This window comes from Myotis davidii, unplaced genomic scaffold (genome assembly GCF_000327345.1).
Source record: "Myotis davidii unplaced genomic scaffold, ASM32734v1 scaffold6, whole genome shotgun sequence".
Taxonomy (NCBI): domain Eukaryota; kingdom Metazoa; phylum Chordata; class Mammalia; order Chiroptera; family Vespertilionidae; genus Myotis; species Myotis davidii.
In genome coordinates, this window is record NW_006383011.1 from 5,606,543 (window position 1) to 5,668,020 (window position 61,478).

Here is a 61,478-nt window from a genome sequence, read left to right on the forward strand (position 1 = left end):
AGGAAACCTGTGTGTGTAACCTCTATGGTTGTGTGTGCTGAGGAAGTTTTTTGAGAGCCACTTAAGAAAAAGCGTATTTCTGGAGGCCTCTGTGCTCATGGGCTTCTTGTCGTGATAAGACCTTGTTGTTCGAAAGGCCTGAGTAATTTTTCTAAACCCCTGCTTCTCAGATAAATTACTTGTTATTTCTGGGGTTCACCTCTGACAACTCAGGGAAGATGGTTCTGACTGTGGGACCTCCACGGTTTACAGCTCGATGAAAATAAGCCGGTGTTGCACGAAGCAGCCTAGCTACTTCAGAAAGGTGCCTTCCCCTAAGTGAGAGATACAAACTTGTCTCTCAGTCACTTCATGTTATGCACTTGCGAATTCCCTAGGCGATGAGTAATAAACTTGAACACTCTCAAAATCAAAGAAAAATTTTCCCCTAACACACTCACTCCATCGCTCAGTGAGTAAGTGTTTGTCATGGTGGCTCCCTGCTGAAAACTGGTCAGTGACTGAGCTACAGGATCAAGTCCCCACCACTTCACTTGACATCCTAATGTTATCAGCTGGTCCCTGCCCCATTTTCTGCCCCTGGGTCTGAGGCCACTGCAGACCAGCTGAACCACATACATAGTTCCTGATCCTTCTTACCCTTGGCTTTCTATTTGTTTTTGAAACATCCGTTTCTTTGAGCAGAAGACTCAAAGCACTTATAGGATTTAGAAAATGCAACTAAGTTTTAAACAATGTGTTTCCCAGAATAGCAGTGGCTCCTTTCCCCTTTTTTTATCGGCTATTATTCATAATTGCCTATGAATAAAGTTTTGAAGTTTGCCCCCAAAAGTGTTGTTCCATGTGGGATCCAAATTTATAACATTTTCCAAAAATATACAGTAAATACCCCCTCTCCCTCTGTCTGGAAGGATTATGGTGTTTCTCTGGACTTCTCCAGAGCCTCGCTTTCTGCCCACTTTCTTGTTGATGTGCTGGAATTTGTGAGAAGTTAGATGGACTGATTTATGAGTTTGAGATTTCTGGTCTGATTTAGCAGTCACTGTTGCGGGTGTGGCTCAGTCACTGTGGATTCCTGCTTCCCTGACATTATGGCTAGTTTGGAGATGGAGGTGAACAGGTATAAGACAAATCATAGCCATAAGGAGTCTGGATTTTTCAGCTTCCCGGATGCCACTTGAACTCTCCATTTAGCTCTCCATCCCCAGTTAGTGCTACTCTTGAGTGTGTTGACTAACTGAAAGCTACTAATGTTGCTGCATGTGTATTAACAGCTTGACAATGGAGTGGAAGCATGGAATGGATGGCTCTTTGGGACTTACTGGTCCATGGAATCCCACTCCCTGCCTGACCTAGATTCTCTACTGGCCAGTCCTCTGGAATAATGCAGCACAGCCTACCCAGACTTAATGAGACTCACTCACAGCTTGAATTCTAGACATGCCTTGGATAGCTAGTGCTTAGCTAGCCAGTCCTTGGTGGCTTCTCTCTGTGAGAGCCACAGTTTTGGGCCCTGAGCATAAAGAGGAGCCCATTCTGCCATGGCAGTACCTGACACCCTATAGCTTGGAGCCCATGTTTCCAGCAGGGGTTGGCCCTGGCTTGCTAACGTGATTTTTAAAGATGAAGGAAGGGTGAAATCCTGCTTTCTTCACAGCTAACTGTACTGGAAAGGAGGGCTAGTCTTGAGTGTAGTTTTCATAGGACTTTAAAGCTTTTAGCCTTCCCTTTTTAAAAATCTACATGAGAACTTTGCATTTAGAATCTTCCCTGGGAAGATTTAACAATGGCTGTTAAAATGGAATTCCTCCTCCTCCCACCTTCCCATCTGCTCATCCCATAGTCTTGTTCTCCCTTATCTCGTGCTTTCCAGAGTGGCCGGCCTACCGAGGAATAAATAAAAATCTCATCGCTCTCACTGCACTGTGCTCTAAACAGCCCTCCACTATTTGATGGTCCATCTCCCTGCATAAAGAGTAATCTCTGGGAGGACAAGAGCTATGTCTGCCTTGTGTGCCTTTGTCTTCCATCATCTCGCACAGTACCTTGCACACACATCCTGTACATATTTGTTCCCGAATGAAAGAATCAGGGTGTGAACTCTATGTTCAGAGACCTTCAACTCTACCACTCTGATGATTGACCAGGCTTTCAAAAACATTCCAGCCTTTCCCAGTCTTTGGTCCAAGACTGGTCTTGCTTTCCGTGGGCACAAGTCTGAGCATTTTTGGCTGTCTTCGCGGTGGTGCAGTATGGACAAGGTTAAGAAACTCTGGAGCCAGACTACCTGGTTCAAATCTTGACCATACCACTTATCCGTGATGTGATCTTAGATAAGTTACTTATCCCCTCTCTGTATCACCTGCCTTATAAATAAAATGGAGATAATGTCACTGTCTATTTCATAATGTTAACCGATCTCATAGTGTTAACACATATGAAATGTTTAGAATAATGCCTCTCATGTTATTGTGGGCTATGGTGATGATGATGAAATCATTAGTCAGTTCTATTTCTAAAAAAGCCGTCATGTGACACTTCTCCCCTCACTTTTTTTAAAACCACTTCCCATTTCAATATTTGCAGCTTTTAGTCTGTGATGACCCATCGATCTTAAAATGAACACTAGTTTTGTCACAGTTCCAGCTTAGATTTGCTTATATAATGAATTTGCGTTAGAGTCAAATATTTCCTCCCTCCTTTCCCTTTCATAGAGTTTAATTATCAAATAAATGTTTTTGTTTTGTTTTAAGGAAAAGAAGAAAGTAGATAGACCTTTCACCATAAGTTGTGACCAGGGTAGTGGGGGTGGGGGAGGGGGGACTTCCTCCAAATCATGCTCTGCGTTTGGCTTTCCCCTGGGATGGTGGTTAAGATCTGGCCTTGACACTGGAAACAAGTAGCTCTGCCATTTAAATTGTGACCTTCAGAAAAGTACTTAACTTTTCTGAAGCTTGGTGGTTTGTTTTTGTTTGTTTTTTTAATACCTATCTCACTGGGTAAAATAAAATGAAATAATATATGCACAAATTTTAGCTCAGTGCCTGGTATGTAAGTGCTCAAAAAAGGTTTTTTATCATTATTATTGGAATCTTTAGGAGAGATTGGAAATCGAGGTGGGATGATGACTATCCTTTGGGATTCTCCTGTAAATTGTTTAAGAAAAATTGGGTTTCTACCAAAGGGCAGGAATGGAAGTCTTAGGACTATTATTTCTCTGAATTATTTTTTTCTTTATCTGCTTTCTGAAGGTTTTAATTTTTCATCCTCTGGAAGAGAAGATGTAGATGTGAGGACATTAGGAAATGGTAAGATTGCAACAGCATCACTCGACTAGAACTAACTTTCAGATTATCACTATAGTTTACTATAGTCACTGACTCAAAACCAAAGTGGGTGGAGTCCAGAGCTCCTCTCCAAGTGAGAAAGCTTTGTGGATTATGGAGCTATGTTTATAAATTATATAATTGTTATGTTTTAACTGGAGTCATTTCTTCAGAGGCCATTTTTATTGCATACCTGTAGGTTACAAGGGACTTTTATGTGCATAGTTTGATTGTTACTTGTTCCATTTAATAACATCTCAGCAGGACAAGAACAGTCTTTAAAATGCACATCTTCATTGAAAAAGTGACTCTGCTCTTTTAGCCTTCATTTCTGGTTTTTCGTTGTTTCATTACAAGAAAAATGAGAGCTATTTGAGATTTATAGATCCTTCCTCTCATAGAATCACAGCTCTTCTGTTTCACGAGAGGATTAAGCTAGGAGGTCGGATTTCAGCGAGGCTTACCTGGACATGGCTGCATGTGACAGCACGACACCAGTGTAACCAAGTCCGTTAGTGGTCGTTTAGATTTTATTTTGTAATTAACACAGGCTTGCCTGTGGACCTTTGGGAAAGCAGTCACTTTCACATATTGCCTGCACTGGGGTTTAGCAGCCCCCCAAAGCCCCTTAATTCTTTTCACACATTCTCCCCTCCCCAGATGTAGCTAAACTTTCAGTCCTCTAGAGCTCACCTCATGTTTTCACACCTCCTAACCCTCTTGCACTCGCCCAAATGTTAACTCCATCCACACGTTTCTGTTTCATGGCGGGGTGTGTGCTGCAGGAAGGCCCTTTGCAATTGAGCTGGTGAATCCTCATAGAGTACATTTCACTTCACAAGAAATTAAGGAACTTCAGCAGGTAAACCACTTCATGACATGGAAATCGTCCTGTTTGCGCCACTCTGTAACTGACCTGGAGCTGCTAATTGTGTTTCTTTTTCTGCTACTATAGAAAATTAATAGCTCGTCTAACAAAATCCAAGTCCGTGACTTGCAGCTTGTCACAAGGTAAGGAAGGGTAGGCTCACTGGAGGTCATTTCAAAAGGGAAGTTTCAGAGCATGTATCTGATAAGGGAATTATATCCAGAATATATGAAGAACTCATACAAACCAGTAATAAGCAAACAACCCAACTAATGATAGGGAGATGAGTAAGTGGACATTTCTCTGAAGAGGATTTATGGATAAACCAATGAATGCATTTAAAAAAATGCTTAATGGCATGCATTATTTGGGAAAATTTAAATAAAAACCATGAGATCCAACTTCACTCATTAGGATGTTTGTAATAAAAATGATGGAAAATAACAAGTGTTGACAAGAATGTGGAGGAATTAGAACCCTCATGGTATTGTAAGTGCAGCCAGTGTAGAAACAGTTTGGTGGTTTTCCCAAAGGTTAACATATGACCCAGCAATTCTACTTCCAAGAGGAATGAAAATGTACATCCACACAAAAAAACCTACATGAATGTTCCCAGTAATGTTCATAATTGCAGAAAAAGTAGAAACAACCCGAATGTCCATGGATAAACAACATGTGTTATATTCAACCATACAATGGAATATTATCAGTGATAAAAAGGAATGAAGTACTAATACATGCTACAACATGGATGAACCTCAAACACATTATGAGGTGAAAGGAGCCAGACACCAAACACCACATATTATATGATTCCATTTTATAGGAATTTTGTGCACCAGGCCTCTAGTTTTATATATTCAGACAAATGTTTGCTTGCTTGCTTTATTTATCTATCTATCTATCTATCTATTTATTTATTTTAGAGAGGCAATAGGACATATGAAAGAAGGTGAAGAAGAAAAGACCAAGACCTATAGTGCCTTAATATGGACAAATAAAGCAATACGGAAGGAAGACATTGAATTTCTAAATGACATGAAGGTAGCTAAATGCCCTGATTCTTCTTATTTTATTTTTCTACTGCCTATAAACGAGTCCTTTGTCTTCTAGTTTATTACCAGCAAGTCATAGAACATGGGCATTGGGGACTGTGAGACCTGCTTTCAACTCCTGGCTCTGCCATTTACTAGTTGAATGACTGGGCAATCCATCTAATCTGTCTGAGAGGCAGTCTTGCTAGTGATGAAGAGCCTGCCTCTGAGGACAGATGCCTGGGTATAAACCCTGGATATGCATTTCTTGATTGTGTGACTTTGGACAAGTTACTTAGCCTCTTCAATTTCTCCATCTATAAAATTAGAATTAAATGAGTTTAGTCCCAAAAGTCACCTAGAACAGTGTCTGGCATGTAGAAAACACTCAGCAATGCTACTATTGTATTTGACCTCCCATAAAAAAGAAACATAAAATACATAAAAGATGTTATAAATAAATAGAACAGTGTAATATGTAGATCACATTTTTTTTTTTTGCCCCATGCTAGATTTTCCTTCACATGAGCATGTCATTATAAAGGGTCTGCCAGTTCATTTGAATATTTCTTCCATCCACCCCCACCTCTTCCTATAAAGATAATTTACTTTCACACACAAGAAATGAGAATAAATGGGCACAAACATGTTCATATGTAGTTATCAGAGCATTATTTACATGGGCAATATTTTGTAATAATCTGGATGACCTGCTAGAGGGGATTGGTTTCATCTTACGGCTTATCTGTATGCGGGACCGTTACTAGCCAGATGTTAGAAGTTATGTGGTAGATGAGTATTTGTTGACAAAATTGGAAATGGTCCTGGCAAATGGTAAGGGGAAGAGAGCACACACACTGAGTGTCTGGACACATATGCATGACTATGTAGAAAACAAATCGGCAAAAGATTTCTTGAGTAGGATTTATACTTACGAAAAATACAAACCCCCAATAGAGAAAAAAAGACAAAGGATACGAACCAGCAGCTGAAAAAAAGAGCAACTCCGGATGGTCAGGAACCATTCAACAATGTGTTCCACCTCCACACTGAAGTGACAGTAAGGCCATCACTTTACTCCTCCGAGACTCATAGCACCTGTTGGTTGGAGCAGAGGGCAGGCTTGTGGCATACCTTCAGTAGAAATGTAAAGTGTTCCAGCCTTTTTGGGAAAACAATGTGGCAGTGACTGTTAAAATTAAAAATACACCGGTCTCCCACCCAGCACATCTACTACAGGCAGTCTGTCCTGAAGAAATAAAACCCCAGGGCACACAGGTATGCGCATCAAGGATATTTGTTCAAAGTGGCAAAAAATCAACAGTAACAAAACTGGAAACAAAATGAATTTCCTTTCATAAGGAAATGTAGAACAAGTTGGAATATGATACAGCCATTTTAAAAAAACTAAAATAGAAAAAAGATAAAGGTAGGTCTACATCTATGACTTGTAGGAACACCCATGGCATGGTGAGAAAAAAAAGTGAAGTGAAAAATAATGTTTATAGTCGGAGTGTTTTGGTGGAAACGCACCTGCTTATAGAAGTTGATCTATACAATCAGGTAGACTAAATCACCTCCAGTTCTCAGGTCCTGTGATTCTGTGTGTAAGGCCTTTTGGCTTTTCGCCCTGTTATCTGGGCCTTCAGGGTGATAGTTGTACTATAGATAGATATCTTTGAGGTTGCAAAACAAATTATTAAACCTCTGTTTCATGCCATGTGTACAAGAGAATGCTGTGGGGAAAGTAAACTCATTTGAAAAATAGATTTAGAGTTTGGAGGTAGCTGTAAAGCTAATTCAGAAATTTTGCTGAAAGGTAATTTTTATAGGTACAGCCTAAATAGTTAAAGGGTCTGTTTTAATCATCCACAGTCCAAGTGGACTATTGGGACCAGAGACTATATGACTTCTGATAATTTTTTAAGTGTTAGAGTTAAAATAGTTTTCAAGTATTCCTACTGGTATAAAAAATATAAAAACTGAGGTATTGCCCCATTCTGAGAAAAAGCCACTTCAGATTTATTACTCTTCTTTTTTTTTTTAAGGACAACCTACTTCCAAGGAGGAAAAATCATTTGTGTGTGTTTATGTGTGTTTCTGAACATTCCGCAGTCTGGGGACACCAGCATGTAATGTTAGAGTAGATGATTGGTTTCCTTTCGCTGCTAAAAACAGACCAGAAATGACACATGAGTTGTGTTGATCTGAGTATTATTGTAGAGGTATTTCCATTGACTGGCTCATGGGTCAAAGCCCTGGGAGTGACGGAAGTTATGGAAACGGCGATGAATATTCATTAAGTAGTTGCTCATTTAAAGGTACTCTAAAGTAGAGGCCACATCGTTACAGATTCCTTAAAAGTTCTGCCTTGTCCTTCTTTTGGTCTTACTGGCCAGAGAGCAAAACTGGAAACAAAATGAATTTCCTTTAATAAGGAAATGGTAGAACAAGTTGGAATATGATCTAACTATTTAAAAAAACACAAAAATAGAAAAAAGATAAAGGTAGGTTGACGTCTATGACTTGCAAGAACAAACCTTATGAATGTCAGACATTAAGAAGTCAGCTTATCTTGTCAGAACAAAGTGCTATTAACATAAAAGAATTATTGAATCTTCAGGCCCATGACTTAGTCACAGGGATGTACAGTATAGGAAATAGAGTCAATAATATTGTGATAACTGTGTATGGTGCCAGGTGAGTACTCGACTTATCGGGGGACCACTTCATAAGTTATATAAATCTCTAACCACTGTGCTGTGCACCTGACACGAATATAAGATTGAATGGCAACTGTAATTGAAAAAAGTAAAATAGAAAAAAAGCCCTATGAGTTAGGAGGGGCCATTGACTCCTTGCTCTGATAGAAGCAGTCACACAACTTCAAGTGCAGTTGTTGTCAGAACTTGTTCTTTCTTTCTTGGTGGAGAACTTGATGGGGGTGGGGGTGGGGGGACCAGACTAAAATATTTCTTAGTGTGGCTTCAGGCACTCACTGATCATGCAAATTAGAAAGGAGTTGTTCCAACAAGAAATGGCAGAGGACTCAAAGTTCTTATGAACCTACATTTCTGGTTATATCCAATATCTATTTTTAAAACTTGGAATTAGTTTGCTTTTTACAATACTAACCTCTGTTTCTTCATTTATATCTTGTGACATAAAAGGAATTCTCTAATTGTGCGGAAAACAAGCCTGTGTCCCTAAACAAATCTGAATTGTAAAAAGACATGCAGTATTGTTATTCTCAAGTAACTTGACCGGGCCAACAAATAGTAAGAGGTCCTCGTTTATTGCACTCTTGTCATTATTATGTGGAAACACCACTCTAAAATTATGATACAACTGCTGATTTTTCAGATGTGTCCTTTCTTATAACCAAAAAATAACCCTGAGGAGGTGAACGGTTCTACCTAACACATGCACACTGCCTGTGCACACAGGGAGGCCGAAGTCCCGCCTTCGAAAACTGCCGTTTCTCACCCCAGCCTGAAATCCCCACTACTAGGTTATTTTGTTGGGTTAGGGAAAAAGAAGTAAGAATATGTCTTCTAAAAGAGCTGTTAATGTAAAGGGCGGGTTCCTAATCCTATATAATAAAAGCCTAATATGCAAAGTGTCCGGTCATCCATTCAACCAATCAAAGTGTAATATGCTAATGATATGCTAAGGCTGCTCAACCATTCGCACTGACCACCAGGGAGCAGATGCTCCAATCAGTAGGTTAGCTTGCTGCTGGGGTCTGGCTGATTGGGCAAGCGAGACGGGCTGGACACGCCCTGGAGCCCTCCCACGGTCCCTCCCCAGCTGGCCAACCTCCCACGTCCCTCCCCGGCCCCGATCATGCACCAGTGGGTTCCCTCTCACAATTCGGGATGAAGTGACTTCTGCCCGAGTGCATGAATTTTATGCACCAGGCCTCTAGTGGTTAACTATTAGAGCAAAAGGGACTTTGGGGAATATTGACATCAAAGCCTTTTCTGGGGCACTGGGGCCCAGAAAGTAAGTATGGACGAGGCTATGAGAAGTCCCACAGAGCGTGAGCCTTTACCATACAGTTTATTACAGCATTAGTTAGTTTCTACCATGACAGTGATAGGTGGGGTCCTCTAGAGAAAACATGTGTGGTGAGCCACAGAGGACAAAGGAGGTGCTAACAGGAGCTTCAGTGGGCAGCAAAGCTGACTCCATAGCTGTGTATCACATCCTCCTTAGGACTTAAAGATCGACCAGAAGACACCTCTGCGGGTCCTGCACCGGAGGCCCCTGGCTGTAAGAAGTCGCATCATTCACTCCATGGAGACATGCTATGTGGATGAGCATCATTTCCGCCTCCAGCTAAAGACTCAGGCTGGAACGTATCCTTTCACCTTCTGCACAGCAGTGACCTAACCCCAACCCTAGTGGAAGAGTTTGTGCTGCCCTAGAAAATAGGTTCAAAGGATCTAGGAGGGTAGGCAAAGGGTTAGGTTGGAGAAGATTTTTTGTTTTGTCTTGTTTGAGTGTTTTTTCCTCATTAAATTTGTATTTTTCAAAATGCCATTTTAAACCACGAGGCAGCAGCCAGTTCAAAGTGATCTTTAAAATATGTAGTGTCTCACACAATGGTGAGCACATAGTAAGTACTCAGGAAACACGTTGATTCCTTGGCTGTCTTTACACATTTTGCCAGTCACATGTTCATGACCACATTTGGGTCCTTTCAACCTTTCTGAGCACGTGCCCAGATGATTAAACACTGAGAGTAGATGGGAGTGGCCCCACTTTATAGAATGGTCTTTATTGGCCGCTGGCCCAGAACAAGAGAATAGTCCAAGGCTGATCGCCTGTCCATAGCCTACCCTGCCTTGCATAGTTTGGTATCAGGTCTGACTTGCTGGTTAAAAAATATTAGAGAACCTAAAAAAAAAAAATTAGAGAGCTGCTGTAGTCTTAGCTTTAGTTTACTTTTCAAAGGTGCTCCTAGTTTTTGTTTGTTTGTTTTTTAATATATTTTATTGATTTTTTTACAGAGAGGAGGGGAGAGGGATAGAGAGTTAGAAACATTGATCAGCTGCCTCCTGGACACTCCCTACTGGGGATGTGCCCTTGACTGGAATCGAACCTGGGACCCTTTAGTCCGCAGGCTGATGCTCTATCCACTGGGCCAAACCGGTTAGGGCACTGCTCCTAGTTTTTTTTTGTTTCTTGGTTTTATATTATTTTGTGATCTACTAGCATGAAATGACAAAATGCCATCTAACTAGTATAAGATTAATGATATACTTATGGATATAAGAGGGACAATGTTAATTTTTAATCACCAAACTTAGCATTTGTACTATGCTGCTGTAATTAGTCTGCCTCTCCTTCCCCACCAACCTCCTCACCTCTCTGCTCCCCAATCCCGCCCTAGGCGTGACCAGGGTTTCCCCCTCAAAAACAGGCGTAGGTTACTTCTACAATCTCCTAAGATTTTACTATTTAGAACAAGGGGTGGTCTATTCAGTGGGCAGATCTTTGTATCTCTGTTCTTTGGAGCACGTCTGCCCATTACACATGGCATGTGGATGGGATTTCAAAGAAATCAGATTCTTAAAAAAAAAAATCCTTTCTACCTAATCCTAGCTTTAGTTTTGTGTGCTAGGGAGAAATGCAGTGGTATTTTGGAGAAGCTAAGATCTTTTTAATCTCATTAGATGTTTTTAGAACTAGCCAAGTACATGTAACTTAAGGCATTAGCCAAGACAGCTGGCACAGCTTTAGATACCATGTGGTTATACTCAGAAATATATGTTTTTCACAGATATTGCTCAGTACACTGAACGAGTTCATTTGACTTACACCCCACCCCTCAGGATATGATTAAGAACCATTCTGGACCTTATAATTGATTTTGGGTCATCTACCTCATCAATGCTACTCAGAAGTGGCATTCTCTAAAGAAAGTGAGAGAAAAAGAATGATAGTTGTTAAGTAATTATGAGTTTAGCAAAGAAGAGAGTTACACATCTTATGCTTGAGTCAAAACATTTGGTGAAACTTGAGTGAATAAACTTTCAGAAAGGGGGATATATCAGCATATTATGCTGTTATTTTTTTAATTATTATTCATCATCTGAGAACAAACTTATTTTTTCTATTCAAATCATATTAAATTTTATACCAATTGCTGGTTTCTGGACGACAACGTAATGGTGAATGAATTTTTACTGAATGCTGGCAAAAACATCTTTCAGATAAAGATTGTCAAGGTTGTAGTAGTCCTGTGTAAGGGATGTTAATATAATCTTATTAATAACTAATTCTAGGATTAGTCACTGACTTCAAAAAATTTTTTTAAAATATATTTTATTGATTTTTTATAGAGAGGAAGGGAGAGAGATAGAGAGTTAGAAACATCGATGAGAGAGAAACACCGATCAGCTGCCTCCTGCACACCCCCCATGGGGGATGTGCCCGCAACCCAGGTACATGCCCTTAACCGGAATGGAACCTGGGACCTTTCAGTCCGCAGGCCGATGCTCTATCCACTGAGCCAAACCGGTTTCGGCCTGACTTCAAAATTTGAAGACCTCTGAGTAAAACACAAAGTTGCCCCTGTAAAACAAGAGAGAATTTACTTAATCCTTTTGCTAACCATGTTTGCAAAACAACTAGAATTTAGGTCCTCGGATAATCCTTTTGAAGGGCCTTCATCAAGACTAAATTGTCTTATTGTCCCTCCCCTCCCACTGCCACTGTGTCACTGGATCACATTACAAGGAAAGCCATCACTGAGGTCACTCTTGTGACTGGATACCTATCACATGGCAGATACCGGCTGCCATTATTGAAAAGTAGGACAAGAAAGATGTCAAAATGGAAGTTATGGCGAAGAAACAATAGCTGAGATTTAAATATATATATGGCATTTATCTACAGCTGATTGTGAAAACCCATACCCAAACCTTGACACTTGGAGATGAGCTAAAGAAAAAAGAAAATGATGACTCTTGGCAAGTTTGATGTAAACACAAGTCGTAGGTCCTGATGTTGGCTGCTACGCAGGTAGGATCCAGTTTGTGTAGCCTAATTTCTGAGACACACATCACAAGTCACAGCTCAGAAATAACCTCTTTTGTAACATTTCTACTTTTATTATTTCTCTTTCATCTATCAAATCTCAGCAAACAATGGGTACTGCATGGCTATCCTATTTTTTTCCCTTAAACAAACCCCAGCTACATTAAAGAGTTTGTACATGGAGACTTCGGGAGAACCAAGCCGAACATTGGCTCTCTGATGAATGTGACTGCAGACATTCTTGAGCTGGACGTTGAGGTAAACCATTTTATTGTGGAAATGCCCATTTGCACCTTGAATTCAAAGTTAGCTTTTTTGGCATTAAGCCAAATAGTACTGCTTACCTTAAGTGGTGTTTGAAAATGATCAAAATCTCACGATAGCTTTATATTGCAGGGAGGGTCTATCTTGGAATTTTTATGTCTTAAAAAACCCCCACAAGGTCTCATTTATCACCCTTGCAAAAATATATAGCTAACTTATTAATTGTTCTTTACATATGGCATGAGATCTATACCCTTAAACCAAGCAAAGAAATGAAGTTGCCTTTCATATGTCCTTTGGACTCTATAGTTCATTCCCATACTGAGAAATGTATGTTCAGGACAGGGGTAGCAAATGGATTGAGCTGATGGTTATTAATAAAAGCAGTTCTATAAGGAACCCCTATGATGTGGTCCAAATTCTCCACTCTTATAATCTGAATTGAAACAAGGTTAAATTTGTAAGTAATTAGAAAAATGGACAGACTGGATCTTTCAGGAAGTTCTCCATCAATATTTTTCTTATTTGAGCAGCAGTAGGTATTGAGTCACAAGTTGTGCTCCTTAACGAATATCCCATTAGGAATACAGCCCCTTCCCCCCCCCCCTCAACAAACATTTTAGGAGATGCTAATGTTTCGTACTTGGGAATGGTACCCATTATAAAAGGTGGGTAGAGTTGCCCAGTGTGAGAGCAGCTATGGCAATCAAGTGAGCCCTGGAATATTATTACCTCACCAGCAGGCCTCTTGAGTGCTTTCAGATGGGATCTAATACAGCTCAGTCAGTGACAGGATCTTCAAGGCTGCAGGTCATTCTGATGAAGACAACCATCTGTTAAAAGAAAATCCCAGTTGCATTGTCTTCTTTGCCTTACTTCTCAGGACAGTTTCAGAGTGTCAAAAGAGCCACAGGCCAGTGTTTCTCAGTCCTGATTGTTCAATAGGCTCACCTGTAGAGCTTTTCAACATTACAACATACTTACCCCTTCTCCACCCCCACCCCTCCCGCCCCACCACCCACAACACTACAAGACAGTGAGCAGTGATGTTTTCTGGGTATATGGCAATAGTCTCAAACAAAATCCAATTATTTCCCTGAGATTTATAAAAGAGCACACACACATATGCAATTGTTATTTGGGGTCTTCTAATATTTTCTGCGTATGGTATATGAAGTGACTCATAGATTAATTTGAAAATCATTTTTGGCAAATTAGTTCAAGTTTCAAAGTTTAAGTCTCAAACAACACAGGTACAGTGGATTTTTTTCAAAGAAACTTTCCCCTAAATTAAGCCCTCTAGGGCAGTGAAGACAAGGTGCAATTTCGTACTTCTAAGGCTGGAATGTGGCACAGAATAGTCTGGTACTATAATTTCATTATGACTTGAAGCTCAAGGTTTTGTTTTAGAAGAGCCAGACCAGAGTGGGTAGAAATATGGGAACATGAAAATGACCAGAAGAATAAAAGTGGCTGAAACTTCTTAGGGAAAGTTGATATTGCCACCTGAACTTGTTACTTACCCATAAATAACATTAAAATTTTTTAATGTACTCTAGTCTCTTTTATCAGTCAAAAGGCACAATTAATAACCAGCTGAGTAACAGAATGCTCAATAAATTTAGCAACAGACTGCAGGCCCACGAACCCCAGGTCCCAGAGGGTTTTAGAGTGTTAAAATGCATTCATTGACTCTTTTCTTCAAATGCAGTTTCTTCTCTTATAGTATACTAGCGGCCTGGTGCACGGATTCATACACATTGAAAGGAAATTAATTAGAAGGTGGCCAGCAAAGTGGGACTGGGCAAGACAGGCTGGACATGCCCTGAAGCCAATTGCCCGCAGTCCCTCCCTGGCCAGCTGCACCTGGGGTGGTGCTGGGGCTCAAAGGGTGTCTGTGGAGTGAGCAGTTCCCTCCGGCAGGTGGGGCCCCTTGGCCTGGCCTGCGGGGATTGGGCCAAAATCGACAGTCTAACATCCCAAGGGGTCCCAGAGTGCAAGAGGGCTCTCGACAGCTCCTGCATTGAACATCTGTCCCCTGGTACTTAATGTGTGTCACAGCTACTGCCGGTTGGCTGGCTGGCCGTTCGCTTAGCCTTTTATATATATAGACGAGAGGCCTGGTGCACGAAATTCGTGCACGGGGGTGGGGTGTCCCTCAGCCCAGCCTGCATGCTCTCCAATCTGGGACCCCTCAGGGGATGTCCTCTGGGATCGGGCCTAAACTGGCAGTCAGACATCCCTCTCACAATCCAGGACCACTGGCTCCTAACTGCTCACCTGCCTGCTGGCCTGATCCCCCTAACTGCTCCCCCCTGCTGGCCTGATCGCCCCTAAGCGCCTCTGCCTCAGCCCCTCCACCATGGCTTTGTCCGGAAGGACGCCCGGAAGGTCATCCAGAAGATGTCCGGTCTAGTTAGCATATTACCCTTTTATTAGTATAGATTAGGAGTCTTAACTTACACAGCATTACCAGCAATTGCTTCCTAGAACAGGAATATATTTTAATGACTTGTTTTCTTCCTTCCAGTCTGTAGATGTTGACTGGCCCCCTGCTCTGGATGACTAGCTTTCAAGTTTGGAAACGAAGTAGGGTTTTCGTGGCCCAACGTGGATGTCCATTCAGCATACATTGTAAAACGGCTGTTTACCCACCATAAGGGTGTCTTGGCAACTGTTTGGATCATGTTGATCTATTTATTTTTAAACTTGTAACATCTCAGGATCCATATACAGTATGTGTAGAATGTGTGCTACATTGTTCTAAAGATGTCTTATGATTTTTCTTGTTCCCTCGCCAACCCCCACAAGTCCAACTATGAATTATGAAACCATTCCCTATATTCATTCTTCCATTTAGAGAGGTGCACAAACAGGATACATTCTCTGATAATCTTAAGAAGCTGTAATTTCTTTCAGCAAAACTTCCCTTCACAAGAGAATTACCACCTTTAAAATCATGTTCTAAATTTTTAAAACAATGTTGATAAGTTGTCTATATTTATGCAGCACAGTATCTTATAATAAGATACCAAATGCAAATCTGAGACCATTAATATTTTTCCCAGTAAGCTTCTAGCAAGCTATTACCAGTAGAAGTACTCTTGGTGTGATTTGTCACAAATGCTAATGACTTCAAGTTACTCATTGACAATCTAAAATTGTCAATGCCTTTCCTGGAGAGGGAAAGTAAAACCTTAGGAATTGAGGTAAGAGACTTTAATAAATCTTTTAAAGAAGGAGACACAAGTGCCTTCAATAACTTCATTGCCAGGGATAAGATTTTGAAAAATTGAGATTGCCAAAAAAAGGTGATACTATTCTAGAGGGCTTCAATATATTATCTAACCTCAAACATCCTTATCAGGTGGACAGGATATTATCATCTCCATTTTATAAATATGAAAACCAAAGAGAGCAGTTAAATGATTTATCTAAATTGTTATTACTTCCATGTCTAAGACCAAACTTAAGTTTCCTGGTCTGTAGGTCCTTTCTAATAGACCTTATTATTGAGCACATACTGTGTGAAGGAGGCAGTTGAGGATGTCATTTTAATGCACATAACCATGAAAACTGACTTTTAGAATTTAGATTCAAGGAGCTTATCCCCAAATAGCCCAAGTATATTTCATACTATCTCATTTGCTAGTAAGTTAACCATCAGTTAGTACTATGAAGAGGAAAAAACAAACAAAACCTAGAGAAAACAGTTGAGTCATTAAGAGAAAACTTTCAGAAAGGAGTCTCATTAAAATTTTACACTTAAGTGTCATTTCCATCATACTGACTCAACTCTCTGAGCTTCAGAACACATGTGACTTGGATAGTATTAGATTACCCAGTTTCCTAACTCTCCAATATAATTCAGATACTAAGATGTATTATTTTAAAAAATTGTTTTAAAATATTTTTTTATTGATTTCAGAGAGGGAGAGGGAGAGAGAGGTAGAAACATCTTCTCCCCCCCTCCCCTCAATCCCCCCTTACTGGGTATGGAGCCCAAAATCCTAGGACATGACCAGGAATTAAACCTCAACCTGCTGGTTCATAGCTCGACTCTCACCCACTGAGCAACACCAGCCTGACAAGATGTATTATTCACTTCAGAAATCAGGAAAATGTTTTTTTCATGAAATTTCATTATGTGAATAATAGCAAGTAATTTTTTTCACTATTTTCAATAAGCCAGAAAATGAGAAAGGGATAATAGAAATAAACTTTTGATAAAAAGGTAAGAACTTTTATGTGAATGTTTCTGTTTCTGGGGAAATTTTGCTACAAAAAGACATTTAAATAATGTGGGGAGCTAGTCTTTTGCATGTTTTTGGCTTGTCTTTGAATTCAGTGGATCTGCAAAATGGAAGAATTCAGAACCTCCTGAGCTAACACAAATTAGAAGACCTCTATTTCTTAAATTTTTATTCCTGAGGTTATGCAAAATTTCAAGCAAAGTGTAAATTTTAGTTATAAATACTTATTTCAAATGTTCATATAATAATTATGAGACATGTTAAATTAATGTAGGTCTTTGTTTATGCAAAACTGAAAACATTAAGTAATGAGAATACTATCGTTTCATTTTTTCTGTATAAAAGTATTTTAAAATTAGTTTTGTGATATCTTACAGCTTTAAGTCTTTTAAATAACACTTAGTGAAAGGACCTTTTGTACTTCTTAGCACCTCTTTGTCCCAAATATAGTCTGTGGTTTAGTTTAAAAAAAAACATCAACTCTAAATACCTGGAAAAGTAAAAATAAAGTTGGTAAAATTAAAAATTTCCTAAATAAGACAACTAGTTACATTTGTAAGTTATGTGAAATAAACTTAGAAGTTAAATTCCCATTTCCAAAGAGAAAAACTCTTTACTTAGATAGATATTTTCTTTTGGAGCTTGATTCTTTGATTTCTAAGTCCATTTAAAAGAATGAACTTTGAGGTAAGCTTTTCTGAGTTGATTTTTAAAAATGGTACCCTTTTTTTTATGAAAAAATACTTTCAATTTCACATTCACAGGAAAGTAGCAAGAAAAGTGCAAAGAAACTTGTTTCCTGAATCATTGAGCCAGTGATGCCCTATCACCCTACATGAGTGTGTAATTCTTATAAACAAGGACATGGTTCTACTTCATTCATCACAATATAATGATCGAAATCAGGAATTAATTTGATGCTGCACAGTTAAGGGATCACACTTCAGTCTCCATGAATCTGAAACAGTTTATCTTTCTTTGACTTTCATTATTTTAACACTTTGAAGATTTCAGGCCAGTTATTTAATAGATTGTTCCTCAATTTGTGTTTGCCTAGTATTTCATTAATAGATCCAGGTTGTACCTTTTTAACAAGAATACCACAGAAGAAATAGTATCTTCTTCTTGCAAAAGTGTCACACAATTTTGGTTTGTGCTGTTACCAATGATTAGACTTTTTTTCAATTAATGAAGGTAGTATCTGCCAAGCTCTTCCACTCTTTTTTCCCTTTGATTAATAAATATCTTACAGAGTGACATCAAAATTTCACTTATTAGTATTAGCATTCATTGAAGATTTTCAACTGAATCAATTATTACTACAACTAGAGACCCGTTGCATGAAGGGATTCGTGCAATAGGCCTTCCCTTCCCCTAGCTGCTGGCACCGGTTTCCCTTCGGCACCCAGGACCCAGGCCTTAGCTCCGGCCAGAGCCTTCAGTCTTCACTCCACCGCTTTGACCCTATGTATGCAAATTAACTGCCATCTTTGTTGGGCTAACTTGCATACTCACCTGATTGGCTGGTGAGTGTCGTGGCGGGATGGTTAATTTACATGTTTGTCTATTATTAGGTAAGATGACTGTCAAATACTCGTTTTCTAATTCCTTTTATGTTACAGAAGAGCAAAGAAATACCAAGCACGCTTCCTAGAGAAAGGGAGGGACCCGGTTTATTAACACCAGTGGACTCCGGGAATAACTTCCAAATCAGAGTGAAGAAACATGCAGAGAGCCTGTCCATATATATCCTGCTGGGGTCTTTGTCTTGCAAATATGCCCTATGTCCCCTGCCCCCTTCGTGGCCCTGCAGCAAGGCCCCCAGGTGTCAGGCCACATCCTGGCGCCAGCATAACCCTCCCTCCGCCTACCCCCCCCCCCCAGGGCAGTGCATTGTTTACAGTTTTTATGGCCTGACATGCCTTGCAAAACTAGTTTCCTCCTCATTAATATTTTTTGGTTGGCATTGGGTAAGTTCTATATTAGTTAAAACTTTTCCTTCTTGTGTATTCATGGCTTCCTGTTTTATTCAATGAGTTACAATTTGTTGCTGATGTTTATTTTGATTTCTAAGTACTGATTTGGCCAGTGGATGCCCCACCAAGCTGAGTCCTGTGTCCTTTTAACATGATCCTATTATTCTTGGAGAATGTTCTTTAATTATTTTTGAATGCTGCTGCTTTAATACAAAAAGACACTCCAAGCTCATCTTGTATTTCATCTGCACCAGCCCTAGTGTGGGCTATTTCACTAAGAGGAACTAGTTTCTTTTAGTAGAAAATGGTATTTATAAACCAAAATCCGGGCACTAGGTCTGCTCATTGCTACTGTGGTATTGGTGCTCCCAAGCCTTCTCATGGCATGCACATAGTCATGCTTACTTCTACGTATTTTTTTTACATATATTGAACACTATGAATTATACCACTATTTCTAATTCCAATCTTAATTCTAGTTTTCTCTCCCTTTCCATGTTTGCCATTTCTTTCACTGAGAGTGAGAAATCTGGCTCCCATTAGCTTTAATGTATTAACTTAATAGATCAGTCCCCCTCCTAGGTGATCTCCTAAGGCTGCATCCCTATTTCAGATCACTGAGACTCCCCTCCCCACTACCCTACATGTTCTCCTTGGGCTCTGCATACTGTAATCCCACCTGCTGTGGTTAATACCTACCTGTGCCTTGCTCAGAATGAGTGAATGACTTTTGTCCTTAGTTATTCAGGAAGGAAGAGAAACAGGCAGGAAATAAGTCAGGAAGGCAGAAAATAAAAATCTTTTAAAAAGGCATTTTAGTACTCTACAAAATTATCTGTCATCTCAAAGGACAGTTATATATGCAAGTATTTCCAGCTGCAGCATTCCATTAGAATGCCTACTGTTTCTAAGCAACCAAAACTAGCTTTCTCTGTGAGGAAGATGCTATAAATACAAAGAACATCTCGTTGATATTTTTAAAGTCAAATAGCAACAACATTTTAGTAAGGGTTTTAGAATTTTTTCCATTTATTATATTACCAAGAAAAAAAATTACTGTATACAAAGATATTACAAAGACAACATTCTGTACAATAAAAGAAAATATTCCTGTTGTAAAATAACTGCATCTTGACATCACACTTAACAATTAAATAATTCAACGGTGCCTGAGAACTTTTAAAAATTATAACAGTAAGAAATGTAATAGTGCATCCTCATAATCAAAAGCATTTGTAAGTACATTCCGGTAAAACAGATATAATTTCTAAAGGGTGCATGTGGTCTGAACCATGCATTTAAGAATGTCCATTTCCTAAAAATCTTGTGTGTCCTTTCCATTTCCTCTTAAAGCTACCTCAACTGTGTCATCAATGAAGTCTCCTGAGACTGAATTCCACAAATGGATCCCCAAATATTCCAACCTCATCTAATTCTTACTACATGTTATACAATGTTATAATGGTTTGACTAGATAATAAAGTTTAAGAAGGAAAATAGGCAAGATAAACACTTGATACTTTACCAATTTGTCATTTATTTACCTGCTGATATCTCTGAAAACTCAATTTGTTGAAGCACCAACAATTTGTACTAATTATTGTTCATACAGAGGTGTTTAATGAATCTTTTTTGTAACTCTTTAAATTTTTGAAAGTCCAATAGTAAACTGAAGTTGTAGAAGCAGGTGATTAAGATGACTAGAATATGATAAATTCCACTCCTTTTAAACAGGTAATTACTAGCAGGTGGTATCTTTTCCCTAAAGTCATAGACATTTAGGATAGAAAAAAAAAATATTTAGAAAAAATAATTGTTTATAAACATCCTAATTTTGCCCCATACTTAAACAAAACAGGAAAGGAATCTTAAAGTGGTAACTTCATTAGCTATGACGAGACCTCTTTTTAGGAAGAAAGTCACAGAATTTCAGATTGACCTACCTTTGCTATACAATGGGAAATGGCTAAAGATTGGAAAGAATAAAGTCGAATGAAGGACCTCCAGATGTGGGCAGCAGCTGGCTACTCCAAACAGAAACCGGTTTCAGGACGCCTATTATGGAAAGAGAACCCATGGTGGTTTTTTTCACTCTGCCACTGGAAGGAGCGTTTGGACTAGGGATTAACCAGGGACCCAGGACATACACGGATGGTTTAACAGTATTTGATTCGTACTATACACTTTACAGTGTTTCTTATGCGTTATTTCACTTAATACAACATACCTTGTGAGGTAGGTAGGCTGGGCATTACCTGCAATTTTATATCTGAAGAGACAGGTTCACGCAAGGTGTGCTTTGTTAAATATCACACAGCTTTTAAGTGGCAGAGCTGAAGATTAAAACCCAGATGTCTGACTAAAAATTCCCCATCCTTTCCATTTCTCCATGCTATTTAAAAATCCCATGGACATTTCTTTAATCCCTCAATAAATCAATTTATAACAACTTAGTTGGTGCTACTAGGCAGCCTAGATCACCAATTCCAAGTCTTTAACATGGAGAACTAGTATAATTAGTTTTTCTGAAGTATCAGGTTAGAAACTGACAATCCAACTGTGTCTGTTCAGCAAGGTTCTGAGTAGAGGCCCAGTGACTACTTTAAAAGGCTGTTAAGATAGGTGCTGATGATGGAAATCAGAAGAGGGCTTTTGAAGAGTAGGTAGATTGGCAATGGGCATGAGGGAAACTTATGGGGTGCTGGAAATGACTGTCTATGTATGTAAATATTCAAGCTGTTCACTTAAAATTAATCCACTTTATGCACCTTACCGTAGATGTTTTCCCTCAAAAGAAAAGACTGACCTCTTTGAGAAAGAGTTTTGCCTCATTCACCTCTCTATCATTTCCAGAACCAAACATGGTGCTTTGCACAATAGACATTAAAAAGTGTGACATGTGCCCTAGCCGGTTTGGCTCAGTGGATAGAGCGTCGGCCTGCGGACTCAAGGGTCCCGGGTTCAATTCCGGCCAAGGGCATGTACCTTGGTTACGGGCACATACCCAGTAGGGTGTGTGCAGGAGGCAGCTGATCAATGTTTCTCTCTCATTGATGTTTCTAACTCTCTATCCCTCTGTGAAAAATCAATAAAATATATATATATATTAAAAAAAAGTGTGACATGTGATTTGATTATATGAAGACTCCAGTGTCTGTGCAATGGTAAGATGTCCAGGAAATGCACAGAGAACTGAGGTTAAACCCCTCACATACAGTAGAGAGAGAAGTAGCCAAGTCAGACATATGAGACGATCCTAATAACTGTAAAATTTCTACCTAATACAGCTAATAACATGGGAGGCAGAGGGTAAAGTGTTTCACAAACTTGAAAATCTTGGCATCAATGCTTTTCTTGTCAGGTTAAGTACCTTTTCCTTTCAGAACCCCATCCTTACCGAAGGACTTGTATGCATGCATATAAGCATAACCAATGGACATAAGACACTGCAAGGTAGGGAAGGCCAGGGGATTGTCAAGGGGGGGGGGGGGAAAGGAGACATATGTAATACTCTTTGTAATACTTTAAGCAATAAAACAATTTTTAAAAAAAGAACCCCATCCTTATATATCACTCCTGTGTCAATTTCAACCTTGACGCTCTAATAATAGCTACCATTTATTCAGCACCAACTATGCCAGGGATCATGCTAAGGGAAAGAATCCCAAAGATGAATGAGACAAACCTTAAGTGACTACAATTCAGAGGGAGTTCTCCAACAGGGGCAATGTACAGTTGTACCTCAGCTAGGGGGCAGGCTCAAGTTTCACAGAGAAGCCTAGTCTTAAAGACGATGTGTTGTGGTTGAACAATACAGGTAGAGTATATAATACATGAAAGGAATGGATGCCCAGAGTTTTTTTTCAAAGAATGATAATAAGGAATAAGGGGGGATGGGATGGTATTTTTTTTTGCTAATTCTCACCCAAGGGTATTTTTTCAATGATTTTTTTTTTTTTTTAGAGAGTGGGAGGGGGAGACAGGAACATCAGTGTGAGAGACACATCCATTGGTTGCTTCCTGCAAGCACCTCAACCAAGGTGGGGATCGAGCCTGCAACCGAGGTACGTGCCCTTGACTGTAATCGAATCCTGGGACTGAAGGCTCTATCCATTGAGCCAAACCGGCTAGAACTGGGGTGTTATTTTTAACTGGAGCATTTGGAAAATATATTCTTGTTGGGGAAAAAGAAGGAAGGCCTACACTAAGAACTCAGTGGCAATTGAAGGACAAATTCAAGAGATTTAGGGGAGGCAGATTCAGAAGGACTTCATGACTACGGAGGAATGTGAGGTTTGGAGGTTTTGTTTAAGTATCTTAGATGGCAGGGTAAATGGTAATGCCATTAGAGTAGCAAAAGGAAGAACCAGTTCTAAAAGCATTCAGATAGCCTGAGAGAAAGCTGGAGTGGGCACTGATAAGGTCACCCTGGGGGGAAAATAGCACCAACTGAGGGCCCAGGGTTGAGACTCAGAGTAAAAAATCAACCTCAGAGAAGAATGTTCTCTACCACAGAATCTTTGGAGGAGTACCCAGGAGGGAGTGCTCCAGGGGATGGAAGGTCACAGATAGTCCAACATACAAAAGGAAGTAGATGGCTACAAAGATACTAGGTTTAACAAGGGAGGGCGTCCCAGGTCACCTTCCACAGAACAGCAGAAGAAAATAGCAGGAGGTAAAGTGAGAGAGGAGAGGGTAAGGAATGACCGGGAATGAGGACATGGAGACCGAAAGCATGTCATGAGTCTGGATGTGAAGGGCAGGAGCATGAGGGTGGCAGAAGAGGTTTGTTCCTTTCCTTTTAAGCTAAAGAAGACTTTTATTATGTTTATTATACAAAAAAAGGGGCACTAAATGCTGATGTGAGGATAAAGACACAGGAGGGGGATTGGAGAGAAAAGGAGGGGGGACCCAGTGTATCAGTAGAGGTTAGAAAGGCATAAGGCACCTTTTCCTCAGAAGCTAAGAGTGGGGGGTTACAAGAACAGGTGAAAATGTAAACACCTTTAGGGATAACATTCTTTTTAAATCATAAAATAAATCCTATGATCAGTAAATGGCACATGAAAAATAAAAAATCCATCTCAACACAGATGTAGCAGTACCTCACTTTGGCTTACACAGAGAAAACTGCAAGTCAACTGCTTATTTAATTTAAAAAATCCATTTAGGTTTTCTATCAGTTGTTTAAGCTGATCAATGCTAATTAACACACAACTAGAGGATTCTATATTTTTAAAAAAGTGTACCACCTATCAACCACTATCGGGAAATATCTTGGGTTCATATTTTGAATAGGTAAGAAATTATGCCTTCAGGCTTTTATTTCTCTTGGTATGTTCTATAGAAGTATGTTATGTGCTTATGATTTTTAAAATTATAATAACAAGAATGTTTCATTTAGAAATCATCATTTTTGAGAAACATTAATGGTACTTAGCTTTAATCTTTTTAATCATTAATCTTTTTCTTCCTAAATATCTTCATCTTATATTACCATTACCATTTCCCAGGATCATTCAACTCAGAATTTTTATTTGTATGACATTCTCAACTTCTCTATTTTGACCAAATTGACTAGTTTTAATTGTTCCAGTAAATTTATGGTTTGGTTGGATGCTATGTTAGTGAAATTATTAACCATGAGACGAGGAGACCTCAGTTCTTGTCTTCCTGAGGGGGAAGATTTATTCTCTTAAATTGTCTGTCCTTGGGTGTGGTTGGCAAATGGCACTAACTGGGTTTCTGTTATGTCTCCCTGAGTAGGATGATTTAAGCTATTTACCTTCCAGTTGGGGAGGAGATGTGCAAACCATTTACTCTTAAGTATCCTTGGCTGAGGGAAGATAGGATTTACTAGGTGGCTGCAAAGTGCTGTTTAACTCTGAGTTTCCAAATTCTGCTTATCCTGGAATTTTCTTAGCTTCTTACTATTCTAACAAAATGACATGTTTCTAGCTAGGCATATGCTCAACATTTATGGTAGGTTCTAGTTATAAAACAAACTAGGTTGTGAATAAGTTGGTTACTTAGCATCATGACAATCCCATCACAATTACACTTTGCCTTCCAACTATTTGGATTACCATTAATTAATTGTTGTCTTAAATGTACATGATTCTGATAGAAACCCAATGTCACACTACATAGCACTATGCAAACCATGAGCATCTAATAATTAAAGCTATTCTTTATTCAAAAAACAGAGTTGTATCAGTAGTACTTAGGGCTTACTCATCGCTTAATCCGAGGCAGACACTGTTCTACAAACGGTGTATTCTACAAACAAAACAAGTATTTCTGCCCTCAAGGAGCTTATATTCCAGTACAAGAAAACAAATAGTAAACAAATGAATGCTTAGGTAAGGTTATGGGAACAGATAAAGGAAGGGACTTGATGTGCTGGTAACTAGTTATAGTGTCAAGGAAGGCTTTTCTGAGCAGGTCACGTGGTGTGAGAAGGGGGTAAGGAGGGTGGTCCTGCAGGTATCTGAGAGAAAACCATTCCAGGCAGAAAGAACAACAAGTACAAAGACCGTAAGGCAGGAGTGTACTCGAAGAGGAGCACGGAGGCCAGAGCACCTGGAGCTGAATGGCAGGGGAAATGGTGGCAGATGAGGTAGGAGAGGGAGCGAGGGCCTGCTCACCTTAAGGACTTTGGTGTCTATTCTGAGATGGGGAGCCATCGGATGGTTTTGGGCAGTTAAATGATATGATTTGATGTGGCTTAAAAATAATCATTCTGGCTACTTTATGGAGAACAGACTGTAGGGACACAAGGAAATAAAGAGGGTTTTTGGAGGTAAAATAGCTTCAATCCAGGCCAGAGATGATGGTTGCTTGGAACAGGATGTTAATGGGAGAGGTCAAAAGAGGTGGCCAGCTTTGGATGTATTCTGAAGGTAGGACCTACCAGATTTGCTGACAGATTTGGATATGGGAGATAAAAGGAAAAAAAGAATCAAGGACGAGTCCACAGACCTGGACCTGAGCAACCAGAGGCATGGCATTGCCATTTACTGAGACGGGGGAAAACTAAAAGAGAAGCACGTTGGGAGGGAAGATCAAGAATGTGTTGGGTTTGATCTCTGATTAGATTTCTAGATATAGATGTTAAATAAGCAGTTTTACACACATGGGTAAACTCCAAATCTGCTGTTCAGAGGACAGGTCTAAACTAGGGGTAAAATTTCAGAGTTGACAGCATGAAATTGGATGAACTCACAGTGACTGAGGACACGTAAGAGAAGAGGTCCAAAGAAATTTCTTCCCCTTACGAACATAGGTGTAGACCTAAAATCTCAAGCAATTTAGATATGGATTTAAATAATCCAAAAAGTAGAGAACCTCCCATTACTTAAATGCACCCTTCTGTCCAACTTAGCATTTTAAAGAAATTTTGATTTACATATAAATCTAAGAAACTCCAAAAAGCCTCAGAAAAACCCCTTAGGGGTCACCTTGGCCCATGGGCCTCAAAAAATAATAAGAAATTAATTTTTCCAATGACATAGCCATTACAGGTTTTACCTTAAATTTGCTTAAAAGCAAATATTGGTTAATTCATTTAACTAGGAATACATTAATACATTACAAAAGAAATATTAAAAAGTTTGGAAAAACTGGAGCTGTGCCCTCATGTTCTCTTCGCTCTGTTCTGTGGAAACGCGGTGGGACTCTAAAGCCAGAACTCCCACCATACACAGTATCAGGCTACATGCTTCAAAAGAGAAACACTAAAACCTTTTAAAGTCTACTTTGGAATGTTCCTTTTCTGGCAATTTCCAACTTTGTATTCTCCATACCCGAAGGTGTGGGTTTTGTGTGTGTGTTTTTTTAATTGAAAAACTGATTTTATTTAATATTTAACATGTCACAGATTCATTATACACTTCTAATGGTCAAATAATGATCTAACCTAGACTGAAATATGTACTAGTTTAAATAAACTATGTGGGGTGCACATAGGATTCCAGGGGACATCATAGCCTAGAGTTCAAGTGGTGTGGATTTGTTTACTCTTGAAGCAAAGCCCTGGGGCTTTTTGCAGCTCTTCCCGAAGTTGGGAAATGAATTCATCCCTCTCTTCCAATTCTTGGAGGAGCTCCAGAGCCAAGAGAGCCTATCAAAGAAATCTCCTACATATGGTGGGAGAAATAGAAAATGTTGATTCTATGTGGGTAATATCAAAATGATTGCAAACATTTAAAAGGATTTAAAGCTTGAACCACCATTTAAGTCTTACAAGTTAATCTAAAAAAATTCAAATGAATACTGGTCGCTCAACTGCTCATTCTGCATAGTGCCAATACCTGAATACTGACTTTGAGCAAAACCATGACCGTTTGGATTAGTACCATTCAAAGGCCCTGACTCGTTTAGCATGCTGTTCTCTGCACAACTGAAGTCGGATCCCTCAAATGCATCCAACTGTGACGCGAAAGCAGTGGTACCGGAACTGGCGCCTGCTGGCATGCTGGAAGAGGACATCTGATGGAACTGTCTCAAATCCCTTTGGTCTAACACCGAGTTGCATGAAGGGCTTTCAATATTCATTCTCGTAAATCCCGAATTGTCAGTCTCCCTCATGCTGTCATTATTGGATATATTGACAGGGCAATTCTGCAGCATGTTGGCACCAGGAAAACCACAGAAGTCAGCTGATGACAGGGATGATGTTTCCATTCTGCCTATGTCATTAGTACTGGTATAAATGCAAGCATTAGAAGCATGCACGTCATTCACAACAGGCATTTCTGAGAATCTTGGGATACCCTGTGAATTAGAGGAAATTGTCCCTGTCGAAAAACTACTCAGTGGATTTGTACTGACTGAGCATGAGGCGGGGTGGGGCTCTGAGGACCAGTGTGAAGAAGGCTGAGGTACCATTGGGGGCATGGCTGAGGCATGATGTGGCATGGCACTTGAGATGGAAACAGATGGGGAGTAGTAAGATTCTGCTTGACTCGAAACCCCGGCAGGCCGGAGCATTTCATTCAAAACCGCACCAGGAGGAAAAGAGTTTGATTCTGTGGAGGGGGAAACATATCATTACAGCACTGAAATGAACAAAATTACAAAAAGTACTACTTCTAAAAACGGCACAAACACACTAAGAAAATTTTCAAGGACAATGATGTAGCAGTTCAAATTAAAAACTTAGATAGCATTAAAATGATTACATGAGCCCTAAACTAAATTCTGTGACACTTAGCTTTCTACAAATACCTATAAATAATACTGCTAAGTTATTTTGGCACAGATTTCACTCCAGTCAAATCTGAATATCTAGCTTCTGAGGCCCCATAAAGATATTTTTGGAAAGTGAGAGATGAATATTAGAATTTCAGTTAATGGGACTCTAAATAGCCAAAATTCATTTCATATTCTTCTTTTTTAAGAAAAAATGAAGTGATGGAGGAAACACTCAATGGGGATGATTGAAAGTCCACATAATTATCTAAGATGTATTAAGATATCACACACTAAGGTACTACAAATTCCCAGTCAGAAAAAAAAATGAAGGATTCTGTGTTTATTTACACATTATTGTGACTGCTATACATAGTAATCCTGGAAGAAGCACTGGTTTAAGAATATAAGGGGCAAAAGACTTCTAATTAACCCTGGTTGAATGATCGAAACCAGAAATGACAACTTTTTTTTTCTATAAAGAGCCAGATAGTAAATATTTTAGTCTTTGCAGCCTCTGTTGGAACTACCAACTCTGCCACTGTGGTGAAAAAAGAGCCACAGACAATTTGTAATCAAATGTGCACGGCTATGTTACAGCAAAACTACTGATAAAGACAGGGTATACTGGCTAGATCTAAACAGTTTCTTGCATGACATACCGTAATTAGTAAAAGTACCACCATATGAACGAAATGTAATTTCTCAAACAGTAACTCCCCAAAACCAGTTTCCAATAGGACCTTTGGAAGCCAAGATCAATTAATTCAATATTCAAAGCATGAAAAAATTTGTAGGCGTGGAAAATAGAAAGAAGCAGTTTTATTTCTAAGAATGGGATTCCAATATATTATGCATAGCCGTGGTCTTTCCAATGACAAGGGATATTTTATAGGGAATAAAATACCTTTTTTAATGAATCTTCCTTCTCCAGTTGATCCTAGGGGACCAGGTCTAGGTCTTTCAGGAAAATTAACTGCTGTGATAAAGGTTTTTCCATTATTAAATGTAAATTTGAAAAATAACATTATCACTTAAAATGCGCAAAACTGAATAAAACAAAACCCCCCCCACAAAATCTATTTAAATTTGAATCAATCCAAAATCATTCTTACCACAATCCTGCCACAGTTTCTGGAAAAGTAGACTTGTTTTTTGTTTCTTTGCTTTATTGCCATAAGTATCTGGTTAGAAAGAAACCAGGAAAGCATGTGAATGAATCATCATGCCTCTTCTCCTTTAATAAATAGTTTTATCCCTATATAAAAAATGCTTTAAATAAATGTACATAATATGGACTTAATAGATGTTGCAGAGTGTGTCCTACGCCAGTGATAAGGGCATTTTTCTCTTAGTAAAAAACAGTTTGATATTCATCTCGCTTTCTTCTAACATCTATAAGTCAACAATGTCAACTAACGCAATAAAGGCAGGAAAAGACCAAAATGGAGACTACTCACTGACTGGCAAGTTTGCTATCTATAAAAACCCCCTCAACTATAAAACAAATTTTGACAAACAGTTTAGATACTTTGAAATTATTCCAGATTCCTTTCCTAAGAAAGGGGTGTAAAGAGCACACAGATCAAGCGGTTGAAAAATCAATGAAAAACTACCAGGCAAAGAAATGTAAATTATGAAAAACAACCGCCACCTGTATTTCAAGGTATCTCACCAAAAAATGTTATTACAAGGCCTAATTTTAAGGAATATATAAAACATGACCACTAAGAAGTCACACCTTTTTCATCTGGCAGATATCTGAAATCCATCGACTCACTAACTTCCTGGTCAGAAGGTCTCCGCAACTGCATCTTCACTGTCACGGGCTCCGTGATCACTTTGCAATACGGCGGAGTCTTGAAAACAATGGCCACCTGACGGTGCACATCAGCTTGTGAAAAGATGCCTTTAGCTTCCCAGTCATTCAACGCAAACCGAACCTCTATGTCATCTAGTGAATAGGAAGGCAAAGAACTATCAGTGGGAAAACAAGGTAAAATGTTATCTGTTAATTTAAAATATATTCTGAAGTCCATGAAACAAACAAACAAAAAACAAATAAATACCTTTCTGAACTTTGTCACAGAGCAGAAATATTTCATCTCCTCCTCTGACACTTCCACAGTTCTTGTTTACACGGCAAATCCTTAATTCTGCAGTATTAGGAGCACCTAAATATGAAGAGATTTTTAATGGGTCGCTACCTTAATATTTTATTCCTTTTTGATGGAGAGAATTTTAGGAGAACAATCTATAGAACAGATAAAAAATTTTAATGTATAAGTACATTAAGAACACTACATTAATCATCCACGTCTTACCCTTTCCTTTCTGACTACATTGTCTAAACTGGTTTAGAGTGACTTTCTAGGCAATGACGTGTCCTCTAATTAAATCTTCCTGCTTCTAAATTCTGATTCTTTCCATCCTCCTACACACTGTCACCAAACTAATCTTCTTAAATCATGACCATAACCCTAAGGCAATGCCCTTTTCATGCTTCCTATTATCTGGGTCAGTATTCCAGTAACTCTCCCTGGAATTCAAAGCTCTCTGTGATAACAATCTGATCTGCCTTTATAGCCCTATGTCCCACTATTTTTCTACATGCAAGACAGGTACACACATACACACACACACACACACACTATGAGTGCAATTTCATAATCTTTTAAAACTATAAATATCAGTATCCTTTGATCTAGCATTTGCCAACAGTCTACTCTGCAAGTGTATGCTAAAGACTTGCACAAGATATACACATGCAGATACTTACTGCAGTACAAAGTCTTAGAGCCAAAAGAAAAAAAGCGAGGAAACAAACCAAATGTCTTGTAATAGGGTAATGATTTAATAAAATTATGATATAGCCATCTAAGGCAATATGCAGCTACTGAAAAGAATAGGGTGCCTGAAAGGAAAAATGATTTGAGATACATTGCTAAGAAGGGGGGGAAATGTTTTTTTAAAGATCAGTAATGATTTCTTTAAAAAGTTGCCAAAATTATATAGTGTGAATGATGAAGATAATGTACTTGTACATATATGAAGAAGAAACGGGTGAGATATGTAGCTGAGGACGGTGACTACCTGTGGAGAATGAAATTAGAGATTTACTATAGGAGAATACCTCCTGTTATTTACTTCAGGAATGTTTGAATTTTTCCTGTAATAAACATACTGTTTTTCTAAGTACCAAAATACTTTAAAAAATTATACTATACTAAAAAAAAACAAGCTAAGGCTACAAATGCAAGAATATAAAGTACTTACGGTTGTCATAAATTGGGTTAGACACCACAGGAGGTAGAGTAGTCGTCAAATTACCATGTTCATCATAGAGGAAAACTTGAAAACATAATCTCACCACATTGAGGTCGCAATCTTCAGTATCAAGCAGCTGTGGTTCAGGGACTGAATGGTACATAAAAAAAAAAAAGAATCTAGAATATTCACACAGAACTAAAATCCCTGCTAGGTCCTCCTCCCTGCCCAATATACTTGAGTAGTGTCCAAATCTGCACTAACTAAAATAGAATCGTACATAATCTCAAGAATGCCTTTTATCATTGGTATATCATGTAGTCACTAAAAGTACTCATGAAGTTATGACCATGGTCAGGAAGTAACTATCCCAGTCACCTAGAATTTAGGGCAGAATTCCAAATTGACATTAATATCAAATTTTTACAAATATAGTTGTAGGTTAAATACAACAGAGAATAGGCATTCATTCATTAATTCAACATACATGTATTCAGTCCAGTCATTGTGTTAAAAACTCTGTAAATTATCTCCTAAACCTGTACAAGAATGACTAACATCCCCATTTTACAATGAGAAACTGATTTTAAAGAAATGAAATTGCTTGTCCCCAGTTTCACAGCTAAGTGGCAGAACAGAAATTCAGACTCAGGTAACTGAATCCAGAGCCTAGGCTCTTAAAAACTGAACTCTATTAGAAAATGTTACATACATTTTGCATCAAGTGACAAAAGGAGTATCTACTAAAGTTTAGATCAACACTTTAGGAATTAAATACCAAGAGGTACTAGATGAGATAAGGTAGCTTTCTTTGTATAAGAAATTTTATGTACAGATTTGTTTTGTTTAAAAAAGGCAAACAAACCCCATAGCAGGAAAATTTTATAATTCTAGAAAATATAAAAACACATTCCTTATGAAAGAATATAATGTTTGCTAATTGACATTGAAAAAAAAAATCCAGTTCCAAAGGAAAATATTACTCTGCCTTTTCAAAGAATACCATAAGCTGTGGCAATAAATCATAACAACATAGTCATATTTTTAAAAGCATGAAATACATATTAAATTTTATAAAAACTTTTATTTTTAAGAGGGTATTAAAATTTGAAAACAGCTAAAATCCAAATAATCTTACAGACAATAATAAAAACTACAATATAACTTTGCCTATTTTTATTTAAACTACATTTGTAGTCTCAGTAGCTATCACAAGATTTAAAATTATCCCATTATCATCATTAGTAAGCCTAGCATTTGAAGGAGTCTATTAGAACATATTTATACAAATAAAAGGTCAAAATGTGATGTATGATCCAAACACCTGTGTCCCAGCAGCATACTCTATTGGCACAATTATGTAGGCAATGAGAGGTCTACCTCTTCAAATTCATTTTTTTACAGCTTTATACATTTAGAATTCAAGACATTAACGTTTATGAATGTCAAAGATGAGTAATCAATATACAAAAAATAAATTATTAGCTAAGTGCACCTGACAAGTTTAAAAACAAACCTATGTAAGTGACAGAAACAAACTGTGACAGCATACATTAAAGAACAGGCTCTGGATATAGACCCCAACACGAATGTAACTCAACAACATTTTGAGCAAAATATATTTATGCTTCCATTTGTATGAAGTTCTAGAAAACATTAATTGATGGTGACAAAAAGCAAATGAATAGTTGACTGGGGCCAGAGGAGGGAGAGAGAACTGACAGGAAGGAGATCAGGGACATTTTGGGGTGGTGGTGGTGGTGGTGGTGGGAAAGTTCCTCACCTTGATGGTGGTGGTGTTCCGTGGGAGTATATATTTGGGTAGATCTAACTGTATATAACTTAGACTCAATAAAAAGTTCATTTAAAATCTCTTAAAATGGTACATAAAACTCCATGTTTTGAACTGGAAGGAATATATCTTTCTTCTCTAAGTCAGTGCAACCTTGACCTATATTCCTCTCTTACACATTTAAAGTTGTTTTTTAAATGTCTTGCATAATTATCCTCTACATATGCCTCTTTCTACCCAATCAGGCTAAGTTCCATGAAAGCAGAATGGGTGTTGATGCATCTTCACTAAACATGGAACACATATGTATAATACATATTAAACATTTTCTTAAGCTTTTAAGAAAATAAAAAACTTTTTGAGTGAGTGACTGAAAAATTAAGGAAAGGCCTGGTAAACAATCAAACATCTGCTGAAGAAAACTATAAAGTAAATATCAACAAAGGGAGGTTCTATTTTTGTAATGGCAGGTGACATTACCAAATTGGGATCAGCTGTACCAGGAGAACTAAAAAAGGTGGAAAAACTATGAAACAAAAGTCCTCTAAAGGCATCAAAGAGCTAATAAGATCATGAAGAATCATGGGGCTAGGATATAGAAGAACTGTAAGAAAAACACGCCTGTTTCTCTTTACTCACTTCTGATGTCTGTGTGTTTTTTCACACATAGCAATTCTCCAACTCTCAGAACACCAATTGGGTGTCCTGCAATTTAACTCAGTTTTGACACTAACCACCTGGGATTCCAACAGATCCCACAAGCAAGGGCTCAATCCCACAAGACCTTGCTCAACCCCACACTTAAGACACCAATCACAAGTCCAGGTGGTCACTTACGCTTCTGACTGACTGGCTACAAATTGGGAGTTCCATGACCCACTCCTCAGGTTTGATAATTGGCTAGAACGGCTCACAGAACTCAGGAAAGAAAATTACATAGTAGATGACCAGTTTATTCTAAAAGAAAACAACTCAGGAACAGCCAGACAGAAAAGATGCATAAGAAAAGGTACGTAGAAGTTACACTGAGCATCCATGACCCTTGGGGAATGCCACCCTCCCAGCACCTCCCCATGTTCACCAACCCAGTTCTCCCAGCCCCTTCAGTTAGGATTTTTATGGGGGCTCATTTTGAACAATGACTGATCAAATCATTGGACAGTGGTGATTAATTCAACCTCCAGCCCTTCCTCTTTCCAGAGGTAAAGGGATGAGGTTGAAGGTGCAACTCTAAGAGCCCAATTGATTGGTTCCTTTGACAACCAGACCGCCCCCACCACCCAATTAGGTGTTTTTCAAGTCACCTCATTAACATAAACTCAGATGTGTTTAAAGAGGCTTGTTATTCTTTTTACCTTTTTACACACATTCTTTTTACCTTTTTAGCTCTTATCGTTTAGCAAATTCCAAGGATTTTAGGAGCTCTGTGCAAGAATAGGGATAAATACCATAAAATCACAATTATTACAGAAATCCAGAGAGGTAAGTTCAGAACAAGAGGGCTCTTTTTTGCAGATATAATCTGCCAGTTTTGTAAGAGGTGGCTAAGAGGATGAGAGGTTGAGATGAACTCGCAAGAAACTATAAGGGAAAAACAGGGAGTTCAGGGTCTGCCGCAGATGGGGAATCTGATAAATGTTCAATGCTTTGGCTGAGGTACTTGGAGGAACCCAACTATACCCTAGAAGTAAGGGTTAACTGGAAAGACACTAGAGACTCACCGTATGAAAGACCAGCTTCAAATATCCTAAATCAGCCACTACCACAAGAAAATCTTCTGAAAGGAGATAACATCCTAGAACTAAAATCCCTACATTTTTCACATACAATGACTGATATTCTATTTTAAGTAACCAGACATATGAGGAAACAAAATAAAGTGATTTTTAAAAAAGTGTTCTGATCACAATGGCAATGTAGGTAAACACAGTACTTGCATCCTCCTATATCACATCAAAATTACAACTAAACTACAGAACATCCATCATTCAGAACCGCCTGAAATCTAGCTGAACAGAAGTCCGACAACTAAAGAAATCACACAGAGACTGGAGGGGCAGAGACGCAGAACAGGCCAGTCCCACACTCACGTGTAGCGAATAAAAGTCAGGAGGGATATCTCAGCTTCAGAGGTCCCCATTGAGAAGTGAGGCCCCCTAGCCCAGGGTTCCAATGCCAGGAAGACAAGTACCCATAATTTCTGGCTGTAAAAACTAATAAGGATTGAGGCTGAGTGAGACATAGGGCTGCTGGAGTCCCAGATGTTCCTCTTAAAGGGCCTGCACATGGACTTATTCAGACTCACTCACTCTAAGCTCCAGCGCTGGGGCAGCAGCTTAAAAGGCACCAGGGACACAGGGGAGGAACTGAATTGTCTGGCATCAGGGCAAGAGCTGGATGGGGAGCTTTCTTCCAGACAAAAGTGCTGGCAGAGGCCACTGTTCCTTTTCTGAGCCCTCTGCCCACAGAGCCATATCTGAGTCTCCATCAACCTGGCTGACACAGTTGACCCTGACCTGGTGATTCCCTGAGACTTGTGTCCCACTCAATTTGCCAGCCCATCCAAGCTATTTGCAGTGGCTTTTCTTTCCTTTTTTTTTTTTTAATGTATTTTTATTGATTTCAGAGAGGGAGGGAGGGAGAAAGAGAGAGAATCACTCATTGGATGCCTCTTTCATGCTCCCTACTGGGGATCAAGCCTGCAACCCGGGCATGCACCCTGACTGGGAATTAAACTGTGACCTCCTGATTCATAGGTTGATGCTCAACCAATGAGCCATACCAGCTGGGCTGCAGTGACTTTTCAATATGAATGGCCTATCTTGGCTCATGCTTCCAACTTTCCTAGAATCTCTTAAACAAGCAGCATATGACCTCAGTGGGCCTGTACCTCTCACTAAGTGGCTACAGGCCCAGCACTAGTGGCAGTTGACCTTGGTTTGAAGCTTGGCCCCTCCTGGCACCTCGAAGCCCAGCACAAGGAGCAGCTATCTGCAGGTGGCTTTGTAGCTCATGCCGGTGGCTGACTTGGCCTGCACCTCCTGGAAGGTCCCAGAGCCAGCATACCATGGGACAATTTTGGGCCATATCAAAGCACCACCCAACCACCTCCACAGGCACACACTCACCGGGCAGACTCAGTGGGCACCAGAGCCCCACTGAAGTAAGTCCTGCTCTGTTGAGTGGGCCTCTGCAAAACTGATCTTACACGTGGCTAAAGCCAGCCCTTTCAGCTGTTCAGCCTAGGGGTATATCCCTCCCATTGATGTGCCAACAGCAATCAAGGCTCAACTACAACAGGAGTGGGTACACAGCCCAAAAGGGGGTGCACCTGGAATGTCCAGCTTGGGTGAATAGAGAGGATGTGACACTAGACCAGGGGTGGGCAAACTTTTTGACTTGAGGGCCACAATGGGTTCTTAAACTGGACCAGAGGGCCAGAACAAAAGCATGGATGGAGTGTTTGTGTGAACTAATATAAATTCAAAGTAAACATCATTCAATAAAAGGGTACGGTCTTTTTTTTTTTTTTAGTTTTATTCATTTCAAACAGGCCGGATCCGGCATGCGGGCTGTAGTCTGCCCACGGCTGCACTAGACTCTACAGGACACCTCCTCCATAAGACCATTCTACTAAGCCCGGGAGATGTAGCAGCTCTATCTATTTATATAAAAACCATGGGTGGTGTTCGTCACATACAGACGAACAGCCAGCGACCGAGTGGAAGTCAGTCAGTCCTACAGGGGTTGTCTTGGCAATGGCTGCGCCCTACCCCAAGCTGTTTCCCGGAGCTGTCTCCTGTAAGGGCAGAGTTTGAGGCAGGAACCCGTCCTGGGAGCCTGGAGGCAGATCTTTCTAAAGTGTGCCCCCCCAGCACGGGGTGAACCTGAATGGGGCAGCTGAAAGGCTTAGAAAAGACAGACAAGAGAATGAAAGCCGGGTCTCAGTGGGATGCTGCTTCTCTGAGAGAAAGCGACCACACCCACAGCCATTCCTTTAGTTTATAGCAGATGCTCTGAGGCAAAGTAAGGGCATGACCAAGATGTTTACAAACAGTCTCCTGGGTTTCAATCCTACTCAACTACATGCACCTGAATTCTATTCAGCCCACATCACTCAGGCACGTGGGGCCATGCGTTCTGACCATAGGTTCAAGCTTACAACTACAGCTGTTGGATATAATTGTGCTGGGAGGGCCGGGAGCCAAACCGGTTAGGGCAATTAATTCCCTTTTAATGTGCACAAATTTTGTGCACTGGGCTACTAGTCTAATACATAAAACCAAACACAGGGAGGCTGCCAAAATGAGGAGACAACGAAACATGTCCCAAATTAAAGAAAAGAACATAACTCCAGAAAAAGAATAAAACAAAATGGAGAGAAGCAATCTACCCGTTGTAGAGTTCAAGACACTGGTTATAAGGATGCTCAATAAACTTAGGGGAAGAGTAGATGAACTTTGACATCCACAAAGGACAGGAAACATAAAAATGAAACTAGGAAACATAAAAAAGAACTAGTCAGAAATAACAAATACCTTAACTGAAATGAATATATTATAGGGAATCAACAGTAGAGCAGATGAAGCAGAGGATCATATCAGAGATTTGGAGGATAAGGAAGCAGAAAATGTCCAAACAGAACAAAAAGAAAAAAGAACCCCAAAAATGAAGATAGCATAAGAAGCCTCTGGGACAACTTCAAGTGTACCAACATGTACATCATGGGGGTGCCAGAAAGAAAAGAGAGAGAGAGCAAAAAATTGAAGATATATTTGAAAAAAATGACAGCAAACTTCCCTAAACTGGTGAAGGAAATAGACATACGAGCTTGGGAAGATCAGGGAGTCCCAAACAAGATGAACCCAAAGAGGCCCACACCAAGACATATTATAATTGAAATGCCAAATTTTAAAGAAAAAGAGAGACTCTTAACATGTTAAGTGCCCAGTCACCAGTGACTGACACTATACTTTCCATCCAGAAGACAAAACAGACTGGGCACATAATGTGTTAAAAGCGGCAAGAGAAAAGCAGGTAGTTCTCTAGTAAAAGGGGAGCGCCCATAAGACTGCCACCAAATGACTATTATAATGTCTAATCACTGGGCTGTACACCTGAAACTAATATAACATTGTATGTCAACTGTAGTTGAAAAATATAAAATGACTTCAAAAATATAATATAGCCCTAGCTGGTTTCTCAGTGGTTAGAGCATCAGCCTGCGGACTGAAGGGTCTCGGGTTCAATTCTGGTCAAGAACATGTTCCTCAGTTGCAGGCTCAATCCCTGACTTGGTCAGGGTGCATGTGGGAGGCAACCAATCAATGTATCTCCCTCACATTGATGTTTCTCTCTCTGTCTCTCCCACTCCCTTTTACTCTCTGTAAAACTCAATGGAGCCCAGCCATTGTGACTCAGTGGTTGAATATCAACCCATATGCCAAGAGGTTGCCGGATCAATTCCCAGTCAGGGCACATGCCCAGGTGTGAATGGTATTCAGATAATTATGGGAATTGTATGAATGCTGCTGAGTTTTTCCTCTAACAGCCTTACAAGGTTCTCACACTGAAAAACAAAGAAAAGTCTCTACAACCATTTGGTAGGAAAAGGGGAAAAGAAACCATTTTGAAATACAATAAAAACATTAAAAAAGAAAAAGAGAAAAAAAATCAATGGAAAAAATATCCTTGGGTAATGATTAACAACAAAAAATTATATATATTATATAATAAACCTATTTAATGTAAAGTACTTACTATGTACTAGGAACTATTCTCAGTGCTATATGAGTGTCTATAATTAACATCATGCCTGGTTCTGGATTTGAAAAATAAACAATACCCTCTCCCTCCCAAACCCAAGATCTTCCACAGATGGCCCATATGCCTCTTTACACCTGAGACTAATGAAATTCATGCAAGGGCCTTCACCCCGGCCTCCACCCTCTGCCGCCTCTGCTGCAGCCCCTGCCCGCTGCAGCTTTGTCTAGAAGGACATCCAGAAGGACATCTGGTCTAATTAGCATATTGTGCTTTTATTATTATAGATGGATGATTAACCAGCTATTTTGAGTATTCAGGATAACCTTTATCAGATGAAATTTGTGCAAGGATCCTGGCCGCGGCCCCTGCCGCCATGGCTGGGGGCCTCTGCCAAGGCTCCTGCCTCCTGCTGTGGTTTTATCTGGAGGGAAGGACGTCTGGTCTAATTAGCATATTATGCTTTTATATTATTAAGAAGATATGTTCTCTGTGAAGCAGTACTGTTGTTAATAATTAAAGAGTGTACATAGAGCACTTAACATTTACTCTTGGATAATATAAAAAGTACTTAATGGTGGCTCTTATTTATAATCTTCTTGTTTTATACCAAATTATTCCTGTTTTATACATCATCTAGACCAGGGGTCCTCAAACTTTTTAAACAGGGGGCCAGTTCACTGTCCCTCAGACCACTGGGGGGCCGGACTATAATTTAAAAAAAAAACAAACTATGAACAAATTCCTATGCACACTGCACATATCTTATTTTGAAGTAAAAAAACAAAACGGGAACAAATACAATATTTGTATTTGCATGTGGCCTGCGTGCCATAGTTTGAGGACCCCTGAGATAGCCTATTTAAAGGTTTGGCCTTCAATAATGAATCAAAAATTTAAATGAGTATACTCTTGACCTAGAAATCTCTGAAAACTTATCCTAAGAAAATATCACACAAGAATTCAAAGTATACATTCAGTGAAGTCTTTTGAATAAAATGAACAATAACCTGTTCATTAATAGATGTCTAGGTAAACAGATTATGACAGAATACGGTTAAAACAGAATACGAAACAACAGAATACGGTTAAAAACTAAAATAGATTTATAAGTACTAATATAGAAAGATATTTAAGATATATTCCTGCCGAAACCGGTTTGGCTCAGTGGATAGAGCGTCGGCTTGCGGACTGAAAGGTCCCAGGTTCGATTCCGGTCAAGGGCATGTACCTGGGTTGCGGGCACATCCCCAGTGGTGGGTGTGCAGGAGGCAGCTGATCGATGTTTCTCTCATCATCTATGTTTCTAACTCTATCTCTCTCCGTCTCTCTCCCTTCCTCTCTGTAAAAAATCAATAAAATATATTTAAAAAAAAAAAAAGATATATTCCTGAGTGCAGGGAAAAGCAGCAGTAGAACAGGCAATTAGTATGATTCCATTTATTTTAAAAATACTATGTGTAGATATGTCTACACAAGTATAAAGTAAATTCTAGAAAAAAAATACATCAAACTTAATAGTGGTTTCCTCTGGAGAGTTAAGATTGACAGGGAAGAAGGGGACTTTTGCTTTCCACATTATACTAAATAGCAGCAAAAACAAAGACCTAGAGAAAAGAGATACAAACCTTATGGCTTATAAAAATATAGTATGTGTCTACAAGAATATTCCTTAAATTTTCATCATATCCCCTTAAATTTTTTTTCATCCAGGAAAAACACAGACCAACAAAATAAGGATGTCTTAAGTATGACAAAGAAATCTATGCTTTGAAAATGTTATAGATGTTCAATTCATTAATTATGCATATTTAAGTAGCTGATGAAAATTTTATAAGGAGACTACTGTGGTGTAGAATGCTAGCATTTAGCGTGGTATCATTTATCTAGCGAAATAATATACAGTGATTAAAATCCACTAAACAGTAAATATCTAGCCATATACAGAAATATGCTGCGAAAATATTTTGTATAGTTTCTACTACTTCTAAACTTCTTCCACACTGGGCTTGAAGTCTCGCTGTTCAATATGCTTTTGAGTGAAATGCACTCCAATACCTGGACATAATGCCTATTCAACATTCAGAAAGAAGAGCGCATACTGTCTGCTAACGTGGCAAAAGCAAGGCCCCCCCCAGTCAAAAAGAAACAGAACATTTCTGAGAGGATTCAGAGACACGTGTGTTGCGTGGACCGTGCACCGACTGTAAGGAATAACATTTCACAGACAAACTACACGGCATTCAAGAGCAAGGCTCTTGCTCTGAGTTAAAGATGGTGGAGTAGGAAGATCTGAGCTCACTTCTCCTCACTGACACCATAACTACAACTACTACATAAAGAAGAGGTATCTCCTAGAATGACCTAAGACCAGCAGAACACATTTTCCACAATTACGGATCTAAAGAAAAAGCCCAATGGAGAAGTAGGAGGGGTAGAGACTCAGTTAGGACCCACGCTATTACCACTCCCCACGCAGCTGCCCACAAGTGAGAGGGATATCACAAGGGCAGAAGTCCCCCCGTAAAGAGTGGGGGGTCTGCGCCCCAACCTGGGCACCTGCAAGAGGAAGAGGAGCCCTCATAACATCTGTCTTTGAAAACCAAACAGGGCTTACATCTGGGGAGCCGAAGGGCTGAGAGGAAACCACGCCTGCGCGCTGAGCCCCAGTGCAGAGGCAGCAGTTTGAAAAGCACCCGGGCCATGTGTGAAAGTGATACAGAGACTGCTTTTAGGGTGTGTGTTGGAGGGACAGGTATCTGCTGGAATTTTCTCTTGAGTCAGAAGTGCTAGTGGGTGCCAACTGTCCCTTTCTTTATTCTCCTACCTAGCTGTTCTGACACTAGCAAGTACCGTTTCTGACCTTCTTCATTAACCTTGCTAACAATATTTTTCAAAAAAATATTTTTATTGATTTTTAGAGAGAGGGGGAGAGGGTGAGAAACGCTGATGTGAGAGCAAACTATCAATCGGCTGCCTCCTGCACACTCCACTGGGGATAGAGCCTGCAACCTGGGCATGTGCCCCGACTAGGAATCAAACAGCAACCATTCGGTGCTCAGGACAACCACCACCCAACCAACTGACCAACACTGGCCAGGGCATGCTAATACTATTCACCCCACCATGGCATTTCCCTGATGACCCACCCAAGCTGGCACCCTGCCAAAGCAACTCCTTCCCTGCTACACCTGGCGGGCGGCCTTAGTCAGCACCAGTACACAGCAGTGTGTCTGCAACAGTTGAGACTGGGCCTTGCAGCAGCTACACTGACAGTCTGTACTGAACACCAGTGTGCCCGTAACAGTTGTGGCAAAGCTACATAGACACCCTAGCCAGGAACCAGCCTCGCCTACCAGTGTGTCCTTAGCAGCTGTGGCCCAACCACAACAGGAGGCCACACTATTTCATACAGGGAACACCTCTGAAGTACCTGACTCTGGTGACAAGGGAGAATTCTACCTCTGGGCCCCACAAGACACCCTCTAAGTAAGGCCACTTTTTCAAGACCAGGAGATGTAGCTGATTTACCTAATACATAGAAACAAACAGGCAAAGTGAAGAGACAAAAGAATATGTTCCAAACAATAAAACAAGAAAAGCCTCAGAAAAATAACTAAGCAAAACGAAGGCAAGCTGTCTCCTAGAAAAGAGTTCAAAGTAATAGCCATAAAGAGGCTCCTCAAACTCTTTAGACAAGTGGATAGACCCAGTGAGAACCTGAGATAAAAATTATTTAAAAAAAAAAAGAAAGAACCTATCAGAACTGAAGAATGTAACAACTGCAATGCAAAAATACCCTAGAGGAAATCAACAGCAGATCAGATAATTCAGAAGAATTGATCAGCGATCAGGAATAAAGGATAATGGAAATCACCCAACTGGAAGATGAAAATGAAAAAGGAATTTAAAATAATGAGGGACCTAAGGGACAACATCAAGTGTACTAACACTCATGTCATAGCAGTCCCAGAAAGAGAAGAGAGAGAGGGAAAAGGACAATAAACCTATTTGAAGGAATAATTGGTGAAAACTTCCCTAACTCAGCAAAGGAAACAGATATCCAAACTCAGGAAGCATAGAGAGCCCCCACACAAAATGAACCCAAAGAGACCCACATCAAGACACATCATTTTTGAAATGTTAAAAGTTAAAGAAAAAAATCGTAGAAGCAGAAAGAGAAAAACAACTAAATCCATATGAGGGAATGCCCATAAGACTATGAGCTATTTTTTAACAGACACTTTGCAGGCCAAAGGGATTGGCAAGACATATTCAAGGGAATATAGTTGACAAAAAAGGAAAACCTACAACCAGAATACCCAGCAAGATTATCTTTCAGAATTGAAAGAGGTAAAGAGGTTCCCAAAAAGCAAAAGCTAAAGGAGTTTATCACCACTAAACCAGCATTACAAGAAATGGTAAAGAGAATCCTTTTTTTAAAAAATGTTTGTTGTTACTGATTCTCACCCAAAGCTATTTTTTCCACTGATTTTGAGAGAGAGAGGGAAAGGGAGGGGGAGAGACACATCGGTTGGCTGCCTCCCACATGTGCCCTGACCAGGATGGGGATCGAGCCTGCAACTGAGGTATGTGCCCTTGACCAGAATCAAACCTGAGACCGTTCAGTCTGAGGGCCAACACTCTAACCCAGCCATGGGCAAACTATGGCCCATTTGAAATGAATAAAACTAAAAAAAAAAGAAAAAAAAAAGACCGTACCCTTTTATGTAATGATGTTTACTTTGAATTTATATTAGTTCACACAAACACTCCATCCATGCTTTTGTTCCGGCCCTCCGGTCCAGTTTAAGAACCCATTGTGGCCCTCGAGTCAAAAAGTTTGCCCACCCCTGCTCTAACCACTGAGCCAAACGGGCTATAGGGCTAAAAGGAATTATTATTATTTTTTTTTTAGATATATGTTTATTGATTTCAGAGAGGGAGAGAGAGCTACAAACATCAGTGATGAGGGAGAATCATTTATTGGCTGCCTCCTGCACGCCCCCTACTGGGGATCGAACCCACAACCCGGGCATGTGCCCTTGCCCAGAATCAAACCCAGGACCCTTCAGTCCACAGGCCAATGCTCTATCCACTGAGCTAAACCAGCTAGGGCAAAATGAATTCTTTAAGTGAAAAAGAAAAGGCCAAAACTAGAAATAAGAAACTGAAAGAAAAAAAGATCGCATTAGTAAAGGCAAACATATAGTAAAGATATAACCACTTATAAAGCTAGTATGCAAACAATTAAAACGGCAATACCTATATACCTAAATGTAATGGACTAAGCGTTCCATTTAAAAGACACACGGTATCTAAATGAATAAAAAAACTAGACCCAAGAGAGTCACTTCAGATCCAAAGACACACAGACTGAAAGTAAAGGGATGGAAACAGATATTTCATGAAAATGGAAACAAACAAAAAAAGCTAGGGTAGCAATGCTTATACCAGACAAAATAGACTTTAAAACAAAAGTTATAACAAGAGACAAAGAAGGACCCAATAATTCCACTTCTGGGAATTTATCCAAAGAAAACTGAAAACACTAATTCAAAAAGATACATGCAGTCCTATGTTTATTGCAGCATTATATACAATAATGGAAGCAGGCTAGGTGTCCATCAACAGATGAACAGGTAATGAAGATGTAGTATACATATACAATGGAATATTACTCAGCAGTAATAAAGAACGAAATCTTGCTATTTGTAACGACATAGGTAGACCTAGAGGCTATTATGCTTAGTAAAATAAGTCAGAGAAAGACAAATACTACATCATTTCACTTATCTGTGGGATGAAAAAAACTAAATAAATGAACAAAACAAACAGACTCATAGATACAGAGAACAAACTGCCAGAAGGTGGGGAGGTGGGGGGATAGGCAAAAAGGCGAAGGGGATTAAGCGGTACTAACTTATAGTTATAATATAAGTGAGTCATGGGAATATAAAGTACAGCACAGTGAATACAGTCAATAATATCTCAATAACTTTTTTTTAAATATATATTTTATGGTTTTTTCCACAGAGAGGAGGGGAGAGGGATAGTCAGAAACATCCATCAGCTGCCTCCTGCACGCCCCCTACTGGGGATGTGCCTGCAACCAAGGTACATGCCCCTGACAGGAATCGAACCTGGGACCCTTGAGTCCACAGGCTGATGCTCTATCCACTGAGCCAAACCGGTCAGGGCAATATCTCAATAACTTTGTACAGTGACAGATGGTTACTAGACTTCTTGCATTTATAAGGTATATAAACGACAAATCACTATGTTGTACACCTGATACTAATATATATTGTATGTCAATGATACTTGAATTAAAAAGAGCTTTACATTCCAGAATGAAAAAGAACATTTCTGAGGTTTTCTTATAGAAAAATGGCAATATCCACTGATATAAGAAAGCATAAGAATTTTTTTAACACTGAAAGATATTGAATATACTTCATTATTCAGACATAGATACAAGTCAACAAGTAGAAAAGTGAACACAGAATTTAAGATAGCTTTTAACCATAGGTTTAAAATACAAATAGAAAACACATAAATAAACCAATATCCAAATAACAGAAATGATTATATCGAACATACTTACCATTGAAAGGATTGATTCCTGCCCTTATTCTTGAAATAATAGCTTCTTTTACTTCTTTTTTCTTTACACATCGAATACCCAAATTTTGAAAACTAGAAAGAAAAAAACAGAACTGTCAAAATGCACTATAGTTAAACACATAAATACCAAAGAATATCCTAAGTATTAAGCATCCATCCAACAGAGAAGAGTCTCCATACTGTCAGATGGAGATGATAAAGCATGTTGTAAGTTTCCAACTGCTATAATAAAGGTATGAGGCTAAAAAAGTGGGGTTAAATTCTAAGAGAACTGTTAAAAGAAAAATAATGCATACCATATAGCTGTTGCATACAGTATTTTACAGTTATACCTTATTAATATGCGTAGGTCAAATATACCAAAGTAGGTAAAGATTAACAGGGAAGTGACATCAAAAAGCTAAAATTCAGCCCTAGCGGGTTTGGCTCAGTGGATAGAGAGTCCGCCTGCGGACTAAAGGGTCCCAGGTTCGAATCTCGTCAAGGGCATATGCCCGAGTTTCAGGCTTGATTTCCATTGGGGGACATGCAGAAGGCAGCCAATCAATGATTCTCTCTCATCATTGATGTTTCCATCTCTCTCTCCTTCTCCCTTCCTCTGAAATCAATAAAAATATATATTTTTTAAAAAGCTCAAATTCACCTCCTAACCAAATTCATTATCAAATCAATAAAATCTGTATATTTGATAATGTAAAGCAAAAGTTATAAAAGATGCCCACAGGCTGAAGCCCACAGGTATATTTTGCTGAGCCCATAAAAGTGTTGTCTACATTAAAAGAAATGTTCATAGACTACCAACATTTAAAAATCAGGTAATTGCATACTAATGTCTGATTTCTGGTTTCTTGCCCGTTTTAAAGGTCTGCCGACAGTAGGCTGGTTCAGAAACACCTTGCTGAAGCTGAAGGAGGGCTCTCCAGTTTGCTATGGTGCCTGCGAGTCCTCTCACAGCTGGCACACTCCACTCCACAGACACTTGTTATTTGAGCCCTGACTACACTGCTAGTAGCGGTTCCAGCAGTGATATTTTATGTCACATTATATGAAGTTATAATAATCAATCATCATAAGAAAGCACTGAAATGTGTTCTTTAATTAGAAAGATGTTTGATACTAACAATAATATTTAACAAAAGTTTCAAAATGTCATTTATGGAAAACTTCTCAATAGCTACAAATATTACTAATTTGCATGTGTACTACAGATGATGGTTGGGGGAACTCCCCTACCACCACCAGTCATACTTGTTCCCACATGGAAAAACCATGACATCATTCAAGATGGGTGGGTGTGAATAAGGAAGCAAAACTGATTATAATAACATTCCTATTTGTTCAAACTTCACAGGGCACTTGCAACAGGAGGCTGCCTGCCTGCCTGCCCCTCTCCAGGCTCATGCTGCTCATGCTCTTCACATTTACCGCACTGTGATATTGTCAGCACCTAAACTATCCTTGACATTTCTTTCCTCTGCCTCCAATAACTAAAAAAAAATGAGTCTTGAATTCATAATCCTTTCTTGAAACCCCAAAACCACAATCCTCTTCCTCAAAAGTATTCTGCTTCTTTGAAAGAAAGATTCTTAGCTTGGTTCTTTTTCTTTGATAAAAGATTGTGAAGAATCCTCCCCTTTAATATATTTTTACACTACTTGATTTAGTTTCATCTGAATCGTATTTGACTGCTAGTCACAGATTAGAAGCGGTAGAGATTCCTGAAATTCTGACAGGAGGAAACCAAGGATCATAGAGATTACTTGAATCATACATTCATTCGTTCATAGTCATTCAACAAGTTTTGGGGTTCTTACCATGTACCAAAAACTCTGGGAAAATGGGGGTTTATAATCCTTCCCTTCTCGAAGTTCAGTCTAGTGCAGGGCGTGGCCAACTACAGTCCATGGACCAAATCTGGCCCCCTGCCTGCTTTTTCAAGCAGAATTTTATCGGAGCACAACTCAACGGATTTGCTGATGTGCTTTCATGCTGCCCCAGCAGAGCTGAGAAGTTGCCACAGAGACCATATGGCCTGCAAAGCCTCAAATATTTACTCTCTGGCCCTTTACGGAAGAAACTGGCTAACCTTTGGTGTAGTGAAGCAGATGGACATTAAGGAATCACACACACAAAAACGCTAAACTGAAACCATGACAATTTTTATAAAGGAGATGGACATGCTGCCACGAGAGCCCTATGAGGGGAAAGAAGCGGTCAACTCAGGGAAGGCGGACAGGCTTCTCATCAGAAGTGACACTTACTATGAACAGAAATGAACGAGGGGAAAAGGAGAGTCAAGAGACTTCCGGCCGAAGGAAAAGAACATGCCAAGGAGCCTACGGAAGAGCACTGTGAGCCCCGGAAGCTAAAGGAAGGCCTCACGACTGCAGCATGGCGGTCAAGGAGAACACCGCAGACCAGAAGGCTGGAGATACAAGCAGGTCACGTGGGCTTCTGAGGAATGTTGTCCTAATCCCAAGAGTCACATAAAGCCATTAACATGTTTTAAGCAGAGATGTGACCATCAGATTTGTATTTCAAAAGATCACGCTGAATAAATAAATTTATTTATTTAAAATTTTTTTTTAGAAAGATCACTTTGGCGAAAGCGGAGGACACAAAAAGAGCTGACGGGAGGAGAGCAGTCAGAGGCTCTTCTTCGTAGCCCACATTTAGACGACCGCGTCGGTAGCGGGAAGTGAGGGAGGTTACTGAGACAAGTGGAGAGACAGAGTCAAGAACTCTTTAGGAAGTACCCATCAGTGAACTCAACGTGTGCACCTGTGTGAGAGGTGTCAAGGATGAAACTATGTTTGGGGCTTTTACAGCAACCACTTAGATCAGCGGTCGTCAACCTTTTGGGCCTCACGGACCACCAACTGGCGACCGCTGACTTAAGGTACATTAGGAGACCGATTTTGAGAGGCTGGCGAAATGATTATATAAGAGCATGGTGTGGGGCGTATTCTATTTGAGGTTCTTTTGAGATATTTAAGAGAATATGTCAAAAAGACAATCAGACTGAGTACATTCCCCACTGAAAAAACTAGGGCTCTTGAGAAAAGAGCTGATTTCAGGGCAGTGGCAAGAAAAGGAGAAGTAAGTCTTGAACACTTTGTTGTGTCAGGAAGTAAAGAAGTGCTTAAAGAAATATGGGGCCATGTCCAAAGGACAGTGGAAACAGACTGAAGGGGCCTGAATTAGTCCAGTCTGGGTCAATCTGAAAATCAAAACAATGTCAGTACACTGACCATAAAAATCCATGGGTCTATAGCAGTGATGGCGAACCTTTTGAGCTCGGCATGTCAGCATTTTGAGAAACCCTAACTTAACTCTGGTGCCGTGTCACATATAGAAATTTTTTGATATCTGCAACCATAGTAAAACAAAGACTTATATTTTTGATATTTATTTTATATATTTAAATGCCATTTAACAAAGAAAAATCAACCAAAAAAAAATGAGTTCACATGTCACCTCTGACACGCGTGTCATAGGTTCGCCATCGCTGGTCTATAGTGTTATTCTTTTTATATGGGGAAGGGTAAAATGGGAAAGTTTTCTCTACAGTAGAATGCCAATTAATATCACAAGTGGGAAAAACTAATATCATGTCTCCTGAAGAGATATTTTGAGAAGAATACAGCATCGCCTCTGTAGATTCCTTGTCCAAAATGTTTCATATTAACATGAAAATATCATTCATGCTATTCATGGGAACATGGATATAATTAGGAGCAACCATTCAGACGAATCCATATTGAACAACAATATTCAAAACAAACAGCCTACACGTTTCAACAATGTTAACATCATGAAAGATGAAAAAAGGCTGGGAACCTGCTCTAAATTAAAGGAGACTAAATAAGCATGACAACTCAATATACGTACAATAAAGGCCTGCGTTCTTGTCCAAATTCTGCTTCATAGTAGCCATCTCTGCAGTCTTTTCCTACTAAGTCATGAGGATGAGGTTTAAAGGGGTCATTCTTTGTTACTAATGTAATTCTCACTTTTCCTTTTCCATAACAGTTCTTAATCTGAAAAAGAAAGAAATAAATGATCCATAAATATTCCTCTTGAAGAACTATTCTACTAAATGAAGGTTCAATTTATATAATGTGGCTAATACTGTATCCAGTTGGCTGACAACTGCAGTTTGGATGAAACCTGCCAAGAATACCAGTAGCGAAGAATTTACCTCTCAGTTCCTTGGCATATTAATTTCAATTGGCCATTGTCATCTGATTCTGCTTAGTTTCCTTTTAAAAACAAGTAAAATTATACCAAAATGTTATCACAGTGCATGAGAAAATACTTAATCATTAAGTCACCAAATGCCATGCTCTTAGATTCACTGTCATACCATAAACATCCCTTCAAAGTATATACTTAAGCCATGGATATGATAGCACACCAATACATAGGACCGTTTTATTTAATATGTGACATTTCAGCTCACAAAAATAGTTGTTCATCAGTTAGCTATCCCAAGTGTTTGCTGTACAGCAGGCAATAAATCAAGTTGAGTTTCACAAAATTGTTTTCACACAGTAAGTACATCTAGGACACTGAGAATAAAGAGGAGGGTTAAACATGGAAAAAGGGTATTCTGAGCATGGGAAGGAAGAGAAGGTTCAGTTTGGAAGATAGGAAGTTTGCAAACACAAAGCAGGGAATATGAAAACCAGATATGACAAAGGAGCAAAGCAGTTACATAATGATGGGTAGCTTTACAGGTAAGAGGACACTAAAATCCATAATCCTGAATTTAAACTTAATTTGAAAAGCAACCAGGAAGTATTTATTGCCTTTCTGAATAAAAGAGACAGTAACCACTTAAAACTGTAATATAGGCTGATGTAAAACTCAAGATGTAAAGGGTTCGGAACCTACTGGATCTTAGAAATATTTTAGAGAATGTACAGAACAAGCTGAATTATGGAATGCTACCTTTTAGTAGCATTTCTCTCATTTTAACATTTAAACAAAAGGACTTAGATAACTCAAATCCATATTGCTGCCAAAAAAGTGACAAAAATTAGGATCTTACAATTCAATTAATTTTGCCATTGCTTTATTCTATAATTTAGCCTTCCCCTTAAGTTGAATAGAATAAACTTTGTAAACAAGTTAGTTATAAAACAGTGAATTAACATCTGTTGAGGAAAGACTAAATAACGCTTTTCAAAATCCACTCTGCCATTCAAATTTTTAACTGGCATTTAACGGATAAAAATTCATTAAAAATAAAATGAAATATAGTATATTTTTATAAGTAGAATATACTGTCATTTTGGATCAAAAACTACTTTTAAAACTTATGCTAACATCACAAACTATTTAGAAAATGACTATATTTCAAATAAGTCAATGAAACCCAGAGTATCAGGGATAGATAATAAAGGCAAGGAAAAGGGAGGTAAAAACGTTCATTCTCCTTTCCCGTAGACCCTAGTTTAGCCAAATGATTGTAGAAAGAATTCTGACTGGGTTCCCAAATCCACGTCTTTAATCTACGGAATAACTTTGCTCACTGCTGGAAGGAGGGAATGCTTTCTCCTCATTAGCTCTGTGTTTCACGAGAGGAATCATCACCCCAAAACTGCCAATGTACACTAAGCACTGTGAATCACTCTACTTAGATTAACACACAAACGAAGCTATCAGCAGGGATGAAGAATCCATACTATAGTTAAGAAATGACCCTAGACAGCTACTTAGTACAAACCAATCCTATATAATAAAAGCCTAATATGCAAATCGACCGAATGGCAGAATGACCGGTGGAATGGCTGGCGGCTATGATGCGCACTGACCACCAGGGGGAAGATGCTCAATGCAGGATCTGCCCCCAGGCCAGCCAAGGTGGGTGCCAGCGGCACTCCCTCGCTCCCTCCCCCCGCCCCCACCGCCAGTCACCTCACAGAGGAAGGCAGCAAAGGGTGGGGCCAGCAATCGCCCCGCCAGTCGCCCCACAGATCGGCCCTGATTGCTGGCCAGGCCTAGGGACCCTGCGTGTGCACAATTTCGTGCACTGGGCCTCTAGTTAAAAAGAAGAAGAAAAGCCCATGGAAATGACTGTAAAGAAACTGGGCCTTTAATGCAATTGCTGTAGCTAAAATATGAAGCAACTAAGAGTGAGACACAAACACAGGAGAACAGTCCATTACCTGGATAGACGGGTATGTTCGGTTGTTGTCTGTGCTGTGCTCCCCTGGAATGCTGCCCGCTGATCGCCCTTCACATTTGTATCGAAAACGCATTCCCCGCTGCCTGGGTTGTTCAATTATCTCTATATATGGGTTATACCCACCTGAAATTTAAAAAAAAAAAGGGGGGGGAGGAGCGTAAGATTCAAATAGCAATAATAATGGATATCAACCATTTCATTTTTTAAAAAACAGCAGACTAAAATATTTTCCCTCCCAAATTAAATAACAAGGTTTAAAATCTAAGATTGGGTGGCAAAGACACCTTTTTCTCCCATTCAAATTGAGCTCCAAATCAAGTTAACACACATCATTCAAATCATATTCATTGGTTAGCACTTTATCGCTTAATATCTAGAGCTAATGCCAATGTGAAGTTCTGAGACAGCCACTTTAGGGATACCCATTTCTCACATGACACCAAGCAGAAGGGTTTCTTTCTCCCAAGGTTCCCCCAGAAGAGTCAAGAAGAAAATCTTTAGAAGTTCAATGTTATACTCCAAAACTGAGTTGAACAAACAGCTTGATTTTACCTCAGACTCTTAATAGTGGACTAAAAGACTACTCATTGGAAATGTAAATGCATTTAAAATCCTTGCAGTCAATGGACTTTTACAGAGTATATCAAAACAAGTTCCACAAGGGGCTTCAATAATTTTCAATCAGTCTCATCTAAACCTTTCTAAGGTATAAGATACCATGACGGAAAAGAAAATAATTATTTCTATAACAAATACAATTCAAAATATGCAACTTTAGAATGAACTACTGATAAACACGACAGATGAATCTCAAAATAATTATACTGAGCAAAAGCCAGGCTTAAAGAGCACGTGCTGTACGATTCCATAGATATAAAACTCTAAAATATGTAAAATAATCTATAGTGTCAGACCGCAGATTAGGGGTTGGAGTGGATGGGGAAACTGGGGGAAATGGGGCATGCTAATTATCACAATTGTAAGCAATGATTTCAAAGCGGTATATATGTCAAAACTTACCAGAACAAAAAAAGGGGACATATGTAATACTTACAATAAAGAATTATTTTAAAAACAAACACCAGAATGCATACTTTAAACAAGTGCAATTTAATATATGTCAATAAAGCTCTCTAAAAAATATATACCTTACCCACCCCCTTATCCAAATTGTGGAAACAAAAGTTCACTAAAATGTGCTTACAAATAGAATACCTAGCAATGTGTCTTTGTTTCAGACACATGAAGAGAACTTCCATCAATGAAAACCCTTCCTCAATCACTTTAGTTATTTCTAAATTGCCTCAATTAGATATCCATTTTTGTGTGCTCAGTTCAGCGGCCTTTACACTAAAATTAGGTATCCTTTTTTAATATATACTATAGACTTATTCCGTGTTAGACTGCAAACAAATCTTCAGAAATGGGTAACACAGTGGGTCTTAGTGCATTACGGATTCAAAGGAAGAAGCCTTTGAGTCTTACCAAACTAAACCTTAACAATGAAAACCTTGTAAATGTTATTAAATTTCTTAAACCTCCCACTGCATAAAATGGAGCTAATAACAACGGTTCTGCCTCAGTGGGCTGTTGTGAGAATCAGACATAAAGTGTTAGGTTCTTACCAAGTGTCTCAAATATAACAATCGATTCTTTCAGGTGCTTTCTTAAAAACAATGATTTATAGTGATACCATGATGGTATCACAACTGCTACTTTCAAGGATTTTACAGAACAGGTAGGCAAACAACACGAAGGAAAATAGGAGTTAATGAAGCAAAAAGGTGGAGAGGGAGGGAGAAGGGGAACAGGTAGGCAATCTAAGAAAAGGAAACAGTGTGTCCAAAGGTGTACCAGTATAGAAGATACAGCTTCAATGGAAGAGAAGATTTTAAGAATGACCAAAATAGCCTGGATGGGAATGGGGTGCCTTTCCCTTGCTTAGAAAGAGACCCAAAAGCCAGAGTACATTTAGGGATTTGGATTTTATTCTCTGAGTGTCAATCAGTGAATGATTTTATGCAGGGGAATCACATGATCAGATTGGAATTTTCAAATAAGAATTCTGGTGGCAATAAAACAGATTGAAAAGAGAAAGCAAGGTGATCAGTTTTAGAGGTTGTTACAATAATATGAGTTATGATGAGAGTATGTCTGAAATATGGTAGTAATAATAGAAATGAAGGATTATTTAAAAGATAAAATTGACAGTACCTGGTGACTGACTGAACATTAGGGTTAAGAAAAAGAATCCTTGCCCTAGCTGGTTTGGCTCAGTGGGTGGAGCGTCGGCCTGTGGATTGAAGGGTCCCGGGTTTGATTCTGGTCAAGGGCACATGACGGGGTTGTGGACTTGATCTCCAGTAGGGGGCATGCAGGAGGCAGACAATCAATGATTCTCTCTCATCATTGACATTTCTATTTCTCTCCCCCTCTCCCTACCTCTCTGAAATCAATAAAAATTAATATGTATATATTAAAAAGAAAAAGAATCATTGATGGCTCCATAGTTTCTACTTTGGGTTACTGAGTAAAGAATTACTGTCATCATTAATTTTATTCTGTTTGGATCAGGCTTCCTGCGTTTGACTCTACTACCTATTTGTTTATTCAAAAGACAAAGAACCAGAAAAAAAATGAATTTAACCTAATCAAGTTCATAACACTTATTTCAATTTTACAGGGAAAAAAGTAGGCATGCAGATATTTCATATCCTTATATATTTTTGTATATTTAAAGTAATTCAAATCCACATTTCAGTTTCAAATATCTCACATGCTTATATATCCTTGCAGGAATATTTAAAATGCAATACATTTTTCTTACAATAATTCAAAATACTCAAAAGATTTTTAAAAATTTTTAAAGTGATATCTTAAATCATTTATGTGGTTGAACTAAAGGTCAAATAAATCCCTGCCCACTACTTAAAGGTTGTCTTGGTGGGAAGTTGACATAGAATGACATCATTAAGGGTAAGTGGCTAACTTTTGGGGGAGGAGTGTGAACAAAAATGCTAGGCTCAAAATGAGAATTCAAATGATTTCATTGGTTACACAACACTTCCTTAAACTAGAAAGTGTTTATGAAGAAGTCTATACACAAGAGAACAGAAAAGCAGTTGTTAAAAATTAAATAATACATTTTAAAAAGATTCTTTTTAAAAATATATTTTATTGATTTTTTACAGAGAGGAAGGGAGAGGGATAGAGAGTAGAAACATCGATGAGAGAGAAACATTGATCAGCTGCCTCCTGCACACCCCCTACTGGGGATGTGCCCGCAACCAAGGTACATGCCCTTGACCAGAATCGAACCTGGGACCCTTCAGTCTGCAGGCTGACACTCTGTCCACTGAGGCAAACCGGTTAGGGCTAAAAAGATTTTTTAAGTTATAAAAATGACATATTAGTTATATAACATCAAGTACTTAAAAAAAACCTTGAACTCTATTCTTCCTATTGTAGAAGCTCTCTATTGGTAAAAAGTCTTACCAACAACCAGAGTTTATTGTAATATTCTACATTCCTCCAGTTGGAAATTATCTTCCCCTACTCTAAACTACCATACTATTTTGTTTATGGCAATTATTCCAAATAACTATAATAACTATAATGTAGGGAAGACTCACTATTTCTACTTGAAAAAAAACTACTTGTTTTATTTCTTTAAGCTACTTGAAGGCAGGAATTGCGTCTTACTCATTGGTGTCTTGCACACAGATATTCAGTACATATCTGTTGAATGAATGAATAGAAATCTAAAGATCTTTTTGTTTGTGTAAGTTATGCATTCATGATAATCAGGTTTTCTTCAATAGACTCCACCTACTATGGAAAAAAAATAGTGCTTTGTATGTGCTAGAATGGCTACATCTTCATACTCCTCATATCCATTTATATTCTGATTTCTTTATATGTATTTGTTTTTTAAAAACTTCCAGCTATAAATCATTTATATCATGTATCAGTACTCCAGTTACTTCCTTCCTCAATTCCTTGTTTTGAATATAAATCAGGGAATTGCAAGGAAAAGGAGTACTCAACTCAAAACACTATCTCAAATCACTAAAGTTTAGAAAAGCACTGAAAAGTCTTCAAAATTGGTTCCAAACAAATTGATGACTGTGCTTTTCTTTAATTAATAAACTGGGATTGGCCCCTATATTTTGAATATTATAAAAAGCCAATACAGACCAGAATAACATCTGAAATATAGCCAAAATGTTTGCAAGAGATATGTATGGTCTTGCCTGCACGTATGCAAAAAGTGCTATTTTAAAACAGTGCCTACCTAACAATGTATGAGTTTATAAGATTAAAAAAAAAAGAAATTACACTGAAATAAAAGTTAAAAATGGATCAACTGTCAGAAATAGCCACATTATAAACTAAAACTGTATTGCTAGAATTGGAACCAGCATTAATTATACAGTGAAAAAATGTTAATTATAGTAGTTATAACACTATCTTTAAGCACCTTATCATTTCTCATATGATCCTTTTATAATTTTATTCTTCATAAGAATAGAATAGAAATTATCATCCCATCTTACAGATAAAACTAAAGCTCAAAATTATATGAAATTATGAAGACATTAGCAAATATGACAGCTGAGATACCAACAATAAGCATAAAAACAGCTGAGGATAAATTCACAATAACTGATACAGCAAATAACCTAAAATAGAGGCAACTTAGGTGAAGAAGATATGCATCTTGCTACCGGCAGGTGCATATTTAGATCCAGTGATATTCCTGGAACAGAGTTCATCCTGGGGTTGTCAATAAGAATCACCTAGGTAGCTTTCAAAACATACACATCCCCTGGGCCCCACCTGAGGTCTGCTGAACAGAAACAGATCCATCTAAAGCCCAGACATGTTCCTGAAAAAGCCTCCCAAGCAATTCTAACACATTCCTGATTAAGAACCACTGCCCTGGAACATGAAGAAGTGGAAACAATGATGCACATATCTGGAGAAGTAATCTAAAAATTCACATACAAGTATAGGCTGGGTGATAGATAAACTAGGCAGAAGAATTCTGACTGCTTGTCACTCCTCTTCCCCTCCCTCCCACTCTAAAAAGCTTATCCAAATGCAAGCAAAGGGGAGGAAACATTACTATAAGGATAGCCTTTAGTCACTCTGATCTATTTTAAAAAGTAAATCGTTTAAATACCATCAAAAATATTTCTTAAATTCAGCACACAAATGATCCTAATATGCCAATGTGCCAACAACACAGTTGAGAATAATTAACTACAGCCTGCATCTCCCTCACAGGGGTACTGGATACCAGAGACCCAAAGGAGCAAATGGAGCTAACAATATATACTTTTCCAAATATCACCTCTACTCATTTTGAAGAAAAAGAAAATAATAACTATTCTTCTTTCCTTCAACCTCGGAACCCAACTGAATCATGGTGATGGTCTTCTTTACCTTAGGACACAGGTAACTTTTTCTGTTTCTTCCTTGTTATCATCAGAATTTAGAGTTACCACTTCTTTAATAGCTACAATTGCATGCAATTAACAAAGGGGCAAAGAAAACTTAAGCCTATTCCCATCAGGAAGGAAAAAGACTAACATGGAAGGTGCAAAAGGAATAAAATAGAGGATAAGTTATATCAATCAACTTGGCAAAAGGACACATGATTTATCTATTAAACAATTTTAGATTTACTCCAAAGTGAAATGAACGTGGTAAGAGGAGAGAGGATGTTAAAGGACAGAATTGAGTTACTATCATTAAAGTGGACAAAGGAGAAAAAATACACTGAGTCCAACATCACTGTCAAATTCTACTCTCCTAGTTTAAATATACCTTTTCAAATATTTTAAAAGTAAATGGGCATTCCTTTCTTATATATTAACTAGAGGCCTGGTGCACGAAACTTGTACACGGTAGGGTCCCTAGGCCTGGCCGGTGATCAGGGCTGGCTGGGGCCTTCCTTCATCCGGCGCTGCCCCCTGGTGGTCAGCACACGTCATAGCAAGTGGTCGAACTCCCATGGGGACAATTTGCATATTAGTCTTTTATTATATAGGATATTAGATATATTTTTCTATCTAGCATCTGATCTAGTTTATTAGTATGGTTCTATGGTTTCACAAAATTATAGAATCATCAGAAGCTGAAATAGTAAGTGCCAAGGGCCTCTAGTAGTTTCTGTTTCCTACAGTTTTGAGTCCCAAACTGCTCCATTACAAAAAAATGTGATTATGGGCATTCATGATCACATTTGTTCCTCCCAAGACTCAGCAGTAATTATTCCCATTTTTATATCACAGAGTGGTAGAAATGGAATAAAAACCAATTCCGGTTCATCATAGGCTAAAGTCCAGGTTTATTCCAACATATCAGGCTGATTCTCAATTGGGTCTTAATAATAATCCAAGTAAGGGAATTTTTGGATGAGTATTTGACTGATGTATGCATCACAAGGTAAATACAAGATTCTGACAACAGAGAGTCTACTACTAGATATTTAATTGTTGTGGGGGTAAAAAAATAAGGATTGAAAAAAAAATTTAACTTCCAGGGTGAAAAAGTAGAGAAATATTTAAAATCTGTCCTAGATCTTTCAGGTATTTAACTAAATTAAGAATAGATGGCAGGGCCAAATCATCTGTCTTGATTAAGATCACTAGATTTAAAAATAAAAATTGCAGGATGCTCATTTAAATATGAATTTAAAATATATTTTTTTGTATAAGTATATCCCACGCAATGTTAATGATCATTTTTCAAAAATGGAAAAACATTGTCCTGCTAATTTATAGGAGGTGGGTTTTTTGGAGTGTGGTGGTTATGTGAATGATTTACACAGTGGTAAAACAAAAGTAAACTGTTTCAAATATACAATGAAAAATATCCCTATTCCTTCCCATTTAACATTTTTCTATATCGTGTCTAGATTTCTGACATCCAAACTTGGACCCTTGGAAAATAAAAAGTTTTCTTTTAATAAATAAAAAATCCTTGGGATTTACAATTTGTTCAATATTTCTTTTGTTGTACATTATAACTTGTTTACAATAATTTCCTTTGGTATATAAACAAAAGTATATTTCATCCAGTTACTTAGGTCGTGTGCCTACAATCATTTGCAGAGAACAGATGAGAAAAAGATGGAATAAAAGGAATGCTGAATCCCTTAAAATGTATTTGAGATACTACAGTACACACACTCCACGTGTTCCCAAAATGATTCATGATCTGACGTCTCACTAGTCATTTCATTCACTCATTCCCTTTACTTTATGCCTACCATATATCACCTTCATTCCTTTATACTACTGTTATCTCTGTATTTTCATGTATTGCATTTCTGAAACAGCCTTCATATTTCTATGTAGTCTTTTATTTATTTATTTTTTTTAAAAAGTCATTTGTTTTAGCTATCAAGCCCAGCATGCAGCTCTACCATTAAAAATTTAAATTGCACCATATACTTACATTTCCCCCCCTTACTCAAGAGAAATAGTTCTCTTGAAATCTACACTACAGACAGGAGGGAAGTAGTGCGTCGTTGACAAAAACAAATTCTATGGGTACTTCCTATGTGACATAGAACTACATATTAAAGAAAACTACTAATAAAAATAAGTTATCTAAATTTTAAAACATTTTACCAAAGATAGTACTTTTATTAGTAAACAGAGCTGCTATGTACACACAAGAATATTTTATACTTTACAATGAAACAATGGGCATTTTCTTTCACAATGCCTACTCTAATCATGTCAAAAGACTGGAATCAAGGTGTAATTTAAAAAGACAACTTGATAGAACACAAACTGTGAAATTCTAAATAATCTGATAATTTACCTGAACAAAATTTAGAATTTATATAAAATATATATACAGATATCACAGCCCAGTTACTCATGGTACTTACAGAATTTGCTTATGAGATTATGATGTTACTTTTTACGTTATACAGATCACATATTCAACTACACATACCTATTTACATAGGACATCCGGGAGAAAAGAAGAAATGGTTAAGGCTTCGTAATCAATAAAAACACCTTTTGAGGTTTTAATACTACCTTACTACAAACAGAATCTAAACTAGACAACGATAACTAATTTAGTACACTTTTTGTGTGTGATTAGGTTAAATTATTGTTTCGAAACAGGATGAGAATTTATAAGTTAGTAACTCTTTCTCTAAAGTCTTTACAACTGCTTAAGGAGAGTACACCCAAACTCCCTTTAAAAATTTGCTTAGTAATTTTCAAACAACCGAATTATAATTTAAATAACTTGGGATAATTACTCTACAACTTTACACTCCTTAAAGAATTTCCCCTTCAATGTAGGGAATCAGTCCTCATAACAGCACAAACTATAATGTCATTAAACAAGTTTAAATTGTATCACATTTTTAAATGATGTGGGTTTTACAATACTCTTTCTTTATGTGGTTAAATTATTTTTCTCTCTTTTTTGAAAGAATTATAAGTATTACATTCATGCCATACACTAATAAAGTTTGGTTCAATTGCCAGCAGGCTGACCTTTTTTGGTTAAATTTATCATGGTCGCCATTCTCTACTACGTTCATACAAGCTCTCATAACCAACAAATTAACCTAACATTTCAAGTCATCTCTGCACCTTCATCTAAACACACTTTGAATGTACCAACTTACAAGATTATCTGAAAGTCTGAGGGTCAGTGAAGTGGGTAAAGAGAAAGTTGAAATATTTTAAACCCCCTTGAAAACCACACACACAAACTGAAATCAAGTGTCATGTGAACCACCCCAATTTCCTTTGCAGCCTAAATCAGCAGCGTATGTTCAGCTTCAACCCTTTAAAAAAGTCCTCTGAGCTTGCAACTTCCTCTTCTCCGCCAGACATCGTCAGTCTCCTCCTGTGGGTGACGGTCTCCGGGACTCGGGAGGATGCGGGTCCGGCGCAGACCCGCGCCCCTGTCCAGCCCGCTACTGAGGCGCTCACCGGCAGCTCCCCGCCTCCCCGCCTTTGCTTACGCTGCTCCCTCGGCCGGGAAGGAGCCGCTAGGACCCTCACCAGAACCCTGAAAAGGTCCAACTCGAACGCAGACGACTTGGTTTACTTCCCCTTCGGGTACAAGGCTGACCTCAACCACGGCTATAAATACGAGGCTCCCTCCTTTGCCCTCTGAGCCGTTCCCTTCTCCCCAAAAGCAAGAGATTCACGCATTTATTCACTGAAAATGAGTATTTACATAAGCAATACAAAGTGGTTTTCATCCCTACCCCTACTGTAAAACGTGGGGATTCTAAAAATTCTTTTTTCCCTTCTTTCCAACAAAGGAACAAACAAAACAGAACTCCGTAAATTAGGATGTGCGCACTGAAAAAATTGCCCACTTTGTCGAAGCAACATTTCCACTTTAAGCCCTGTTAAATTGTTAAATGCCCCTGGTGACACATATTAAAGGCACATCTTTTGTACCACTGTTAGCACAGCGGCATCACCTCTTAGCACTGGATGAAATTAAACTAAACACACACACACACGCGCGCGCACTCAAAGCTCTCCTGAAGTCTGAGGTTCCTCATTTCTAGTCTAAAACACAAAACCACCATTTCAAAATCCATTTTTCAATACGAGAACTCTTCGTCTCCTGTTCCTTAGATGATTACTTTCCTAACTTCTAAAGCCAAGTCGTGGGGAATTTCTAAGGTTCCGGCTATAGTAATGGCATCACATTACAGAGCATGGCTTTGATTTCGCACGCAAACCTTGAACCATTTTTTTTTTTACAAGACTGACAATTTGCCAGAAAAGGCGATTTTAAAGTCAGAAAGCTCCACAATCAAAACGGAGCCCCCGAAACTGAGCAGCAAGCCCCCCGCCCCGCGCCCGGGAC

The 61,478-nt window shown here is 38.8% G+C and overlaps 2 protein-coding genes across 5 annotated transcripts in view; one reads left to right on the forward strand and one right to left on the reverse strand.

The window, feature by feature from the left end:
* The window catches only part of PUS10 (pseudouridylate synthase 10), a 64,593-nt gene extending 47,210 nt beyond the window's left edge, over window positions 1-17,383 (forward strand). For both annotated transcript variants that reach the window (XM_006778570.2, XM_015557936.1), the window contains exons 12-18: window positions 3,252-3,308; window positions 4,112-4,188; window positions 4,282-4,337; window positions 5,121-5,238; window positions 9,447-9,589; window positions 12,434-12,533; window positions 15,070-17,383. In XM_006778570.2, the coding sequence (XP_006778633.1) occupies window positions 3,252-3,308; window positions 4,112-4,188; window positions 4,282-4,337; window positions 5,121-5,238; window positions 9,447-9,589; window positions 12,434-12,533; window positions 15,070-15,108 (590 nt within the window). In that variant the 3' untranslated portion in view covers window positions 15,109-17,383. The remainder of the gene's footprint in view (window positions 1-3,251; window positions 3,309-4,111; window positions 4,189-4,281; window positions 4,338-5,120; window positions 5,239-9,446; window positions 9,590-12,433; window positions 12,534-15,069) is intronic.
* A 6,162-nt stretch (window positions 17,384-23,545) lies between these two features.
* REL (v-rel avian reticuloendotheliosis viral oncogene homolog) lies at window positions 23,546-51,747 on the reverse strand. 3 transcript variants are annotated; one of them, XM_015557941.1, is made up of 10 exons: window positions 51,583-51,747; window positions 49,301-49,449; window positions 45,390-45,481; window positions 31,237-31,377; window positions 30,030-30,134; window positions 29,702-29,914; window positions 29,076-29,144; window positions 28,868-28,936; window positions 27,126-27,797; window positions 23,546-26,906 (listed from the first exon to the last, which is right to left on the reverse strand). In XM_015557941.1, exons 1-10 carry the CDS (start codon window positions 51,673-51,675, stop codon window positions 26,758-26,760), a joined length of 1,752 nt encoding a protein of 583 aa, XP_015413427.1. In that variant the 5' UTR covers window positions 51,676-51,747; the 3' UTR covers window positions 23,546-26,757. The 3 variants fall into 3 exon arrangements, with proteins under 3 accessions (XP_015413427.1, XP_015413426.1, XP_015413428.1); XM_015557940.1 differs by having other exon boundaries at window positions 28,868-28,939; XM_015557942.1 differs by having other exon boundaries at window positions 26,813-27,797; window positions 28,868-28,939.
* Between the last annotated feature and the right edge of the window lie 9,731 nt (window positions 51,748-61,478).

Coding starts and splice junctions, on each gene's coding strand:
- REL (XM_015557940.1), bottom strand. CDS start 51,675: ATGCGTTTTCGATACAAATGTGAAGGGCGATCAGCGGGCAGCATTCCA. Junction 45,482..49,300: donor CAAGAACGCAGGCCTTTATT/GTACGTATATTG, acceptor TTTTCTTTCTAG/TTTTCAAAATTTGGGTATTC. Junction 30,135..31,236: donor TAACCCAATTTATGACAACC/GTAAGTACTTTA, acceptor CTTCATATTTAG/GTGCTCCTAATACTGCAGAA.